This window comes from Muscardinus avellanarius (genome assembly GCF_963383645.1).
Source record: "Muscardinus avellanarius genome assembly, chromosome: 9".
In the NCBI taxonomy this organism is placed as follows: Eukaryota; Metazoa; Chordata; class Mammalia; order Rodentia; family Gliridae; genus Muscardinus; species Muscardinus avellanarius.
The window spans coordinates 21,359,509-21,431,597 of NC_137795.1; the positions used below are offsets into that span (position 1 = coordinate 21,359,509).

At 38.0% G+C, this 72,089-nt stretch overlaps 1 protein-coding gene and 1 pseudogene across 2 annotated transcripts; both read left to right on the top strand.

The window, feature by feature from the left end:
• Window positions 1–21,192: 21,192 nt before the first annotated feature.
• LOC308266609 (putative G-protein coupled receptor 141) lies at window positions 21,193–22,038 on the top strand (annotated as a pseudogene). Its single transcript has one exon. The product of its transcript is annotated as a putative G-protein coupled receptor 141 (transcript).
• Window positions 22,039–35,132: 13,094 nt separating this feature from the next.
• LOC308266752 (sperm motility kinase Z-like) lies at window positions 35,133–36,185 on the top strand (the record flags this gene model as incomplete). Its single annotated transcript, XM_080701168.1, has 1 exon — window positions 35,133–36,185. The coding sequence occupies one exon, from the start codon at window positions 35,133–35,135 to the stop codon at window positions 36,183–36,185; it is 1,053 nt and encodes a 350-aa protein (XP_080557294.1).
• Between the last annotated feature and the right edge of the window lie 35,904 nt (window positions 36,186–72,089).

Here is a 72,089-nt window from a genome sequence, read left to right on the forward strand (position 1 = left end):
TTCTTATTCATCCAGTCACTTCTCTTTTCTCTTTTCTCTCTAGCTTATACATATGAGAGAAAGGATACAAACCCTTACTTTCTAAGACTGGCTAATCTCACTTGAAATATTCTCTAGTTCTATTCATTTTCCTGCAAATGGTATAATTTTGTTCTTTGTCATGGCTTAGTAAAATTTAGTTAGGTGCTTAATACCAAGTTTTCTTTATTTTTTCATGTGTTGATGGACACATAAGCCAGTTCCATAAAAATGGCTATGGTGAATTGTCCCACTAGAATCATGGATATGCATATATCACTATAATATTTTGATTTTAATTCTTTTGGAAAGATACCAGATGGTATAGTTGATTCATATTCATATGGTGGTTCATAGTCTTTTGAGGAACTTTGATACTGATACAAGAATACACAGTATAAGCTATATTAATTTACACTACCAGCACAGTGTTTAAGAGTTGCTATTTCCCCACATTCTTTCCAGCATTTGTTATTGTTTGTGGGTATTTTTAAATTTTTATTGATGCTTTATAGTCTCATATCATAATGTAGTTCATTGCGATGGTGGCACACATGCACACAGCACTTGGTGGGTTTGCCCCCAGCTCCTTGACCACTTCTTTCCTGTACATGATACTGAGATTGGTATTGGTATTCTCACATATGTACACAATATCAGTGGAAGTATTTCCTTCATCCATTCTCCCTCCCCCAAACTATCTTCTTCTCTTCACTAGGATTTCTCCTCCATTGTCTGGAGTCCCTCTGAAATCCTAATTACTTCCTAACTTGCACATATTAGAGAAACAATATGACTCTTTACTCTCTGTGACTGGCTAATCTCACTTAACATGCTTTCCAAATCCTTCCATTTTCTTGTAAATGATATAATTTTCTCTTCTTTATTACTTAGTAGAATTTAATTGTGTACACATCATAATTATATAGTATTTATCTATTGATGGACACCTGGGTTTCTCCATAATTATTAATTATGGTGCTATAAACATGGATTTTTATGTTATTATACTATTCTGAATTTATTCTCTTGGGAAAGATACCCAGAAGTTATTTAGCTGATTATTGCCATTCTATCTAGAGTTAGTAAGAATCTCAGTGTAATTTTGTTTTACATTTCCCTGATTGTCAATGAGATTGAACATTTTTCATATATTTATTGGCCATTTGTATTTCTTTGAGAAGTGTCTATTCAGTTCAATTGTCTATTTTTATTGGGTATTTGTTTTATTGCTGTTATGTTTTAGAAGTTCTTTTGTATTCTATATATTAATAGAGCAGTAGCTGGCAAAGATGTCTCTCATCCTGTAGGCTTTATTTTTCCTTTTGCTGCACAGAGGCTTTTTAATTTGATGCTATCTCATTTATTTATTTTCAGTTTTTTTCCTGAGTTTTGGGGTTTTTTGGGGGTCTTATTGAGAAAGTCTTTTCCAGTGCTTATGTGGGAGAGTTGGTTTTATATTTCCTTGTAGTAATTATAAAGTTTCTTATCTAATTTCTAGGTCCTTGATCCATTGTGATTTGATCTCTTATTCAGGGTGAGAGATGGGAGCCTAATCTCATTCTTCTACATATGGATATCTAGTTTTCCAAGCACCATTTGTTAAAAATAAACGTCTTTTCTTCAGTAGGTATGAGGATTTATTTCTGTGTCTTTTATTCTATTTTACTGGTATAGTACCTGTTTTGTGCTAATACCATACTTGTTTTTGTTACTATAGCTCTGTGGTATAATTTGAAGACAGGTATTTCAATGTCTTCAGCATAGTTTTTGTTTTCTTCTCAGAATTGCTTTGGATATTTTGGATATTTTATTCTTCCATATGAATTTTAGGTCTGCTTTACTCTCCTTTGTAAAGAAGGCCATGATATTTTATAAGAGATTACATTGAAGCAATATATTTATTTGGGTAATATGACCATTTTGACAATAATTCTATGCCTATCCAATACCATGAGAGTTCTTCCTATATTCTAAGATGAAAGAATGGAAAAAGATATTTGATGTAAATGGAGAAAGAAAGAAAGCAGTGATAGCTACTCTCATGTCAAGCAAAATAGACTTCAAGCCAAAACCAATCAGAAGAGACAAAGAGGATAACTACTTACTGATAGAGGGAACAATCAGAAAGAAGACAGAATTAAGATAAATATGTATGTCCCATACATTGGTGCAACCACATACCTAAAACAATACTTGATATTAAGACTCCGATCAGACAGATCTTAATACAACAATACTGTGAGACTTCAACACACTTCTCACCATTGGATCTGTTATCCAACAAAAGATCAGTAAAGATTTTTTCAGACCAAAAGAATACTATAAACCAAAAGGACCTATCAGACATTTACATAATATTTCACCCCCAAACAGATGCATTTACGTTCTTCTCAGATGCTCATAGGATTATATCTAAAGTAGACCATATTATAGGGCAAAGGCAAGTACTAACAAATTTTAAAACATTGATATAATTTCTTACATCTTTTTAGATCATAATAGAATAAAAGTAGAAATCAACAATAGAAAGAGCCAGAGGAATTATACAGATTTATGGAAGTTGAGCAATAATACACTTCTGAACATGAACTAGGCCATAGAGAAAACAAAAATAGAAATTAAATTTCTTTCATTTATATTAGATTATAGTAGAAATATAACAAACAGTAATCATAAGACTACAGTCATGTGTTCTGCAAGATAATGATGTGGTAAGAATTTTAGAGATCATGATATCATTTTGTTGACAATGTTGATCAGTTTCTACTCTTTGGTTTCAGATAGCCTTTGGTCCATCTTGTTACATCACAGAGATAAAAATGGCCTCATATCTGCTGTTGCTGGTGGTAATGCCATCTCAAACAGCATATCAATTCATGAAGATCTGCCAACATTAATATGTTTTTTTTTTAATTTTGAGATTGAAATTATAAACATTCAAGAATTGAACACATAAAAACTTCTGAGAAAGCACTGACTTATGACTTATTAATTTTCAAGATGAATTCTGCCTTTTATGGATGTTAAAAGATTAAGAATGTTAAACATGTAAAAGTGAAGTTCATTTCAACTGCTCTGTTTGAATGTTTTTAAAAAGACCTGGCAGAGTAAAATTGTGCCTGCCTGCCATGAATTGTTTTGTGGGCAATTTCACAGAAGGGCATGATGAGAACACTATCCAGCCTGCCAAGGAAAGTCATATGGAGTTACTAGAAAAGATAAGAATTCACAAATTCAATTCATATTTATTGAGCTAAATAAAAATGATCAAAACAATTATAATGCATGATATAAATGCACATCTCTACTGTGATGCTTTAAAACCACAAAGCCCCTTAGGATATTTAAAGAAAAGACTCTGCTCTAAAAGATAAATTTGGATTATTTTTAAAATAAAAATGTTCCAAGCCGGGCGTGGTGGCGTATGCTTGTAATCCCTGCACTTGGGAGGCAGAGACAGGAGGATCGCGCAGGTTCAAAGCCAGGCATGCGCGCTGGTTTAGGAGACCCTATTTCCAAATAAAAATGTAAAAATAGGTCTGGGAGTGTAGCCCGGAGGTAGAAGAGCTTCCAGGAACACCAGTAACACCCCCCCCCCCAAAAAGTTCCAAATCTAAAAAAAAAAAAAAAAAACCCACAAAATCATGAGTTCTGGGCCCACCCCCTTTTTTCCAGGATCCTGTGGTGCCTTTCCTAGGTGTAGAAAAAGGGAAACTGCATGCCACATACCAAAGGGGGAGGGATGAAGTAAGATAGAAGAAATAAAAGAAATGTATATAAAGGAGACAAATAGGGAAGGAAAGGGGAACTATACCTTTAAAACAATTCTGTTTTCAGAGATACTAAGCTATTTTCTTAGAGAAAGTTTAATTATGATGGGTTTGTAATGACTTTCTGACTTTCCAAGTTGGTCCAGTAAAGCATAAATGTAAAATGTGTCCCAGACCCCTTAATTGACTATGTTCTTGCTGTAATAATTTTGACAAAATTATTAAGAGCATTTTAATTAGAATGTCTCTAATTCACTGAAGTGAATTTAATTAGAATTTGAAATTAATAAATCTCCAGGTAAATAAAAAGTAAATGTAATAAAGCAGAGAGGAGAGCTTATCTCTGACTAGGTTTGAACATTAGGAAGCGAGTTGAGGCTCACCCTGCATTGTGAGGCATTATGATTACACGGTTGCTGGGAACAAAAAAAAAAATGCTCATCCTGAGGACCAGTTGCATGGGAATGGCATTGCCTGCTTGCATCATTCTGTTGAGAAGGACTGTAATATCTGAGTTCAAGTGAAAAGAAGAACAATAGAAGGCTGGGTGGTAGCTTACACATAGTATGTTTATTTGTCTTAAACTAGGTTTTTTCTTTTTACTGTGGCTTTTAGAAAGAGGAATTCATATTACAGGTAAGTAAATTAAGTTGAAAGAATGCAAGTGAGTTTATAATATTGATACATTTGCAGCCACAGAACATTTAGAAGTTTATAAGACAGGTTTGATGGCATATACCTGTAATCCCAATATTTGGGAGGCTGACATAGGAGAATTCAGGTTCGAGGCCAGCCTCAGAAACTTAGCAAGGCCCTCTGCAACTTAGTGAGATTCTGTTCCTAAAAGATAAACAAGATAAAGAGAAAGGCCTGTGGATGTATCTTGGAAGTAGAATACCTCTGGGTTAAATCTCTATTAACAAAAAAGGAAGATCAGGAAGAAGAGGAGGAGGGGGAAATTTTGGCTTATAGATGCTGCTATTGTTCATTGAAAAGTGTTTTCATAGTTATCAAAAAATTGAGAGATGAAACACTATCTCTTCCATTGTCCACTTACAGGGTCTTGATCAGTGTATCAACTTTCTAATGCAATGCAGAAGCACTGTCTTCATGCAATTTGGAATAGGATCCTCCCTAGTGGTGGCATGAACAACCGCTTACTAGGCATTCACTGTGTGCCAAGGATTACACAGAGGAGCTTATTTGATTCTTCTAGGGCACTAGAATTACACTTTTTACAGATGAAGAAGTTGGGAACAAATGCATTGCATAGCTTTCCATCACAGCCAGCGAGCAGAAGAGTAGGGTTTGAAACCAATAAATCTGATTCCAGAAATAGTTCTTAAACTCAGACAGCTCATTTTCAGAGAGATATTAGATTGTTCTTTATAAGGTTACACATTTATTTAGTGTTAGATTTACCAATTCAACACTTATGATTGCTCATTTGACAAGTTTCTATTTGATTGCCGTGTGTGTGTGTGTGTGTGTGTGTGTGTGTGTGTGTGTGTGTATGTGTGTGTTTGATTTCATTGTTCACCCTTACTCGTTGATTTCTTCCATATGGAGAATATGAGAATTTGATCTGTGTGGAGATTGGAATTAGCATTGTTAATAGAAGGGGAAAAGGAATTAAATGAAAATTCTGATTGTCAAACACTCTTTTACTTGGATTCAGAGTTTGGGTTGCTTAGAGAAAATGATATAGATCATTCAAATGCTAATAGACCACTACCCCATGCCCTTTGGGCATGATTAGTTTTATTTAAGAAGGATAATCTGGGTGGGTATAAAAATCAGTGAATAACATTTTTTTTGGCTCTCAGAATTATGCACATAATGTTCCACTATTCCCTTGAATTTAATATTGATCTAGATAAGTTATAACAATCTAAACCTTGCTGAAAACTTTAGAGTGATGGGACATGATATGTGGTATGTGTTATGTGTATGTGTGAATGTAAACAAGAAATATTGTCCATTGAAATATTCATATATATTTTAATATATGAATATTAAAATTTAATATTAAATATTTAAAATTAATATTAAAATATTTAAAATTTTCAGTTTACTAGGATGTCTTAATGTTGTTTTCAGGATTTTTTTTTGCCTGAGACATGTATGCTTAAATTTTCACATTCAAGTTTTATTTTGTCTCATAGTTTATTATATATCTGATTTTTTCATTTATTTTACACTTGCAGGAATACTAATTATATCAATGTTGGATTATCTTTACCTCCCATAAGTTTATGATTTCTCTATCACATTCTTATTTTTCTTAATTAACATAATAAGAATTTCCTTAAGCCTATCTTATACTTAATTGTATTCTTATTCATTTCATTTTTAAGACAATCTAACATGTCTTTCATCCTCTTGGTATTTGAAATGTTTGTTTTCCATTTCTTCTTTAAGCTCTGAGAACTCATTTTTATCTCCTACTCTATCACAGTATTTTATGTGAACTTTTAATTGTATTGAGCTCTCCTTTAAAGAATTCTTTTTATCTAAAACTACTTTGAGAATAATAAGTAATTATTTATCTGCAGCTTTCCACTTTTTTCTTTGAGTAATTTCTATTTGGAATATTATTCTTATTTTGCCTTGGATTACATGCCTTTCCACATCTGCTTATTTGTATTCATGATAATGCCTAATTATGCTTTCTTATTTCTTAATTTTAAATGGGGCCATGCGTGAGTGAGACTGTGTTGGAAGAGGTCCTTGTATTAGCTTTGATTCCCTTTGTTGAGGAGTGGCCCTTGATTACTTGAGAATTTTCAGATTTGTTGATTTGGATTTGTTCTCTTATGAACTATTCCATATACTGGGTATGATCCTTCACTTCTCAAGATTTTAGTAAATTTCTTACATTCACAGTTTATCAGTCATTGTGTTTTTGATGATGACAACTTGCCAGACATAGAAAGTGTTGACTTGGTTTCCTCTGAAGCTCCATCTTCCTTTTAATTCAAATAGAAATTTTTAAAAATATGGACTGATTGCTTGGATTCATTAGCTTCTAAGTGGGGTAACTGAGGACTGGACCCATCAGTACTTTCCAAGCAGTTCCTGCTCACATGACCACACGTGCCTGCAGAGAAAGCTGAAAATGCAGCAGGGAGTGGGGAGCAGGTTGGTAGGTAGGCATCAGCAAGCTCTGAAGGCTTCTGTTTTATGGATTGCTGTTCTAGTTACAGTTAATGTCTGCTAGATGATTTATGGTTGGAGTTTTCTTTTATTAAAGAACTGCTATGTACTTCTTTTATATACATTCATAGTAACATGACAACACACAAAGGTCTTATTAGCCACTTACAAAGGATATGTACTAAAATATGACAGAGATGTGGTATCTGTGGCTGAAAGCTTGTGCTAAGCATCGATGTGAGATGAGTAAAAGAAAATATCTGGTCACTAAAGAAAATATAAGTAAACAAACACTGCAACAAAGCCATAAAGAAACAGCACATCCCTAGAAAAAAAGTCAAGTCTCTTTCTCAGTGGAACCTGAACTTTTCCCTACAATCAACAGGATTATGACTCAAGATTGGGTGAAGTGTTCTGATTTGGAACACTGAAGATCCTCCAAAGGTTCTCTCAGGAACAGGAACCAAACCCTCTTTTTCCTTCTCATCTGCATGATCAGAAGACCATTTTGCAGGGTATTCAAGGAAAAATTATGGACTATGGTATGATTAAATAAAAAATTCCTTAAGACAAATTGAAGAAAACATGAGGTTAAAGTAAAAGTGTCTTAACTGTATGAATAAAAGACATTTCACAGTGTATGTGAATTCTTATTTTATAAAATTGTGTCCTAAATGAAAAAAATCACTGTTATATTGGGTCATTAGGGACAAGTAATATTAAATGATATGATATAATAACTTTTCTCTTTTAGGTGGCAACGTTTTTGAAGGGAAAACGGACAGTCCAGCCAAACATAATTACTAGAAACAAAACAGGGGTATGTCTAACTAACTTCTGGGATTACAACCTTCGTGACTCAATTATTTCAGCTACAAACATTAAATGTGCTCTTTAGTGGACTTTTTTGCAAGCTTAAGCAAATTTTATTATTACAAAGGTAGAAAGAAGGGATAGAATTATAAAACACTGCATCAGAGAGGAGAGTGACACAGTGGAGTGCCTTGAAAATAAAACACTGAAGGTTTTGAACACAAAACTGTTTTTATAAGGATTCACTGTCTCCTATCCTGCTCGACCAAGTCTTTTTATCTGCCCCTGACCTTATGCAGATACAGACCCGTCCATTATTCCTGTGTAAGCCAAGATGTGTTACTTAGTTAACAAAGTCAGGGGTTGGTGAACTACTGATATACAGACTACAACCCACATTATTTTGTCCTCTATCACTTGATGATGTATCCCATACCTAGTTTTATTTTTTATTGTATATATTCAAAATATACAACATGACATTTTATATAAATATATAGTACAATGATTACTAGTTAAGAAAGTAACATATCCCTCTCCTTTTCTTCTTTTTTTGTGGTAAGAGCACCTAAAATCTATTCTAAGTACTGTACACTAACTGATTGCACCACTGGAGCTACTATAATCTAGTCTCTTAAAAAACTTTCATTATAATACAGTATTACTAACTATAGTTCACTTGCAGTACATTAGATCTCTAGACAGTCATCCTACATGACCATAAATATGTACCATTTGAACAGCATTCTTGATATTTCACCAATTCCCCCATCTTAATTGCCTCCCTATCCCTATTTCTATAAATTCAACATTTTTTATTATTTATTTATTTATTTATTTATTTATTTATTTATTTATTTATTTATTGGTGGTACTGGGGTTCCTGGAAGCCCTTCTACCTCCGGGCTACACTCCCAGACCTACTTTTTATTTTTGGAAACAGGGTCTCTTAAGCCAGCGCAGCTGGCTTCGAACCTGCGTGATCCTCCTGTCTCCGCCTCCCAAGCGCGGGGATTACAAGCGTGCGCCACCACGCCTGGCCTAAATTCAACATTTTTTAGATTCTATATATGAGATTGTGCAGTGTTTTTCTTTCTGTGTTTAACTTATTTCACTTTGCATAATGTCTTCCATAGTTCATTCAGGTTGTTGCAAATGGAAGTGTCTCCTTTTTGAAGACTAATAATATTCTACTACTAGATATACATCACAACATTCATCCATCCATTCATCAACAGCACTTAGGTTGTTCCATAGATATCGTAAATGATGCTGTGGCTAGCATGGTAGTGCAAATATTTATCTGATGTGGGAATTTTCTTTTTTTTTTTTGGTACTAGTGATTGAAACCAGGGACATTTTATCTCTGGCCTATAGTCCCAGCCATTTTTATATTTATTTTGAAACAATGTTTAGATAAATTGCTGAGATTGGCCTTGAACCTGTGATCTTCCTGTCTCAGTACTGAGATTATAGGCATGTGTCACCACACCTGGATGCATTGGATATATATACCCACTAGAGGTATGGTATGAGTTTCATTTTTAATATTTTGAGGAATTTCAATATTTTTGAAAGTTAAAGCATTTTAATAATTTATAGTTTTTTTCAGAAACAAGCTATGATTCATAGTCTAATCCTCAGAGGTACAAATTTATATACATTTTTTCTTTGTATCTTAACTGAACTCATAGTCCTCCATTATTACATAAACTATCATTTTAAGGTACCCAAACCACTTGCAGTTTAAATTGTTTTTTATTTGTTGATTTTTAAATTTTTTTTTATTGGTGCACTGTAATCATACATTTTAATGGAGTACAAAATGGTAGAGGCATACATGCACACATCACTCAGTTAACCCTTCCCTAATTCTCATCCCTTTCCTCTCCCCTCCTTGGTTCTCATGTTTGACTTATTGATTGACTTTGGTATGTTTATGAATGTACATCATGTACATTAGGGAATTTCAATATTGTAATGGAAACACCATTTTAAATTCCCACCATAGTACACAAGGCTTCGCTTTTTTCCACACCTTCACCAACACTACTATATTTTATCTTATCTTTTAAGTGTGAGGTGACACCTCACTGTGGTTTTAATTTGCATGTCCCTAAGGATTAAAAATGTACACCTTGTTGAGCATTGGCATGTCTTTTTAGAAAAATGTTTATATATTTAGGCTTTCTGCCCATTTTTCAGTCTAGATTTTTATTATTATTATGGAGATATTTGACTTCATAATATATTTTGGATATTAATCTCATTATATATATGACTCATAAATATTTTCTCCAATCCGTTGGCTACCTTTTCAACTTCTGTTGTTTTCTTTATTGTCTGGAAGTTTTTTGTTTGATCTAGTTCTGTATGTTTACATTTATTTTCGTTTCCTGAGTTTTTGATGTCATATTCAAAATAATCATTGCCAAGGCTAATTACCAGTTTTGCTCTAGGGCATTTTTGGTTTCTAGTCTTACATTCAGTTATCTCTCTGTATATATTTTTTCTTTTTTTATTTTTTTCTGGTGCTAAGGATAAACCCAGGAATAATCTACTTCTGAACTGCACACAACTTTTTTTTAATTTTACATTTTGAAATAAGATCTCACTAAGTTGTTGAAGGCTAACTATATTGCTGAGACTGGTCTTGAACCTGAAATCTTCCTGTTTCAGCCTCCAAACTACTGGGATTACAGGCATGTACCACTATATCTGGCTTATGATATTTCAAATTGTTTTTTATGGGGGGGAAACATTTGATAAGAATGTGGCTGTGGTTTTTAGTCACATTTCATTGATGTGGATATGCTAGTGTATGGCTGCTGCACCATGCAGGGCAAGTCCAGAATTATTTCTGTATTATCCTCCAGCTGAAATTTTGGCAAAGTTTTTTTACCTTCCCAATTCTGATGCCTTATACAAAAATTAGGGCTACACTAAATTATCAATAAGTTTTATTTGAATATTAGTAGTTTTAAAATTCTACGTTTTCTCTCAACAATGACTTGAATAGATTTTTTGTTATCCAGTCATCAGGGTTTCTTTACAAATTTTAGATACAATGACTAAAACTGTTCTGCAACATTATTGATTATTTTTTAAAAATAGAAGTTTGTTGAATATTCATATTTAAACTTGCTTTGATATTGAAATAACATTTGATTTCTATCTTTTAATTTTGCCAAAGGAGAAAAAATGAGCATGGAATTCAGCTGAGATACTCTTTTTGGTATATTTATTATCTTGAAGTAGCTTTAAAACTACAAACTAAGACAATAAAAATCATGAAACATGAGCATAACCAAGAAGGGGAACTATATATTTCTGAGGTACATGACTTTCAGAATCATTAAGCATAAATTCTCTTGGGTAAATAGAAAGATGCAATTTTATGTCATATCAAAAAAAAAAAAAAAAAAGAAGCTGGGTGAGTGGTACACACCTGTAATCCCAGTACCTAAAAGGTTGAGCCAGGAGGCCTGTAGGCTTAAGTCCAGCACCCAACAACTCAGCAATACCATGTTTCAAAATAAAAACATAAGAAGTGGAATTGGGTTGTAACTCAGAGGTAGAATGTTCCTGGGTTCAATCCCCAGCACAAGAAAGAGAAGAAAGAGAAGGTAGAAAGAAAGGAAGGGAGGGAGGGAGGGAGGAAAAAGAAAAAATAAAGTACAAAAGTAAGGAAGGAAATAAGGAGAAAGAAAGAAAGAAAGAGAAAGAAAGAAAGAAAGAAAGAAAGAAAGAAGGAAAGAAAGAAAGAAAAGAAGAAAGGTTATTTTTATACTGCATTTTGTCAAACCATTTCCTTTGAAGAAGGAAATTCATTATAGGTGCACCTCAGGCAGGCACTTTGATATGGGTTAGAGCTAGAACCTCTGCCTCGTGCCCTGACTGCCCCTTCACAGGTCCTGGTGTGCAGGAGCACGTTACCTTGCTTTCCTCTGGACTATGTCACCATTGGACTTCCACACCAGATGGAGCTGGTCTCAGTCTGTCTCTTTCTCTGAGCTCACCATCAGCAGGCCAGCTGTGCGCTGGGCTGGGGTCCATTTTATCAATCCTGTCTTCCTGTTTTAACCTTTCTTTCCAGTGCCTGTAATTAAGCCCAGCACAGATACACCATCTTCAGGTCCCCACTGAACCATCCTTTAGTCCGAAGGCTTCTTAGAGATTTCTATATTTCTTTTTAAAAAATTTTAAATTAAAAAAATTTTTTTTGCGGGTCTGGGGATGAAACCCAGGGGCATTCAACCTCCAAGCTACACCCCCTGCCCTATTTTTTATTCTTTATTTTGAAACTGGGTCTCACTGAGTTGCAGAGGGCCTCACTAAGTAGCTGAGGCTGTCCGTGAACCGTGATCCTCCAGTCTCAGCCTCCTGAATGCTGGGATTACAAGCGTGTGCCACGACGCCCGGCTAATTTTTTAAATTTTTATGTGGAATTTATTAAAAATGGCATACATTCAGACTGTGCTTGGTGCCCTCTCTCCCCCACCCACTTCTCCTTCCCCCCTTCCAACAATGAGTGTCCAGGTTAACCATGCTATATTCATACTTTTACATATATTCAGATGTAGCTCCTTCATTAATCAACCTCAGCCTTCTTCCTCTCCTATCCTTCCATTCTAGCTTTGCTGAGGTTTCCTCTCCATTATCTGGAGTCCTTCTGGGTATTTTTCCAAGGGGATTGAAATCAGAGAACTAAGTAAATATGCATACCAATGTTCATAGCAGCACAATTCATAATAGCCAAAACATGGAACCAACCCAGGTCTCCATCAACAGGTGAATGGATTGCAGAATTATGGGAAATACACAGAATGGAATTCTACTCAGCAATAAAGAAGAACAAAGTCATGTCATTCTCAAGAAGTTGGAAAGACCTGGAGAAAATTATGTTAAGTGAGATCAGCCAAGCACAGAAAGAGAAGGGACATATGTTTTCTCTAATATGCCCAAATCAGATTTCTTAATTTCTTAAAAGGAAAATCCGGCCGGGCGTGGTGGCGCACACTTGTAATCCCCGCGCTTGGGAGGCGGAGACAGGAGGATTGCGCAGGTTCGAAGCCAGCTGTGCTGGCTTAATAGACCCTGTTTCCAAATAATAGAAAGTATTAAAAAATAGGTCTGGGAGTGTAGCCCTTGGGAGTGTAGCCCGGAGGTAGAAGGGCTTCCAGGAACCCCAGTACCACCAAAAAAATAAGAAAAAGAAAAATCCTGGCCATACAATTCATGAATGCCTCCAGCATGCCTTAGGGCCACATCCCACAGCTTTCTTAGGAAACTATGATATACCTGTCTGTTTCACAATTGTTTCTAGAATAAAACAAAACAAGAATACACACACACACACACACACACACACACACACACACACACACAAACACACAGAGCAGAAAAAAAATGACTATTGCCTATTTTTAAATAAGATCACTGAAATATTTCTTGGTGGCTTTTCCCAAGTTGCACAATGCCCCGTGAGCCCAAATTCCTCCAGATTGTCTAATTTGTCCCCCAATAGTCCAATGGCAGTAACATGTCAACTGTTCCCTGGCACTGCACAGTGCAGGACTCAACAGTCTGGTAGCAGTTTGGAGCAATATAGGAGGCAATATTCTGAGTGTCAAAGGTGCCACTCCGCTCTGGGTAAATTCAACCTACTCCAACCCTGAAGGTTACTCCTGCCTTTCCCTAGAGTGGGCCTCTGTGCTGCAGAAGACAGGAAATGCAGTCTTGCTCATCGCTGAATGCAAGATTGAACACAAGTCTTTGTGTTCCCTTTTTATTTACTAATAATAGAGCAATTTTGAGAAATTTTATTTCCTTGCAAAGGAGGCTGTCTTGTGCATCTAATTAAAACTGCTTTTCCAGCCTTAAACAAGTTGTCAGATTGGATAGGTATAATCTCCATACAACTTGGCCTTTCCTTAAAAGAATTTATTTTTAAGGGTCTGGTGAGAATTTTGGTGGTACTGGGGGTGGAACCCAGAGGCTTTCTACCTCCGGGCTATACTCCCAGACCTATTTTATATTTGATTTGGAAACAGGGTCTCACTAAGTTGCTGAGAGCCTCACTAAGTAGCTGAGGCTGGCTTCGAACCTGTGCGATCCTCCTGTCTCAGCCTCCCAAACACAGGGATTACAAGTGTGTGCCACCATGCCCGGCCAAGGGTCTGGTGAGTATTTTGAGTAAAAAGTGATTAACAAAATTTTGTTCTTCATCCTAACTGAAGCCTGAAAAAGAGCCATGAATTTTATAGTCACTGGTGAAATAAAGACAAAGTAATTGTTTTACTATTGAGCCAGGAGAAAAATATGAGGTTCTTTTAGGGGCTTGCGATCTGTGCCTTAGGACTGGAAACTCTGAAAGCTTTGATAGCTATAATGGTATTTATTTTAATTTTTTGAACTGAGGAAGCACAAACTAGGTCACCACAGACCACATTTGGATTGAAGCATTCAAAACCAAGGGACAGCTGGTAATGATGTCACAGTCTGTAATCCCAGTACTTTGGAGGCCGAAACAAGAGAATTGCAGGTTCAAGGCCAGGCTCAGCAATTTATAAAGAGACCCTCAGAAACTTAGCAAGACTCTGTTTCAAAAATAAAAAAAATAAAAAGGGCTGATGGTGTAGCTCAGAGGTACAATAATCCTGGGTTCAATCCCCAGTATTCCCCCTCTCTTCATCCAAAACCCCAATATGCCACCATGGCCAAGACTCTAATGTAGTCATTGTCTAATATAGTCATTGTTGAGTTTTATTGTATAAACTAGCACAAATCTTTCGTCTAAAGATGTTGTTTGATGCTATAGTCTGCCAACGATCGCCCCCTTTTGTAGTCCACATCTTCATGATCAGTGGATAGTTTTTAGAACCTAGATTATTTGTCCTCTCATCAATGTTTAGCTCTGCTCACTACACTCTTCTTAAAATATCACCACTTAGTCAATAGTGATGGCACAGGCTTGCAATCCCAGGACTTGGGAGGCTGAGACAGGAGAATTGCAGGTTCACAACACTCCTCAACTTAATCAGACCCTGCTTCAAAATAAAAATAGGGCTGAGTTGTGACTTGGAAGTATAACACCTCTGGGTTTAATCCCAAGTACTGCAAAAAAAAAATTCTCCTATTCTTTGAATTCCTCACCAATTCTCTCTGGTTCCTTTCAACCTCATTGCTTCCAGTTCCAAACACATATGCTTACCCACCTGTTGCTTGCTATTCTCCAAATAGAAGCTGGAAGCTCATAGTTAAAGAGGAGATGAGGTAAGAACACTGGGGTTAAGACTTGTTTAATAAACTGTGTTTCCCTTAGTAAATGTATTCAATAGAATTTTCTGTGATTGAGCACTTTAAGTGGGGCTAATGTGACTGAGGAGTTGAACTGTTAAATGCTGTTTGATTTAAACTAGTTGGAGAAGCCATGTGTGATGATGCTTGTCATACTGGATGTAGAGTGCAGACTCTTGAGGCACGAAGTGTACCCCATAGAGAAGAAGCCGGGGCATCATCTGGTGAGATTTAGAAGTGGAGAACCTCAAACCTCAGGCCCCAACCCAGACCTGCTGGATCCAAATCTGTATCTTAACAAGATCCAAGACAGTTCATAAACACAGTCATGGCTAATAAATATTGCACAAGGAAGTTAAGTTTTAAAGCACTACAATAACAAACGTGTGCTGATATTCTCACACTTTTTGGATATTATTATGCCCTGAAAATGGCCCCTGGTATGAATTTTCACCAAGTTCTTGTTATGCTAATCAGATACATGGTGAATTATATCTTGGTTGAACTTCCTCTGGATGTCAAAATTCAAAGATGATTACCATTCAGAAAACAGTTGAATTTAATCTGTGGATCTAATCTACATCTTTTTATTTTTTATTTTTTTGGTCTAGCATATATATACCAGTTAGCAAAACCACCAGCTCCTCTCCTGTGCTCTGAGTAAACACTATCTTCCTTTCAAAGAACAGTAGAATACAAAGAGGAAAACAAACCACTTCGTACAAGAACTTTCAAAGAGCTAGCAAACTGCCTTTTCTATTCCAAAATCAGACGGGAACCCTAAGGGACAAGAAATAATTCACATGTAGCATTTGGATATGTATTAAAAAGAAAATCATAGAAAAAGTCTCTGGAGCAAAATGTTTCCTCATTCTTAGTTGAATGCATTCACACTCTGGGATTCTTTCAAAGCATTAGCTGTTGTATCATCCTAAAACAGACAAGACCTTTTGGAATATAGGGAAGCTTCCAGGTGGAATGGCTTTGAGATTAATCCTTCAAGCAACAGTTCAGGACAAGAAAGAGGACAGACCGAGCGTCTCAGAGCCAGGTCCTCTGTGTGGCTGTTCCTCAGGCTGCCTCTCAGATCTCAATTAGTTCTCTGTAAAATAACATGCTTGAATTTAGTAGAGTCTCTTTCTGAATGATGCTAACTCACATTCAACTCTAGCCCCAGAAATTTATGACTTATGAGTATAAGCTGATTTGAGAATTTGCAAGTGCTGATTTTGTTACCACTTTCTTAAGGGTATTTCACAGCCACAATCTGACTACTTTAAAGAAAATAAGTAACCTTCATTCCATTCCATTCATTCAGGAGCAGAAGTTCCTTGCCAATGGTCTCTCAAAAGGCGACTCTCATGAAAGAGAAGTGGATGAGATGGAAGCATCCCTAGCGGCTTCTGCTGCCAACTTATCCCTGCCAAGGGCAGATTGACCTTGTCTTCTGAAAACTAACAGAATGTTAGTGCTCATGACTTACTCTCACAGTTTCTAAGAAAAAATCTGTATTTAAAAACTAAAGAAGCATTTAATTTTCTAGGTTTTAAACTCTGCTTCTTCCATTTCTGGACTTATTCCATTTCTGAAAGAAGGCATAGTATTAAGCCATAGATTGTTAAGGTGTCTATTAGAGACTATCTCAAATTCCTCAAAATATGTTCATTGATGGCATAAGAGGGAAGGGATTTGGAACAGGGACCATGGTTTTCATTTTTACTATAAATAGTTCTTTGGCTTTCTGATGATTTTCTAACCTCTCTGAATTGTGGTAGCTTTATCCATAAAATAAGAAGATTGTACTCTTCTTATATATAAATTACTTCTAAATGTTCAAATTAAGAACTTGATATTTTTCTTTAAATTCTTGGCATTCCCCCGAAGAAAAAGCTAAATTCTGCCTATAGTTAGAAAAAGTATGAAATTCATACATTCTTGTAGCAGTGTTGTAAACAACACACACACACACACACACACACACACACATATTTTAGCAGAAACTGTGTCATCAGTGTGAACAATTAATTTGTGTGCTGTTCATAGTCTGAACTGTCATTGAGTTTTATTTGTATTTTCCATTATTGGTCACATCTAACGTATTTCCCAGTTTGTCCTTCATCAGACAAGCAACCCCTAAATATAGCATGGTTTCCATGGAAACATACCTTATCCTGCAGATTCCAGGAACTCATTTTATCTGAAAAATAAGGATTGTCAGATAATATGACCAAATCCAGGTCTATAGCTCATATTTTGTACTTTTGAATAAATTTGATTTAAAGAGAGATGTTTAAAATTGGTTCCATATGAAATTTTTCCAGTTGAGTTAGTACAAATTTGATTTTCATAATAAGAGTTGAAATTTTATCTCTCCTTGAGAGTTTTTCTTGAAATAATTAAGCATATGGCTCTATTACATTTAGATTCCATTGTTCTATATCTTTGTAACCACAAGCACTGTTGGATAATCACATAGCAGATGGAAAAGGTGGGCATGATATTAACTCTTTTACAAGACAACTGAGAATGTTTTCAGTTGGTACCTAAATACAGGTCATAAAAAACCGCCATTACAGTGATCACTTTTCTTTTTTTTTTAATTTTCATAGCTGAAAAATAATATGATTTGTGATTGGGTTTGCTGGCAAGAGTTGGAAGTTTCTTATTTATTTATTTTGTACTCAGGATTTAACCTGGAGGCATTCTACATCTGAGCTAGACTCCTAGGCCTATTTTATTTTTAATTTTTATTCTTAGTTTTTTTCTAAGTTGCTGAGGGTTTCATTATATTGCTGAGACTGGCTTCTAATCTGCACTCCTCCTGCCTCAGCCTCCCATGTGCTAGTATTAGAGGCATGCATGACCATGCTTTGCCCTTATATTTTTATGTCATGCTAAACACAATGTGTTTTCAAAATTGTGCTTTGAAATCTTAAGATAGCTAAAAATGACTGTGAATTTAGGACAGAAAGTGAGAAGATCCATGCAAAATAAATAAGTAAATAAATAAATAAATATCTTTGAGAAAAATGATCCCTGTGGTTGAATCCATAGCAAGCTTCGAAAGAACCATAGATACAAATGGTAGATATGAAGAGAGAAAGAAACCTTTGGGAATTGGAAGTGAGAGATATAAATATTTTTAATTACTCTAAGAATGTGAAAGTCACCCAGAAAGTACCAGAAAGTGATAAGTTCCCCTTATCACTCTAATTCTGAATATGAACACTTAGGGAAATTCATAAACAAACATAGAAGACATACAGCAGCACTGGAAAAAATCTTCAAGCTGTTTATTTTAACGAGAAAGATTTTTGCAAATAAGTCACTGGTAGTGAAAACAAAAGCCTTTTCTTATAGGAATAATTTAGAATCTGCTTCACCACTAGCGGCAGAGAGAAAAATCCATTTTGGGCTAGCCTATCTTGACTGTTAAATTTTGTGAGCTTCTGGTCTGAAGCTGGAGCTAGCCCCTTCAGTTGCTCATCCATCCCGTGACGGGTGTGGTTGTGGATATTCAGCTCATCCACACTGTTCTTTTTAACTGCCCTGACACTCATGACCACAGTCCTCTGAGCCTTCCACAGAAGCAGATCATAAAAGGAAAAGAGCATGTAAGTACTTTTGGTGGCTATGATTTTGGGTAGAATGTACATGTAGAAATTTTTACATTTGGGTTTAATGAACAAAGAAATACCCAGAATCATGGGATTTGGGAGGATTGTGTAGAGTGGTGGTGTGGTCACAAGAGTAAGGTCTTGAGGAAAAAGAAGAGTGGTTGTCTAACTTCTTCCTTCCTTATGAACTTATTTCCTTTAAGAAAATATTTGTAGGATCATTCTGAGAGGTAACCAAAAGTAAACCAGTATCTTATGTGCTATGTGTATGAGGGATCTTTGTGTATGTTAAAAAAGGAAGAAAGGGCATTAACACTTTGATGACCCATAATATGTCAGAGACTATCAGGCTCTTTACAGATATGATCTAACTTACTACTCACAAAAGTCTTACAAAGTAGATACTACCTTTCACATTTTTATAGTGAAGAATCAATCTTTGAGGTAAATATCTGTCACATTCTTAGCCAGCTACCTGTCTGTTTCCAAATCTCAGGTTGCATTAGCAGTGGTGTCGGTTTAAAGTGTGGAACTGATCAATGATTTAGCCTTTCATTGCTTTAAAGTAATTTTAAATTTGAATCTTGTCTGTTTACACTTGAGAATGACCAAAATTTAAAAACTTAATCAGTATATTTGTTGTTTGTAAGTCATACAGAATTATTGTTTCACAAAACCACTTATAAAAAAGCTTATAAAAATACTTGAATGTTCTTTATTAAAATACACATTTAATAGAAATTTATATTATTATGCTTATAAATTTCAATAAAATCTTATTAAGGGCAGTAAATATGATAGACCCTATGATTTTCTATAAGGAAAAATTTACTTATTCTCTTTAAGAAGTTTCAATAGCAGGAGAAAAGTTATACAATATTTAGATTTGCACTGTGAAATAAATTTATAATCAGATACAAGTGATCAAACTCTGCCTCTGGCCAGGTGGACAAGAGATACATGAGAATATGATATGGATCCTTCCAGAGAGATGAGTTTGGGACATATATGGTCAAAACAAAGGTCTAGTAACGGCTTTTCTTTTTTGTGTCAGATTCATTAAATACTTACTGATTCTGTAACAATTTTATATCATCTAATTATGTATCTGACCCCTCATAAAGAAGAGGTAAAAATGTTTTCTTTTTTCTTTTTTTTTTTTTCTGATAGTACTGGGGATAGAACCCAGGGGCTTTCTACCTATGGGCTAAACTCCCAGACCTATTTTATATTTTTATTTGGAAACAGGGTCTCACTAAGTTGCTGAGAGCCTCACTAAGTAGCTGAGGCTGGCTTCAAACCTGTGGAATCCTCCTGTCTCAGCCTCTCGAGCATGGGGATTACAAGTGTGCACCACCCCGCTTGGCCAAAGTTTTCCCATTTTACATTAAGAATCATTCATGTCTATGGCTTTTTGTCCGATTATAAATGTGTCTTAATATTTTATCCAATCCACTGAATATTGAATAACCCTTTAAAGCAGGTAGTGCAACCTTTCTTCTTTCACGGCTACATCTTCATGAAGCCATAGTGACCCATTCCAGTCCCTCAGCACCTTGCAGAAAGATTCAGGTTTAAGAAGAAAGGGAAGTTATAAATATTTTGGAGGTTGCTCTCTATTCAAAAGCTCCTCAAATTAAATATCCTAAAACGTGGTCTGAAACAACCTTTTGCAATAATTACACGCGATTCATGTGATTTTTCTCTACATTAAGAATGTAGAAAAAATCATGTAGAAAAATATCTACATTATCCAAAATTAGCTTGCCTTATAACAGGAGAGACAACCTGCATAAATCTGACCTAAATGTATACTGGGTGCATACTGTTCCTGCCTTCATTTAAAATTTTGGGTTTTTTGTTTGTTTGTTTGTTTGTTTTTTGGTGGTACTGGGGTTTCTGGAAGCCCTTCTACCTCCGGGCTACACTCCCAGACCTATTTTTTTTATATATTTTTATTTGGAAACAGGGTCTCTTAAGCCAGCACAGCCAGCTTTGAACCTGCACAATCCTCCTGTCTCCACCTCCCAAGCGCGGGGATTACAAGCGTGCGCCACCACACCTGGCTAAAATTTTGTTATTTTTCTCATCATGAATTTTTGTATTAATTTTGCTTTTTAAAACACTAGATTAAAATGTTATTTATTTTGATTGCTGAGTTTTGTGGCCCTTTCTTAAATTTTGGACCTTAAATTAATGTCTCATGCTACCCTTCATCCTGTTATGTGTGCAAAACCAGATCTGTTTGTAGATACCTATGTGTACAGCTGTACATTCAAGCAAACATATTTTTGTAATTTTACTTCATTCACTTTTGTCTCTACCATATGTTAAGAATTATTGAATGGAGTCTCTGAAAATATTTTTGGTATATAATTTCACTTTGTAATTAGTTATCTAGGATTGCAAACTGCAATCCTATTACTGCTTAGTTGTATAGATTCAGTATACACATCATAATTTTAATAAACTTTGATTTAGGGGTTTATGATCTTCTAAGCTCTTCGTGGCAAAAGATGGAGACACCCAACACAACCATCCTGTCAAATGTCTCAATATGGACCTGCGCCACTGTGACATGTGCTGCAGGATGATTCTGATGACACTGTATAGTGTGGTTTTATTGGGAGGCACCACTGGAATAATTATGATGTTGTGTATGATGTTCAAAAGCAATAGCCAATTGACGATTTCCACCATCAGCCTTCCCTTCCGCCTCAGCTATTACCCGTCAGTCATCTGGGAGCTAGGAACCTTTAACTGCCAAGTGGTTAGCAGTATCATATACTGTCCTATGCACTTCACCTTCACTTTCCATGTGGCCATTGTCATACTCAGATTACTCATCTATTTTAAGAAACTCCAAACACAACCGTTGAAAAAGTACCATGCGGTAGTCTTAAGCATTATTATTTGGATGCTGAGTAGTCTCATTTTTTGGCCAATATTTTTTACAATATGGCACAGATCCAAGTTACTCAGAAACACAGAGATGCTTTGAGTTCTACAGAGATCTCAACTTCAGGAAAGTGATTATTACGAACTACTCCATGATTGTCATTATGATAACAGTTGTGATCTTCTTTCTGATACAGATGGCTGTCATCCTTGAACTTACAAAGTCTTTTTGGCTTGACATATGGGCCCATCAAGAGTATAGAGCCCAAGTCAAGAGTTTTTTTTTTTTTCTCTTAGTGATAGTTGTTTGTTTTATACCCCATCATGTATACCGAATATACTTTATTCAAAATTATTTAGGAAGAGAAAATTCTACATTAGTTCTTTATAATGAAATATGTATTGCATTAACTACTGTGTGTTACCTGGATATGCTGTGTTTCATAGGTGGAGTTGTCCACTAAGCCTTCTTATGTTGCTCACTTTGTAATTAGTTTCCCGACAGGTGTGACAAAATCATTAGTTCCTTTTTTTTGAGGGGTGGAGATGGGGGCTACTGGCAATTAAACCTAGGGGTGTTCTACTTCTGAACTACAGCCCCTACTTTATTTTTATTTTGAAAGTGTCATGCTAAATTGCTGAAACTACCCTTGAACCTGGGATCCTCCCGTCTTAGCCTCCCAATAACTAAAATTACAGGCATTGCGCCACCATGCCAGGCTGACAAAACCATTTTAGTTGATTGGTACTACTGTGATTTCAATATTTTTCCTTTGTTCTTATCAAAATTTTAGATTGTTTTAATCAAAATTGTTCTTCTATAAAAATAAGGATTGATTGTTTCCCTCTTCTTAAAGAACAATTGCCAGTCCCACATAAAATATATTCAATCACTTGACCCTATACAAACTGACCACACCATCTATTACTACTGCCCCCCATGAGTACTTACTTAAGCAAAGCACAGCAACTGGTTTTTCCTGCAGTTTTTAGATATTTGCACTTGTTGAGCTCTGAGCCTACAATGTTCTCTCCCTCAGTTTCTATTCTTCAATATCCAGAGAACATGAAGGTAGGAGTTCTGAGGATGAACTGGGCTTTAGAAAGCCTTAATTTATTCAACTTGAGATAGCTGCCTCTTGGATATTACTGATCACCAGTAAAGCTGCAGTTGCTGAGTTGCTGCCTTTGGTGTTTGGAGGAAAGTATTAGCTTGGGCAGAGTAATGATGAGAGTTAGAGGAAACTTTCAAGAGTGACTGGGCCTTGATATGGTTCAATGCTGGCTGAGACACAGTAGGAACTCAGGTAGCTGAGGCTACTCTCAGATCTTTCTTCCCAAATATGAAACCTTTAAAGAGAAAAATTAATTAGAAAAAGTTGGGAAGAAACTGAGCTCCATCCAGGCTGATACCAACAGACAATCCAAACCCTTGAGACTGTGAGACTAATATGATTTTTCAAGATATGCTATAAAACCAAATGTCATTACATAATTAAAATTGACACTGATATCAGCTAAAAATCAAGATAACTGACTTCAGTGATACAGAATCTAACTATATTTGATATATAAATTAATTATATCTAATGAACCATTGATATATTTTATATATAAATTAATTATATTTAATGAACCATTGCAACAAAAAAGTGGTCTAGTGACTAACAAGGCAGCATAGTTTTTTTGTAGTAAATATGACATATAGTTTAATATATCAGCTGTATAAGGAGATCAAACAAGCAGATAAAAAATATTAAAATCCCAAAAGATAAATGAGTAAAGGTCAGAAACAGACAATTCGTGAAAGAGAGAAATCATCTATCAAAGAGAAATGTGGAACAAGTGTTGGCTCTCATCCCGATTCTGTGTCTAGTGTGCTACTGAACACTTTATTTCACACTTTCCGATTGCCTCCATTTAGCTCTTCAACTCTAAGGCAGCATAGTTTTTGCAAAGGAATTTTGAAGTCATCTGGAACTATGGGATCACACTGTGTTCAGTAACTATGGAACTTTGGGTGAGAAATTTACAATTTGTTCTCTGTTTCCTATGTTATAAGGTTCTGGTGAAACTGAACAATATAACAACATTTGTTAAACACTGGCAAAGTGCCTGGCAGGTGGAATGCAGGCACTTATCTTTTCTAATTCAATGAGATCTTCTTGTAAGAAAACATTTTTTAAAACTATTTATTTATTTATTTTATTTTTTTGGTGGTACTGGGATTCCTGGAAGCCCTTCTACCTATGGGCTACACTCCCAGACCTATTTTTACATTTTTTTTATTTGGAAACAGGGTCTCCTAAGCCAGCGCGCGTGGCTGGCTTCCAACCTGCGTGATCCTCCTGTCTCTGCCTCCCAAGTGCGGGGATTACAAGCATGCACCACCACGCCCGGCAAGAAAATTTTAATATAGGTCAAACTCACACAGAATATTGATCCATATATAAATATATGCTAAAGGCTTGGAAGGTTATTGATCAATGTTGATCTCATTTTTATTATTAAATCCATTTTTACATCATTATCTAAATGAATGCTTTTTCCAATTTTTGCCTTTAAAACTGGCCATTATCATCGCTATAGTTATTAATTATACTTTAAAATAATATTATTGTGCCATGTGTGGTGGCACAGGTCTGTTATCTCAGTACTTGGAAGGCTGAGAAATGAGGATAGTAGGATCAAGATCAGCCTCAGAGCTTAGTGAGACCCTGTTTCCAAAGAAAAAAAAGAAAAAAAGAAGGCTGCGAAGTCCTTAAGTGCCATCCTCAGTACTCCCCCCACCCCTCCACACACAAATACTATCATTGAACTATTTTATAACTCTGTTCTCTCAGACCAAGATTAAAAAGCAGTGCACTTAATTTACACTTAATCAACCTTTTGGGGAGAATGCAGCATGTCTTTAGTACTGTTCTTCTGTACATGGATTGTGATTGATTTAGTTTGTATTAAGGTTCCATGAGTTTGTTTTTAATGGGATAGGCAGCCTCTAAAGGGATGTCCAATGATCCTTGTATCCTGATGTGCATATCTATGTATAATCCCCTGTCTTCATTGATTTATGAACAGGATAGGATAGAGTAATGGGATGTCATTTCTTTTTCTTTTTTTTTTATTGGTACACTAATATTCCCAAACTAGGGAGTATTAGGGATACCAGAGGGACTCCAGATAATGGAGGAAAAACCCCAGCAAAGCTAGAAAGGAAGGGGAGAAGAGGAAGAAGGCTGAGGTTGATTAATGGAGGAGCCACATTTGAATATGTATATAAATGTGAATGTAGCATGATCAACCAGGATGTCATTGCGACACAATTACAAGTGAGATTGTAAAAAGGCTGTGGCTTGCATCTGGGTACTCTTTCTCTTTTTCTTTCTTGGAGTGCTTTATTCTGGAGGAAGCCATGCCATGAAGCAGGCCTGTGAAGAAACCCATGTAGCAAAGAATTCACACCTCCTAGCAGCCATCAGAGTGAGCTTAGAAGTTGATCTTCTGTGAGCTGCTGCAACCATGGAGGGAGCTCAAAAGTGAACACTCTCCCATCTGTCTTGGGATGACTACAGGCTTCCTGAGACACTGATTTCTGCCTCATGAGAGATCCTGAGTCAGAAGAACTCAGCTAAGCTGATTCTAAATCCTGAGATCGAACTATGAGAGTAAATGATTGTTTCATAAAGACATTATGTTGGGGACAAATGTATTATAAAGCAATAGATAACTAAGACAGTAAGCAAATTAGAAAGCTGTCACAGAAAGCACTGTTCTGATATTTACAATACACTTGTCAGCCCCTGTTTGCTCCAGTCAATAACACATCTTGCCTAGTCTCTGAGTCAGTAAGAACCATGCCTGTTACTGTATTTGAATCTTTAATTCTATCCTTGACAGATAGGACTATAAATATATGAAAGTACATGTGGATAGCCAATGATGAAACCAGCCTATGTGGCCACCCATAGATGAATGGATAAAGAAAACATAATATACACATACAGTGGGCTTTTACTCAGTCCTCTCAGTGATTTTGAGAACCACCACACTATATCAAGTTGGTAAGTTGAAAAAAATACAGGTTCTTTGACATTGCTCTTATGGCAAGGAAGAAATTATATTTCCTGCTATCCACAACCAGGAGATGTCTGAGTCTACATGAAGAGGAGAGGAGAAGATCCAGGTAATACCAGTCTTCCATCCAAAGCATCAGTCATGTGAATGAAGCTGCCTTGGGTGCTCTAAACCAACCTAGTTGCCACATGAGTACCACTAAATGACCTCAGCCCACACCAGATGGTGTAGAAAAATTGCTTTCCTGAACTCCCCATCCATATGATGTGAGATACAAGGAAATTATGGATGGTAGGGATTATTGGTTATGCAGCAGTGGATAACTGCCACATATATAATTTAAAATTTTATAGTCATATTAAAAATTTAAAAAAGAAGTGTAATAACTTTTTTTGGTACTGTGGATTGAACCCAGGGGTATTCTAGCTCTGGGATGTACAGCCAACCCTTTATATTTTTTGTTTTGAAACAGGGTCTCACTGGGTTTCTTAAGGTCTTGCTAAGTTGCTGACGCTGGTATTGAATCTGGTTTTAAGCCCAGCTATCTTAACCAAGAACTGAGATAAATTAATTTTAATAATAATTTATTTAATTCATTTTATAAAATACTGCCATTTGAAGATGTAATATAAAAATTATTTGTAGGATATTTTACCTTCTCTTATTCATGCTAAGGGCTTCCAATGCCAGTGTGTATTTAATGCTTATAGCACATCCTAATCCTGAGTAGCCACATCTCAATAGCCACACATACCTCATGGCTAATATATTGGATGATAGAGGTACAGATCATTCTGAGATTATCTAAAGAGGGAACTCAAGTCTTTTCTTAAAAGAGGCTGGCCCTGTAACCTGACATTCAGCTTCCACCTATGTAGAATGGGAAGAGACTCTACTTCATAAAGGAGACATGAAAATTATATGGGATTGTATAAGGTACAAATGACAATGTCTTAGCATGTATCAAAGACTCCAAGTGAACTATTGCTTTTACTGTCTTGGTTGGAGATACTGTGAGAGGAGGAAAAGGGATAGAGGTCTGGGAACTCAGATGTCCTGAAGTGTTTCTGGGATGTTTTAACTTGGACTTCCCAGGCGAACCTTGTTCCTCCTTCCTTCCTGCTTGTCTCTGTATCCTTCTATCATCTCTGATTTCAACCCAATGGTTTTAGTGTTGTAAATGATAATTGACTTAAAGGGCAGTTTTTCCTTGGGGAAATGATTAGATTACATCTCTAGGAGGAATGTAAATTTTAAGCTCCTTTGACTTAGTCTGTGTTACTATATTCCAGGTGTTGTCTCTCACCTCCACCTGTATTTGATTTACAGGTATCAGCACAAGTCGCTCAGTTAAAATAAGAGCAAATACTTAAAAAAAGATGTGCTCTGAATATCTCAAATATTACTAGATTTTGGTTAAAGAAAAATGTCATTCACATTTTCATTAACCCACTTATAATTGTTCTAGACAACAGATTTGAGGGCCAGAATTTCTTTCTCCTATGACACAGACTGAACTAGCAGCTGTAGCCACCACACAGATCTTCCCTGTTATGCCTCCTCTGTTTGACACTCATAGTTGTTAATTTCTTTTTTCACAAAATGGCACAATTGTCTATGGTGTCTATGCCCAGATATCTCTGATTTTCCCAGTGTTTGTGATCCTTTCAGTAACAGAGAACTGCTGGATTCCAAGAAGCGACTGAATGAATGAATGGTCTCCTGTCCAAATTTAAACAGCAGTTCCTGGGCTGAGTACCAAAGCAGTTTTGCTTGGGTCAAGAGTCACACAAGCTCTTTCTTCTAAAATCCCATTTAATTTGGGCCTTCATTTCATTGGCAGACTCTCATCACGTCTCTTGATAAATGCTTTTCAATGTTTCTGATTATACCTTTCGTAGCTGTATGTGTTGTTCTATTAGCTCTGCCACTCTTTCCTGTCCTGCCCTGCTCGGAGTAGAAGGCTGGGTTATATGCATTGTCTTATGAGCTTCCTTGCTACCTGGACTTCTTGTTGGTTTTGTCCACTGAGAGGTATGGTCAGTAGGTTCCATCTAGAAAGAAGAGTGAAGTTAAGGTATTACCTTTTTTCCTACTTTGTCATTACAGTACAGATTGTCCTACATCCTTTCCAGACTGCAGTTCTTGCCAGTGGCCTAGCTCTTGCTGAGTTCTCTTAACATTGTTTATTCTCTTCTGTCTCTAAACATGTTAACCCCTAGATTCCTCCTGTCCCTTGAAGATTTCTCCACCCCATCCATACCTCTAGCAGGAGGACTTTTGTTAAGTTTATGATCCAATTTATGTTTTCTTCTTCAATTTATCCATTTAGCTTACATTCTGTTTTGTGCAAAGAACTTGACTGATATTTCATAGGAACTCAAAGCCACTTCTGAAGGGAGAAGGAAAGAGAAACAGTCCCATACTTTCTATCTGCTTGGCCTACCTCACTCAAACTTCCTCTTCTCCTCTCTTATAGCTTTCATAACCATTAACATTTTCCAAAAAATAACAAGATGGGGAGAAGAGGTAGATTTCTGTACTAATATCATCTTAGTGCTTGATGAATGTTAACATGGCCTTTTATTCCTATCCTCAAGAGGATTCATCACCTCTTCCCCATTCCCCTGGATGCAAAACCTTAAGGCTTTAATTTCAGCCAAACTTACTTCATGTCAGAGCACTGAAGAATCTAGCTGGAGGTTCTGGGTTAGCTCTTCACCGCCTTATTCCCATTTCAGTTTCTTTTTAACAAATAACAATTCAGTGGTAAGGTTCTCTTTGCCAATACTTTATTGAGAAAAGGTGGCATTTATTGTGTGATTCACTTAAATGCCTCTTTCTTAAAATTCTTTGCTTTGAATATTAGTATTTCCATATAGCTTAGTTATATAATGAGTGTCATTTTGCTTTTTACACTACTTTTACATTAAGACCAAAGAAACTGTAGTCTTATCAAAAGTATTTCCAACTCATATTTTAATTTGGAGAAGGCTGAAAGAACCCATCCCAAATCACAAATTTATACAAGTCTTAAAACTGGCTTCCAAATTTCCATTTCCATTTCACTCTACACTGAGCCTATTAGACAGAACTATGACATACATTACTTGAAAGAGAGAGAAATTGTAAGGAGGGAAAAAATGTAGAACCTGCAGTATACCATAGAGGCTTACACTTGTAATTCCAGTTCTTGAGAGGCTGAAACAGGAGGATCCAGGTTCACAGCTAGCTTCAGCTACTAAGTGAGTCCCTCTACAACTTAGTAGGACCCTGTTTCAAAATAAAGAATAAAAAAATAGAGCTGTAGCTGTAGCTCAGAGACAGAATGCCCCTGGGTTCAATCCCTGGTACAAAAAAAAAAAAAGACAAGAAGCAGGGCCATCATTGAAAGGGCAGCAGCCAAAGTGAAGTTCAGTCCTTTTGTGACTTCTGACCAAATCAAAAACTGAACTATAAAAGTCATTTCAACACACCTTCCCACATTCACAAAATTGATGGCCCTTCTTTCCAAAGAGCTGAAACAGAAGTACAATGTTCCATCTATGCTCATGAGAAAGGATAATGAAGTTCAGGTTGTCTAAGGACACTATAAAGGTCAGCAGATTGGCAAAGGAGTCCAGGTTTACAGGAAGAAATATGTCATTTATATTGAGTGGGTTTGCCAGGCTAAAAGTGAACAAAGATTGCAAAAAAATCCTGAAAGAGAAGGCCAAATATTGCCAAGAAAGAAAAAGGCCAAAAAAGGAAGTAACAGTTGAGAAGCAGAAATAAAGTAGTCTTATTTACAATTTTTCATTAAAGATCAACAACAAAATAAAAAACTGAGGAAAAGAACCCTAGATTGTCAGTTATTTTGTTCTTTTCCTTTTTCCTTTTTTTTTTTTTTGCAGTACTGAGGATGAAACCCAGTGTCATTCTACCTCTGAGTTGTACATAACCAGCAATACTTTTTATTCTTTATTTTGAAACAGCATCTCACTGAGTTGCAAAGACCTCACTAAGTAGCTGAGACTGTCCAAAAATAGCGATCCTCCTGTCTCAACCTCCCAAATTCTGGGATTACAAGCGTTATCCACCTCATTTGGCTTTGTTCTATTCTTTTAAACATGTTTTCCTCACTGTTTTCTTATTTTTTTAAGTGCTAAGGATGAAACCTAGGGCATCCTTTGTGCTAGACAAGTGCTTTACCAACAGTTAACATTGTTTCTGATGAGAAATCTATTGACATCTTCCTCATTGATTCTCTTTATGTAGTATTTCTTGTTTTCTCCTGCTATTTTTTAAAATTTACCATTATCACAGTTTTTAGAAATTTGATCACGATGTCTTGGTATTGTTTTCTTCACATTTTCTGTGTTTAAGGTTCATTGAGCTTTTTGAATCTGAAGTTTTTCCTCAGGTCATTAATATGCTTTGTTTAAATTGTGGTGTGTGTGTGTGTGTGTGTGTGTGTGTATAATTTTAATGATTTTAAGTGTACATTTTAGTGGTATTAATTATACCAATTATATTCACAATGTGGTACAATCATAGTCACTGTTTAAAATCTTTTTCATCCCCCCAACCAAAAACTGTGTTACCATTAAGCAATAACTCCCAGTTTTCTCCCCCATGGCTCCTATTTTCCTTTAATCTACTTTCTGCCTCTATGCATTTGTTTATTCTAGATTTTTCATATAGATGGAATTATATAATACTTGTCATTTTGCATCTGGCTTGTTTCACTGAGTATAATATTCTCAAGATTTATCCATGTGATATATAAGGACTTCATTCCTCCTCATGGCTGAATATTACATTGTGTGAAGAGATCACACTTTTATATAACAACTCTTAATAGACCCTTGAGTTTTTCAATCTTTTGACAATTATGAATAGTGCTGCAATGAATATCTGTATGCAATTATCTGTTTGAAACTCTATTTTTTAAATTTATTTTAATTGACAAATATAAATTATATGTTTATCACTTTCAAAATATTTTAAAATGCAATCCCTATTTTCAGCTATTTGAAGAATATGCATAGGAATGGGGCCAAACCTTTAACACATTTCTGATGTGAACATCAGGGAACATTCCCGACCCAAACTATAGTAATGCCCTTACCTGTTGATTCTAGTTTGATGTCATTTCCGAATCAGTTTTTATTGACTGACATTTATTCTCTTTATGAACCATATTTTTCTACTGCCTCACACATCTATCAAATTTTAATTGGAGCCGGGCATGATAGCGCATTCTTGTAATCCCAGCATTTGGGAGGCTGAGACTGGAGAATCACAGTTCATGGACAGCCTCAGCTACTTAGTGAGGCCCTCTGCAACTTAGTGAGACCCTGTCTCAAAATAAAGAAGAAAAATAGGGCAGGGGGTGTAGCTTGGTTTTCGAATGAACTTGGGTTCCATCCCCAGACCTGCAAAAGAAAAATTAATTGGATGCCATTTATTATCAATTTTACTTGGTTGGAGTTTGGGTATTTTGTACTTTTATAAATATTACTGTTTTCTCCTGTCTTTCCATATGATTTCTCAGGTAGGGAATAACAGTTTCCAGTGTAGAATTATGTATTCCTGAATATTCAAGCAAGATCTTGAGTACTATATTCACTAATCCATAAATTAAGCTCTTCAATATTTCTGGCTGGAAAATGTATGACTCCCAGAACTTGTTGAATACTGGCACAGTTTCTTATGGCCATACCCTATTCTTCTATTCTCATACCGATCAGTTCTCAGCTAAATACTTGATCTGCAGGAGGAGGCAGTGGCTCATTGAATGTCTGCACTTCTCCTTGCTCTGTTATCCTTTCTGCTTTCTGTACTCTTCTCTGAAAATTCTAGCTATCTAAATTGCTTCTCAGCCTACTCAAGAAACCATCCTTTCTGGTTCTACCTGGGATCCACTCCTTAGAATGTGAACTGGAAATTGTGACAAGGCATCCTAGAACTAATCTCATCCAGTTACTGTCTCTCATTGCTTACTGTCCTTTGCTTGATGTCTTTTCAATGTCTTAAAAACAATTGTCACTTGTATTTCATAACTTTTTATTGCTTCAGGTAGAATAAATTTTGTCTCTGTTACTACCTCTTGGCCAGAACCACAGGAATTTAAATATACAACAATGTGCCATAGATATTTATGACCTTTTTTCTGTGGACTAAGCAATTTATCTCAGATGACATAATGATGTTAAGATGACCTAAATACAGATATATAATCAAATTTTGTTTTCCACATTTAGTAATCCATCTATGAGTCATCAGTACAAAAGGATATTCATATCCATCATCTGGAAACATTTTCCCCATGTAAGTCTGCCTTCCCCATGCCTGCAACCCCCTTTCCAGCATTTTTTCTTCTCCATCTCCCTTGTATCCCTTGTGAAGAGACACTTTTGAAAGTTTTACAAAATATAATTCCACAAAGAAATACCAATACTTTAAAACAGTATCTTTGCATGACAATCAACAATGATTATTGGATGTTCATCATAACCTGTTGATTTTTCTAAACCTTTGACATAATGTATACTATTGACTCTTCAAAGAAATCATTAAGTAAGTTTTATTACAAGCTACAACAAAGACCTTAGAGTTCTGAGAAGTTGGAAAACTAGCCAAAGGTCATGAAGACCAATACTACTCAATATTGCCAAATGGGGATGTCATAGAAAATGTAGAGAAGAGGGAGAAGATTAGCTAAAAAAAAGTCTTGAAATAAATCTTCTTTAAAAACAAATTGCTGGTCCGGACCCCTGGGCCCCCAACCCTGGGCTGGTGGGCAGACGCTGGTGGGGCTCCCCTAGGCGACCCCCCTCTCTTCCACCCGGAAGGACCCCGTGGTCCGGGCCCCCGAGCCCCACATCCTGGGCGGGTGGGCAGGCGCTGGCGGGGCATCCCTAGGTGACCCCCTCTCCTCCACCCGGAAGGACCCCATGGTCCGGGCCCCTGGGTCCCCGACCCTGGGCAGGTGGGCAGGCGCTGGTGGGGTACCCCTAGGCGAACCCCCTCTCCACCCAGAAGGACCCCGTGGTCCAGGCCCCTGGGCCCCTGACCCTGGGCAGGTGGGCAGGAACTGGCGGGGCACCCCTAGGCGAACCCCTCTCCACCCGGAAGGACCATGTAAGAAAGGGGAAAAAAAAGAAAAAAGGAAAATATCAGAGAGGGGTCAAGGAGGTGGCGGATGCCAGGATACTGGAGATGCAGACAAAATTTATCCAAATGAACTGGAATTATTGGAAAAATTCCCCGCTAAGGAAGACTGCTTCTTCTCTACATTGTTAAGAATCTTGGACATCACCTGTAAGGAGAGAGACTTTAGCGGAGACCAAGGAGAAAGGCGGTACTGAAAGCAGTCTCGCGTTGGCGGTGGAGAACTGTATTCAGGAGAAGCAGAAATCGGAGCCTACCAACCTTATTTTTTATTTATTTTTTTTGGAGAAATTACACCAAAGGTTGAACGCTACCGTCGCGCATGCTTAGGAACACTGAACACTGGACAACATTCAGAGTGGAAAAAGAGCTTGGGAAAGATTTGAAATGGTAGAGGCAGTGGCAATGGCAGTGGCCAGTACTCAGGGGAGGCAGAGATCTGATACATTGCACCTGGAACCTTTGAAGTAATGACCCCAGAGGCAGAATGCTACCACCACCACGTACCCTCGAGAACGTGCAACAAATAGTTGGGTGAAGAGGGTGCTCGGATTAGAGCCTGCCAAAGGGTGAGGCCGGCGACGGACACAGCAAAGCTGGGATTGGAGCCTGCTGTGAGGCAAGGCAGGTGCTGGGGCCTCCGAGGCCAGGATTGGAGCCTGCTGAGGGGTTAGGCTGGTGCCAGGGCCACTGGCCGGCATCAGAGCCTTCCATGAGGCAAGGCTGCTATTGAGGCCTCTGAGGCCGGTATCGGAGCCTGCCGAGGGGTTAGGCCGGTGCTGGGGCCAGCGAGGCTGGGATCAGAGCCTGCTGTGAGGCAAGGCTGGTGCTGGGGCCTCCGAGGCTGGGATCGGAGCCTGCCGAGGGGTTAGGCCGGTGCCAGGGCCAACGGCCGGCATCGGAGCCTTCCGTGAGGCAAGGCCATTATTGAGGCCTCCGAGGCCGGGATCGGAGCCTGCCGAGGGGTTAGGCCCGTGCTGGGGCCAGTGAGGCCGGGATCATAGCCAGCCGCGAGGCAAGGCCGATGCTGGGGCTTCCGAGGCCAGGATCAGAGCCTCCTGAGGGGTTAGGCCGGTGCTGGGGCCTCCAAGGCCAGGAACAGAGCCTGCTTAGGGGTTCGGCCAGTGCCGGGGCCACTAGCCGGCATCGGAGCCTTCCGTGAGGCAAAGCCGCTACTGAGGCCTCCGAGGCCTAGATCGGAACCTGCCAAAGGGTTAGGCCGATGCCGGGGCCATCGGCTAACATCGGAGCCTGCCATGAGGAAGGCCAGTGCTGGAGCCTCCGAGGCTGGGATCGGAGCCAGCTGAGGAGTTAGGCCAGTGTTTGGGCCAGCGAGGCCAGAACCAGGGCCTTCCGTGAGGCAAGGCTGCTGCTTGAGCCAGCGAGGTCTGGATCAGTCCACTGGGTAGCCAGGCCACAACTGGGGCCGTCAAGAGTGGGATCAGTATTTGCAATGTGGCATGCACAGAGAAATATCACATAAAATTAAAACCAGATGATTCCCCTAATCAGCAATAACTAGGAGGGAACAGGCAACAGGAAGTGGTCGAGCTATAGAAAGGGCCCTATAGTGAAGCAATTAAGGTGACCAATCAGAGGGTATGGAATAGGGGAGGATGGAGCCTCTTTAAAAAGCAGGAGGTACATAAACACATGTATCAAAGTTAATCACCAAACAAGCATAGGATCGAGGGAGGGGGAGGGAATGGGATGGGGACTGGATGAGGGCTAATTGGATGATGTGTGCTTGTATATCCTCTCAAGTCTTATATTCCAATGTGATGTATGATTACAATGCACCAATAAAAATAAATTTTAAAAAATAAATAAAAAAAGGAAAAAGGCAGGGAAACATCCCAAGTGTTTTAATTCCTAGGCAAGGAAATATCGGCCTCCCAAACCCAGTGAAGAAAAAGCTCCTGGAGTCCTTTCTTTTTCTGATTATTAAACTAAAAAGGTCCTGGAGGCCCAAGGTGTGATCTGTTCACCATGGCAACACTCAGCGGTGACCTGGCCACTTCTTGCTGTGACCTCACAGGAGCCATTGTGAGGAAGCCTCACGGCCGGCTATATAAGGCCCTGGTCGCCGCTGGAAGCTTTGAGGGTGACAAGTGGGAGAGTTAGCTAGTGAGCGCATTTGAGAGTTTGACGGTTGCAGGATTTCGATTTCGTTCTTTGTTTTTGGTGTTTTTTGGTTTTCTTAGTTGTTTATTGGTTGTTTCTTTAACTTTTGGTAGCTGTTTTTATTTAGTTTACTTCTTGTTTTAGTTTGTTTATTTTTTAGCTAGCATAGTTATTTTTAGTTAGCGTAGTATTTAGTGTTGTTACGATGAGTAGTGTAGATGGAGAGAGTAGACAGATGAGGCGAGGGCAGCAAGGCTTCATCACCACCATGTGCTCGGAGGAGACATTCAGGGACCAATATGCGGTCCTGGAGGTCATTGGCCGGGGCAGCTTTGCCCAGGTGATACTGGCCGTCCACCACCTCACGGGCATCCTGGTGGTGCTGAAGGTCTCGTACAAGGTCACAGGGATCTTCGAGACCATTGAGACTGAGGTGGAGCTCATGAAGCGTGTGCAGCATTGCAACGTGGTGCAGCTGTTTCAGGTGATGGAGACCATGGATTACGTGTACCTGGTGATGGAGGCGGCCCTTGGAGGACAGATCCTGTGGCACATCCCCAGGGACCGCAGCCTGGAGGAGCAAGAGGCCTGCAGAGCATTCAGGCAGGTGGTGTGTGCCCTGCACTACTGCCATGAGCAAGGCGTGGTTCACAGGGACCTGAAGGTGGAGAACATCCTGCTAGACAAGGCCGGCAATGTCAAGCTGTGTGAGTTTGGGCTGGGGAGCAGGTTCAAGGCTGGGCAGAAGCTGAGCAGGGCCTGCGGCACCCCGGAATACTGCGCTCCCGAGCTCTACAATGGGGAAGAGTACGACGGCCCCTCAGTGGACGCCTGGAGTCTGGGGGTCACTCTGTTCTACATGCTGGCGGGGCGCCTCCCATTTGATGGAAAGACTGTGCCAGAGCTGGCAGAGAAGATCCTGGACGCAAGCTACGAAATGCCGGCCCATGTGTCAGCCGAAGCCCAGAGCCTCATCAGACAGCTCTTAACCGTGGACCCCGCTGAGAGGGCCACGCTGCCACAAATCTTGGAGCACCCATGGCTGGGTCAGGAGCAAGAGCATTCTCCAGGACATTCCAGGCAGCCGCTACCCAACCTGCCCAACCCCACCGTGTTGGGGATGATGTTTGAGTTGGGCTTCAATATTAAAGAAGTCAGTGTATCTATAAGTCAGAAGACATTTGATCACGGCATGGCCACCTACCTCCTGCTGCAATGTCTGCTGACACCGGGCTCAGGCTTCAAGGCCGACGTCTAGGTCACTCACCCAAAGCTCAGTCTTTACCTGTGCCCCGCTCCTCCCCTTCCTAGTAGAAGAGCCAGTGATCCTGCCCTTGGCTTTGTCCCCTTTCTTCCCTCTTATCCTCAGCTGGCTGAGGATGAGCAGGCATCAGGGAGGAACAGGGGCAGAGGGGCCAGCCTGCCCACCATCGCCATGGGAAGCCCGAAGAGGACGCCCCCCATGGCTCCCTGTGATGGCCCCCAGCATGATCCTGAGCCCCCCATGCCCAGCTTCCGCAACAGCGGCCCTATGGACAAGCCAGAGAGCAGCAAGTCCCATGGCGACACCCTAGCCGCCGCCCCTGGCAATCGGCGGGGCTGGAGAAAGGCCACCAGGGCCATTGCGGACTGGCTTCTGAATTGCTGTTGTCTGGCTGCCCCCAGCACAGGGCCTCCAGCCTTTCGTAACAAAGTGTCACTAGGGAACGCTGGCCAGAAGCGCGGGAGATTCTTCAGGAGAGTGGTGCCTATGAAGACACCAGACCCCTGAGCATCCATGATTCTGCCCTCAGAACGGACATCGGCCTGACCTCACCTGAGACAGCTGCCCATGGACCAGCTCGATGCATGTGGACAAGGGAGCTTGAGCTGCCTCCGGCATCTCCACGTGGGCTTGTGTCACAGGGCTCCTGGAGTCGCCTGGGCAGGAGAGGACCCCTACCTCTCACCTGGGAGAAAGCTCAGATTGGTTTCTCCTGGGCACATTTCATTCCCCTGTCTACCATCCACCTCATAATAAAATTGTGTTGCTGAAAAAAAAAACAAATTGCTTTATTGATCATATAAAATAAGCATCAATCCAAGCCTAATCATGGAAAAAATGTCTTATTATTTATTACCTGAAAAATCATCATATTTCTAGGTCATGATAATACCAGATTTAACTGTTAGTAATGTTAATGAGTTTTCTCCTTCATTTTGTCAATGTAAAAATTCTGAACTCATGTTCTTCCCTCTAGATCAAAATCTTCTTTTATTTATTTATTTATTTATTTATTTTTGGTACTGGGAATTGAACCTAAGGAGCATTCTACCTCTGAACTATATCCCTAGCCCTTTTTATCTTTTATTTTGAACGAAAGACTGGCTAAGTTGCTGAGGCTGGCCTCAAACCTACAATCCTCTGTTTAAGTCTTACAAGTACTGAGATTAGGGGTGTGTGCCACCACACCAGGCTCCTTCCACATGTTTTATTCATGTAACAATATGAAAAAATTATTCACTGGCACTTGTTGAAGATGATAAAGAAGATTCTAATCAATAAGGGTAGGGTAAGGGAAGTTGCTACGGTATAGAGACTACTTACAACGAGAGAAACAAATTGGGCCCAACTCTAATTCCAATATGGACAAATGGGGATTTACAGCCAAAGACTTTGTGGGTCACTGGATGGAAAATTGCTATGAGGAAGTATCAAAGGTCCAGGGGATTGTTGCTAGACTGATTCAAGAGAATTCTTGCTGAAGGTGCATAAGGGTGATAAAATATAAAATAAGGGTGGTCAGATAGAAAAGATGGAAGATTTAGGCTGAACTGCCATAACTAGGCTCTTGCTTTGTGATCCTGCAAGGACAGAGAAGGAAGCTCAAGGTCAGTTCTGGCTGAACAGAGGACACTCAGAGGAGCCTGATTAGAATTTGGCCAAATGATAATCTTTATCACTGTATAAAACATCATTTATTCTCTGCAACCGAAAACATAGTCTTCTGGTTTTTCTTCTTGTTCAAGTCCTATTGATATTAACCCCCAAATATCACACGTATGTCTCTTGCCTTGATTGGGCCTCAGCCGGCTTGTCCGGATGGCCCCAGCAGGCCTCTTCCTTCTTACCATTGCTAAATCACTACTCTCACCACATAGACTTCGGTTGCCATGCTGATGTCACAATGAATTTTCTAGAATTAAAACCTTTTTATGCCATCCAGCTGTTTTAAATATCCCCACTTCAACCTAGGAGAAAGTTTATACTTTTTTCATATAGAGGCCATTTTACTTTTACACTTAGGTGAGCTTCCTCCAGCTCCAGCTCACCTTTCCAGAATTATCAAGATGTCCCAAGGCTTCTTCATTTAACCATGCTCACAGTGTCCACTCTATGTCAGCCTCTACTACCTCTCTAAGACTGCACATACTGTGTTCTCCACATTGAAGTCCCTTTTCTCTGGGTACTTTTTTTCTTTTATATTGGTGCATTGTAGTCAAACATCTTAATGGAGTATGAGATGATAGTCATACATGCATTTAGCTTTCTCCACTTTCTACCCCATTCCCTCCCCCTCTTTCTCATGTTTGGTTTAGTGATTGGTTTTGATATGTTTGTGAATGTACATCAGGCACATTAAAAAATTTCCCTTTTCTCCCTCTGATCCCCCTCAACTGGGTCCCCTTATTTGCTCATCTATAGTTTCCCTTCTTGGTCTAGAGTTCCTGCTGTGACCCATTTTCTCCCCAGCTTCCACATATGAGAAAGAACATCCGATTTCTTATTTTTTGTGATTGGCTAATCTCATTTAGCATAATGTTTTCCAGTTCCATCCATTTTTCCGTGAATGATGTAATTTTGTTCTTTAGGGCTGAGTAAAATTCCATTGTGTACATATCCTATAGTTTTGTAATCCATTCATCTGTTGATGGACATCTTCGCTGGTTCCATAATTTGGCAATTGTGAATTCTGAAACTATGAACATAGAAACACATGCATTCGTTTGGTAGTTTGATTTACATTTTTTTTGGTAGTTAACCAGAAGTGGTATCGCTGGATCATATGGTAGGCTCATTCCCATGGTGGTGCACACCTGTAATCCTGGTACTTGGGAGGCTAAGATAGTAGGACGTCAGTTTCTAGGCCAGTTTTAGTAACTTAGCAAGATCCTATTAAAAAATAAATAAATAAAATAGTGATGGGGTTGTGGCTCTGAAGTAGAATGCCCCTGGATTAAATCCCCAATAAAACACATACACATACATCACTTCTTATTTTTATTTATTTATTTATTTATTTTATTTATTTTTTTTTTTTGCAGTACTGGGAATGAAACCCAAGGGCATTATACTTCTGAGCTACACCCCCAGCCCTCTTTTTTATTCTTTATTTTGAAACAGGGTCTCACTGAGTTGCAAAGGGATTCACTAAATAGCTGAGACTATCTGTGAACCGCGATCTTCAGCCTCCCAAATGCTGGGATTACAAGCGTGCACCACCACCATGCCTGGCTTAACACTTATTAGTTTTAGTTAAATGTATTCCGTAGTGTTGGCCAAGAATCAATATGGTACTCTAGGCTGCTTGGAGAATAAGCATGTGATAAATCTAGGCAAGCTAAGATGAACTTGTGCTATACATATATCACATTGTATCCAAGCTGCTAATTTCATTAAGAATATAATCTTAACAGAATTCTTGCAATGTTGTATAGGGATAAAAAATGTCTTATCCACTTTCTGTTGCTATAATAGAATAACTGAATAATTTATAAAGATTAGAGGTTAATTTAGCTCATGATTCTTTTATCTGGGCATCCTAGAACATGAGCTGTATCTGATGAGGGACTTCTTGCTGCACCATAACATGGCAGAAAGCATTACGTGGTGAGGTAAAGTGTGCTGCCCTGAGTTTCTCTTTCTTTTTGGATAAGGCCACTAATGCCCTAATTGGGTTCTATCCTCATGACCTCATATAATCCAAATCATTTCCCAAAGAGTTCACCTCCAAATGTCATTAATGTTACAAACTATATCAAACTTACACTCTCAAAAATCACTTAGACTCCTACCTTATCTTATTGTTTTAAATTTTTTTTAAAAAGGTCCATGTTTTATATAATTTATTAACTGAATATACTTCTGATTAATCTAGTAGAAACACCATTTTTTCCAGATTGTTAAAAATTATAGAATAATTGTAACTAAAGTTCTGCATAATTTCTTGACAATGTTGTTTATCTCACATATTATGATAGCCAATTACAAACTTTTTTCTTTTAAATATTTTTTCCTAAGAAAGTATTTCCAGCATTGAAATAAATTTAAAACTTTGAACCAGGTATTTGAATTACTCTATAATACCCTATTAAACCAAGATTCAAAAATAAAACATATTTAATTATGTTTCTCACTAAAAATAATGTTAATATTTTAAGTAACCCATAAAGTTCTGAACTAGTTATTAATAAATAGTAATAAATAAAAATAATTTAATCACGTCATAAAGTTTTACAATATTTCTGGGTTTTCTTAACCTTCATAATGTGGAGAAATTATCAGTAATGAGCCTATTAATGCACATATAATTTAAGCTACATGCTGAAATAATGTTATCTATGCACACACACCTCATTTCATAGCATATTACAGATAACTGCATTTTGTGCAACTTAAAGGCTTGTGGAAACCCTGAATCGAATAAGTTTATTAGTGTCATTTTTCTCTTCTTTCTCTTTTTCCTCTCTTTCTTCCTCTCTTCCTTCACCTTTCCTTTCTTTCTTTTTTTCCTTCTTCTTTGTATTATTGGAGACTTATTTGTACTCAGGGCCATTCTGCCTTTGAGTTACAAAGCCTATTTTATTTTTTATTTAGAAATACAATCTCACTAAGTTGCAGAGGCTGTCTGCGAACTTGTCATCCTCTTGTCTCAGCCTCCTAAGTACTAGAATGAGATGCTTGCACTACCACACCTGACTCATTAAAAAAAAAAAAAACACCACTTTAGGTGATTGTTAAAAATTTTAGTAATAAAGTATTTTAATTAAAATATATACATTGTTTTTAAGAGATAATGTCATTTTACGATCAGTAAACTACATGATAGCTTAAACATACCTTTATATGCTTTGCAAAACAAAACGATTCCTGCTACTTGCTTTATTGCAGTGGTCTACAACCTGGAGAGAGCCCTTGGAGTGTCGGTCGAGTTGTGCCAGGAAGATGTATGAAAGGCTCCCTGGGCTCCTAGCACCACAGCCTTTGTTCTGGTTCTCCTTGCAGTCTCCCAACAGACTACTCTTTTCAATTGCATTGGTTCCATTCCTTCCCCAGACCTTTCTTCTCCATTCTCTTCCTTTTCCAACCATCCTCCAGCCAGAGTGGGACTTCGAAAGTGCAAAAATGTCTGGGTCATGTTCCTCTGGGAACCTTTCAGTGGTTTCCTTTGCCATCAGGATGCAGTTCAACTCCTTCACGTGACTCCTAGAGTCCTGTTCACTTGCTCCCACTCCCCCACAGCCCCTGCCCCTGCCTATCTTATACTCTGTTGCAGCTGCACTGTGCACCTGGAAGATTCCTTAAGGTGGCCTGTGCTTCTCACCACAGGGCCTCAACACATACTTCTGCAGGGAAACACGACGCTGAAGCCCCTTTTCTGACTCTCCACTCCCCAAGCACCTGCTGTCAACACCTACTCCAGGACTCACCACATTTGATTTGTGTTTTCAGAGGTAAAGTCAGTGAGGCCAGGCAACCCCAGGTAGAAAATGTCAGAGCAGGAAGGATTTTAACATTTTGTGGATGATACATCCAAATCTTGAGCTGCCTCCTCACACACATTTCTTTTGTTATGCTGATAAAAATAAACCACTATACTTTTAAGCCATTGTTGTGTGGGTTCCATGTTCTTGCAGCTAAATGAAATTATAACAAATACAGATTTTAAATATACTTGTATAAGCTAGCATGGTCATGTATGCTTGTAATTCTAGTACTTGGGAGGCTGAGACAAGTTTGTGGCCAGCCTCAGCTACTTAGTGAGGCCTTCCACAACTTAGTGAGACCCTGTTTCAAAATAAAGAATGAAAAATCAGGCTGGAGGGGTAATTCAGAGGTACTGGGTAGTATGGCAAAAAAAAAAAAAAAATATATATATATATATGTGTGTGTGTGTGTGTGTGTGTGTGTGTGTGTGTGTGTGTGTAAAAGGATATACCAAGGAGCAAAATATTAATTTTTTAAAAAATTGTATTTGCTATGATGGGCATGCATTTTTCTATATAAATGTATTAGAGTGGACTAGAATATGTTGAAATAACAAATAAAATGTCAAATCTCAGCACATCAAAGGTTGATTTGTCTATCACACAAAATCCACCGCAAGTTAGTTGGGGCTGTCATTCATCCAGAGACTCTAGAACCCAGCCTCCTGCCTTCTGAATACTAAGGGAAAAAAGAAGAGAGACCCCCATGGAGGAAGTATACTAAGGTCTACCTACCCTTGGAATAGAACTAAGGTTCAAAGTTGGGCATGGTGGCACACTCCTCTAATCTCAGTACTTAGGAGGATGAGACAGGAGAGAATTGCAGGTTCAAGAACAGGCTCAGCAATTTAATGAGGCCCTCAGCAATTTAGTGAAACTTTGTTTCAAAATAAAACCACGTGGGGGTGTAGCTCAGAAGTAGACTGCCCCTGGGATCAATTCTCAGTACCACAAAAAAGGTATTCTTGGAGAGATAATCCACTGGACTTCTCCATCTCTTTCTTTCCTAACTGGAATTGCAGAAGATAAAAGACAAAAGGCAGGGAAGAAGAGGCATGTGTTGGTCTCAGTGAGGCAGGGTTAAAAATCGGCAACGAATAAAGGAGAGAGTATGTCTCTAAGCTTCATGGAAGTCACTGACTTTAAATTTTAAATCTAGGGAAAAGAAATATTTTGTTTTAATTTTCAAATAAATCAGCCACATTAAGGCTCTCTTACTTGGGCTGTTTTCTTAATAGTTCTGGGCCTCAGTTTTTATATCTAGAAGATTAGAAGTTCTCTTGAGTCCTAAGAGCAGGGACCTTATATTGACTTTAGAAGTGATAATTGTTGTACACTCTAAAATGCATCTTGCATTAGCTTAAGTCACTAATTCACATCTCCCAGAGGTGTGGCTACCCAACGCTTAAGGACAAATTCACTGAGCTCAGGGACAGCTGAAACTAATTGCCTCCGGGGTTATTCAGCAGAGGTCACCTTTGGCTATTTAAAATGAATATGAATTTTTAGAAATTGTGGTAAACAAAATGAACCTGTGGTATAGGAGTCTAAGATCTACTTAAGGAAAATGAGACAGGAGCAGTTGAAGCAATTAGGAAACAATAATTCTGAATAAATCAGTGCTACATACAAATATAATTGCTAAGTTTTGCAGTTCAATTATATAATTTGAGACTTAGAAAAGAAAAATACAAAGACTATGCTAACATGAGATCAGAAGTAAAATATGATAACTATAATAATAAGGTTAATAATTTCTGAGATTTTTATACACCTTGATATTTTTAAAGCATAGGAACTAAAAATAGCAGGAATCAGAATCATATGGTTTGATACCTTCTAAATATTGGGATTATAAAGTGTTCTAGGAAATTTAAATGAGTATCTGAGCTTATTAATCTTATTGAACCCCAGCTAAAAAGGGTTTCAAGGATTAAGGGTATTTTGAAACATACAAGAGGATGCAAAGATAGTAAGATACAATGCTTTAGGGGGAAAAAAGTCCAGGAGTTTATCATATTAAAGTGGGATACTTTTACAGAGCAAAGATTATAGAATTTAGAAATAATGCAACTGAGAGCCAACAGAATGGGAGAAGATTTCACCTACTCCTCCAATAGAGGCTAATATCTAGAAAATACAAAGAACTCAAGAAACTCAGCACTAAGAAAACAAATAATCCAATCAAAAAATGAGCAAGTGAACTAAGTAGACACTTCACAAAAGAAGAAATTCAAATGTTCAAAAATTTGTGAAAAATGTTCAATATCCTTAGGAATCAGATAGATGCAAATCAAAACTACCCCGAGACTTAACTCCTTCTAGAATGGCAATCATTCAAGACACAAACAACAACAAATGCTGGTGAGGATGTAGACAAGCAGGAACTCTAATACACTGTTGGTGAGCTTGCAAATTAGTGCAACCACTTTGGAAAACAGTATGGAACATCCTCAGAAGAATGGGAATTTACCATATGATCCTGCAATACCACTTCTGGTATCTACTCAAAAGAATGGAAACCAAACTATCAAACTAATGGATATGCTATCTATGTTCATAGCTGCACAATTCACAATTGCAAAACTGTGGAACCAGCCAAGGTGTTCATCAACAGATGAATGGATTAAAAAACTAAGGGATATTACTCAGCCACATTCCATTACTCACAATGGAATTTTACTTAGCCATAGAGAAAAACACAATTCCATCATTTACAGGGAAATGGATGGAACTGGAGGACATTATGCTAAGTGAGATTAGTTAGTCACAAAAAATAAGAAATCAGATGATCTCCCTAATATGCGGAAGCTAGGGAGAAAATGGCTCATAGGAGGAGCTCTAGATGAAAACGGAGAATAAATGAGGAAATAAGGGAACCTAACTGAGGGGATGGAAGGGGGGAAGAGGGAAATTCCCTAATGTACATTCACAAACATTTCAAACTCAACCACTAAGCCAAACATGAGAAGGAGGGAGGGGGAAGAAATGGGATGGGAATTGGGTAAAGGCTAAATGGGTGATGTGTGCATGTATGCCTCCACCATCTTATACTCCATTAGATTATACACCAATAAAAAATATAAAAAAAGAAACAATGCCTGTGACACTACCATCTTTACTGCTGGCACCTCTGCCCAGGACAGGGAGATGCTTTCCTTATACTAATTTCCTTTGTTGAGGAAGTTTATCCTAAATCTCGATGTTATTCTGAACTCAGGAATAAAAGACCAAAGGTCTTTATTTGAAGGAAGCATGTTAGAGCACCATGAATTGGCAAACTTCTCCCTTCCTTCTCCCTCCTACTCTTAGGGCTCTTTGGTCAGGCCTCATTTCCCCATTAGGTCTGGCAGACCCCTCCCTTAGGAATATTTTTCAAGATGAAACTGCAATCTGATTCTTTGGGAAGATCCACTTTGGAACCCTGACTCAAATCAAATTTTACATTCACTTCTGGTAAGAGTCAAGGTTTTGATGCATGTATATGAATACATATATATATATATTCTGTTTGGCTACTGTGCTGTTATAGATTAAAATGCAATAGGAAAGTAATTCAGATAAGGAGAAAAGTTGTTTATGGTATAAAGATACTCATGAAAGTAATATCAGATTTGTCTGAAAATGAAAAATATAATCTGGGATCTTTGAGGGGCAAAGTAGAGATGGTGGTAGGATCAATGTTTAAGAGGAGGAGAGGGGAAGAAGGAATGGGGTGGGAATTGGGGTAGGGCTAAATAAGCGAGGTGTGTATGTATGCCTCTACCATCTTGTACCCCTTTAAGATGTATTACAACAGTGCACCAATAAAAATAAATATTAATTAATTAATTAAAGAGGAGGGGAGGCATTTCTGCTTTGTTCTGGGACAGATCTTGGAGGGGCTGTTCCTGCTACTTATAGTTGGTGTGTGAGATTAATCTTAGAATCCTAGGATTTTCCAGTTCTAAGGCCAAGGCAGCTTCCATTTTGGAATTTTAGAGGGTGTAGGGAAAAGGGAAGGAGGCTAGCAGGGGAACTACTGAGACTGACTAGTGATACCTGCTGCAAAAGCTAAGAGTGGGGCTGGCTCTTGTGTTACATGTCTATCACTTGCCCTACACAGGTAGCTTTCTGGTTATATTGTCAGGATGCTAGGAAGTCCTCTCCACTATTATCTGAGACCCCTTAAAACTGGAACTCAGGACCACTGGGGTAGGTGTGTATCCCAGAGTTTCATAGCCTTCTAACAGGGGCATCATCTTAATACTGAACTGTGCAATGGTGGACAACAGGAATCACCAGGCTGAGGCTGGGTCAGGAGTCAGAGCGCTTACTGTCTCCAATGCTTGGGCTGATATTTGCCCTCCCCATGAGTGAGCAAGGGCAGGAAGGCCTCAGAACCTTGGTGGTAGGATGTGGCCAGAGGTTGATTTCCAAATGCGGGGCTTCTCCACTGCCACAGAAGTACATACTGCCACCTGATGGACATCTTGAGAAGCTGTAAGTATTTTTAATTATAAAATTCAAATGTAATACACAATGTCAGGGGCAGCTTTTATAAATATGTGCAAATGAAAAAGTCTTACAAGGACTTCAGGAAGAATATATTAAAATGAAGAGCTTAGACTTAGATTTCACTGAATAAATTGAATAACAATAGCAGGAGAGAAAATTCTCACTCCTAAAAATTTTAGCATTTTAAAAATTACAAATCCTTTTTTATATATACCATTTTTTTCTTTTGGTACTGGGAATTGAACCCAGGGATGTTATGCCTCTGAGACACACCCCAGGACCTATTTTATTTTGTTATTTTATCTATTTTGTTTTGAAAAAGGGTCTTGCCAAGTTGCTAAGAGCCTCCCTAAATTGCTGAGGCTGGCCTTGAACCTGTGATTCTACAGTCTTAGTTTCCCAAGTACAGGGCTTACAGGTGTGTGCCACCACAGCCAAGTTTTTTTTTTTTTTTAGTACTTGGTGCATTATAACAAGAGTCAAAAGGAAACACACATATATGCAAACATCGCTTGGTCTATTTCTTTCTTTATACCTGCTGCCCCCGGTGAGTTTAAACGAAACTTCCTGTGGACGTAACCTTACCTGAACTGTTCCCTTCCTCAGCCCTCATTTTTCTTTTCCCCACTTTCCTCCCCAGTGCCCTGCCGTTACTGTTCTCTCTCCTTGTTTGACAGAAGTCCCTTTTGCTTCCTACTTTTGTTCTAATTTCCACTATGAGAGAAAACATATGACCCTTAACTTTCTGAGACTGAATGATCTCTTGTAGCATAATATTCTCTAGTCCCATCCGTATTCTGGCAAATGACATAGCTTTGTTCTTTGTGTCAGAGTACAATCCCATTGCGTGTGTATGCCACACCTTCATTACCCATTTGCACACGTAGGTTGGTTCCATTGGATTACTGCGAATTGTGCTTCCATAAACATGGGTACACATGTGTTACTTTGGTATCCAAACTTCAGAAATTAGGGTGTCTTTAAAAATAGAATCTATGAACTTTTGTGAATTTCTTGTTAGAAAATTCACTTTCAGTTGTTATCCTAGTTGAGGCTTAAGTATTTTAAAACACTGTAGCTGTCATCAGGTTTTGTCTAAGAACAAAACAAACAAAGGAACCAAGGAACAGAAGTAAATTCAGGAGCCTAGTGCATATAGCCTTCTTACTTAGGTACTGCTGGTCCTTTGCATCGTCTGTCTCACACACGATTATAATCCCCATTGGTGTGGGGGTGAGAGTGGTACTGGGGATTGAACTCAGGGTTCTACCTCTGAGCTGAACCAAAGCCCTTTTTTTAGAAAACGAAATTTGTAATAGGGTCTCACTAAGTTGTAGAGAATCTCTTTAAGTTGCTGAGGTTGGCCTCTAACCTGCAGTCCTCCTGTTTTAGCCTCCCAAATACTGGGATTACAGGCATGTACCACCACACCCAGCTACTGTAATCCTCTTTTGAAGAAAGAAAACTCAAGTCAGAACCTTTATCTTGACCTTCGTCCAGGTTAGACTGAGAACAAAGATCCACCTTTTTTCACTTCAAAACAAAGCACTTTCTTTTCAAAGAAGAGAAGGAAATACCTTCAGGAGAATACTGAGCTGCCTAGGAAAGGAAAACTGGAGTATTCCATGACGTTTCTGAAAAATTGCCTATTAGCTTAGAAAAAAAGGTAAACTTGGAAAATAAGTGAGACACCATGTTCAAGTAGCAGGAAAACCAGCTCAAATAAAATTTAATCTTTTTTGGCAGTATAGTTGAAAAGTATTTGGAGGAGAACCAAAGGGCAATCAGAAAATTTACTGTAAGAATATTTAGAAAAACAGATTATAAAATATTTATTGGTTTCATAAATAAGCTTTTCTTGTATTTTGAGCTGCTTTTTGTAAAATAAATGTAATTGGACAAAATATGTAAGATATAAAAAAATAAAGATCACAAATAATTTTCCTGGACAAGGCTAAACATTTAATAGCTTTCCCACGTGTTTTAATTAATTAATTAATTAATTAATTCTTTAATTATCTTTCAATATTAATATATTTAAATATAATCATCTTCTCTTTCTAGGTCATTTATATTGCTTTCATTTTGGTTGTATAAATACTGCTGCCTAGAGCCGGGCGTGGTGGCGCACGCTTGTAATCCCAGCATTCGGGAGGCTGAGACCAGAGGATTGCGGTTTGCGGAGGCCCTCTGCAACTTAGTGAGACTCTGTTTCAAAATGAAGAATGAAAAATAGGGCAGAGAGTTTAGCTTGGAGGTCGAATGCCCTGGGTTCCAGCCCCAGACCCGCAAAATTAATAACGATGATGATGCCCAAACATCAATAATTAAAGAATTACTCTGTTTAGATTATACAAGTAATACTTGGCTATTTTCAGTGTCAGTATCAAAATACTAAAGATATAACTTATGTGTCATTTGATCCATAGCGCAATCCTCCTCACCAACTAATGTCTCATTTGATCCAAACCTAACCCTCATCACTCCAAATGAAAACAATTATGATTTGATATGTCTGCATCTAGGTTTTTTACATATATGTAAATACACATTTACATTATATACATTTAAATGTCTGGAAATAGGAGACACTTAATAATTATTGAGTAAATAAGAGAATAAATAAATAAGCATGCATATTTCTAAAGAAATATTTCAGGACACACAAGAATTTTTTTTTAATTTTTTATTGGTGCACTGTATTCATACATCATAGTGGGATACAAACTTTTGTAGACATTCATGCACACATCGCCCAGTCAGCCCCCACCCGATCCCCACCCCATTCTCTCCCCATCCCTCCCTCCCATGCTTGGCTTAGTGGTTGACGTCTAGTATTATAGCAATTTATCCAAAATTAAACATGATAATCTCTCATAACAGTTTCATTTGTCTGATACCAAGCTTTTGATGACTTAAAGATAACATTTCAATATTTCTTTTTACTTTCTTTCTTACCAGAGAATTTTTTTTCTATTTTTTTTAGGTGAAACTATCATATATTTATATATTTATTTTTCAGAAAAAAAATCTATCCTAATATGGAATATGGACTCTAGATACCCAAAACGATCTTGAAAAAGAACAGAGCTAGAAGATATATATTTTCTGATTTCAAACCATATAAAGCTACAATAATTGAAACAGTGTAGTACTGTTCTAAAGGCAGATATATAAACCATTGGAGATAAATAAAAGCCTAGAGATACATTCTTCCATATATTGCCAAGTTATTTTTGACCAGGTTTCCACGAACATTTGGTGGTGAAAATAATAATCTTTTAACTAAATATTGTTGAAAAATAATAATTACATGGAAAAGAATAAAATTGGACCCTTACCTAATCCCATATACAAATATTAACTCAAAATAGATAAAAGACCTAAATATAAATCTTAAGACTATAAACTTTTAGGAGAAAATCTGGGTCATAAAACCTCACAACATTGAAATTGGCAGTGATTTCTTGGATATGATTTCAATGGCACAGGCAACAGAAGAGTATACAAACTCCCTAAAAAAAAAAAATTGTATATCCAAAGACAATGTAAACAGAGTTAACAGTTACTAATAGAATGGGATAAAATATTTCCAAATGCTATATCTGAAGGTATATTAATATTCCAAATAGAAATCCTAAAAATTAACAACAATAAAGGCAAACAATACCATTTAGAGATAGGTAAAAGACTAACATAAGTAATGAATCTCCACAGATAACCAATCTTAGTTGTCTGTTGGATGGAAACTCTTGTTTCTCTGGTTCTGGTGTGTGTTACCTAATTCTTCTTTGTAGTTAATCTCTGAGTATTTTCTCTAGTGCTGGTTTTGAAGACATAAATTTTTTTTTTTTTTTTTTTTTTTTGGTACTGGGGATGGAACCCTTCTACCTCCGGCTACACTGCCAGACCTATTTTATACTTTTATTTAGAAACAGGGTCTCTTAAGCCAGCGCGGCTAACTTCAAACTTGCGCGATCCTCCTGTCTCCGCCTCCCAAGCGCAAGGATTACAAGCGTGTGCCACCACGCCCAGCCATAGGTACTTTAAATTTCTATTCCTGTAATGATCTTGTTGGTATACTCGGTCTATTTGCCTATTGATTTCCTATTGATTTTTCTTAGAGGCCTATGTATATTTTGGTCTATATACATAGATCAAATGTATATATTTGATCTCTGTGTCTTTACCTCCCAAGTACTGGGATGACAGGCATGTGCTGCCATGCCCAGCTTTTCATATTTTATTGTCATATTTCATTAGTTAGGAGTACAAGTATTATGTCAAATATCAGGGATTATAATGGACATTGTTTTCTTGAAGTGTTGTAATAATTTATTCTTGTTTATCTAACCTACAAAGTTTTTTGTGGGATTATCAGGGTCATAGAGTCTCCTTCTACCACTGTTTATAACTGAACTTTAAGTTTGTTCTCATCTCACTTATTGGGCAGAAATATTGGGAGAAACAAATAATGGCTCTAGAATTCTCCCCACTGGCAGTGGAGTCCAATTCCTCTTCCTTTACATCTGAACTTGTCTTAGCAACTTATTTGCCCAAAAGAATGCAGAAAATGTCATCCTAGGATTTCAAACCTGAGCCATTGCAGCTTCTGCCTGAGACTCTTATTTGTTTCATAGCCAAATGTGCTTTTCTAAAATGTATATAATTTGACATTTTAAAGATTTGTACTAAGAGCATCTAAGAAGAAATCTACTGCTTAACACATTTTAAAGTATGATACATATTTTTGTCTACAGGCCCTTTTGTATAGAAGATCTTTAGACATACATATCTCACTTAACTGAAATATTTTGCCTGTTAATAGCATCCTATCATTCCCCCCTCCTCTCAGTCCCTAGAAATCACCACTTTACTGCTTGCTTCTATGAGTTTTATTGTCTTATTCCTTGCATAGGAGGACACATGTAGTATTTGCACTTCGGTTACTGCTCATCTCTATTAGCATAATGCAGCACAGGTTTGTCCAGGCTGTCAAGATGGCAGAGGTTCCTTCTTTTAACATCCCATTGTATGAGTGTACCACATTTTCTCTATGTTTCCCTATCTGTGGAGAGCTAGCCCGATTTCACATATTAACTATTATGGATAATGCTGCAATGAACATAAGAAGCAATTATCTCCTCCAGATGCTGATTTCAATTCTTTTGGATAAATACCAAGAAATGAAATGATTAAATTATGTAGTAACTATTTTAAATTATTTGAAAAATCTCCATGCTGGTATCTGTAGTGGCTAGACCATTTTACACCCCCACCGATAGTATGCAAGAATTCTTATTTCTTCACATCCTTGGCAGTACTTACTATTTGTTCAATTTTTTATAATAGCCATATTAGCCAGTGTGAGGTGGCACTTTCTTGTGGTTTTGATTTGCTTCTCATTGATGATTAGTCATACTGAGTATCTTGTCATCTACCTGTTGACCATTTATCCTCTTCAGAGAAATGTCTATTCAATTCCTTTGTCTATTTTTTTAAAATTTTATTCACTTTGTCCATTTTTAAAAATGGATTTTTTTTTTTGCCAACGAGTTGCAGGAGTTCTTTCTACACTTTGGAGATTAATCCTTTATCCAGTACATCGTTGGTATATATCTTCTTCCAGACTGCACACTGCCTTTTCCTTCTGTAGACTGTTTCCTTTGCTGTACAAAATCTTTTTAGCTCTGTGGGGTTCTATGTCTATCTTTGCTTTTGTTGCCTCTGATTTTGGTGTCATATTCAAGAAATTATTACCAAGACCAATGCCATGAAACTTTTTCCCTATAATTTTGTCTGTGACTTTATAATTTTGCATCTTATATTTGTTATTCATTTATTTTGAATTCATTCTTTTGATGAAATGAAGGATCAAATTTCAATCTTCCCCCTTCCCCCAACTCTACCGAAAGCCCCTTCCCCCAAACTCTACTGGAAACTCTTTCTACATTTGTGATTTCTATATATGTGTAGTTTTTTGTTCTAGGATTCATAGTCTATCCCTTTGTTTTATGTGTCTGTCTTTATGACAATACCATCTATTTAATTATAGTAATATTATAATGTATTTTAAAATCAAGAAGTATCATGCCTCTGGCTTTGTTCTTTCCTCTAGAATATTTTGTCTATTGTTTGGAAGCTCTTGTGGTTTCCTATGAATGTTATAATTTAAAAATTCTGTAAAAAGTATTTTTGGGATCAAGGATGTAACTCAATGGTAGAGCACTTGCCTGCTATGCATAAGGCCCTGGGTTCAATCCCTAGGACTGAAAAAGAAAAGAAGAGAAAAGAAAAGAAAAGAACCACTGGATTTTGATAGGAACTGTATAGAATCTACAAATTTATTTGAAAAGTATGATATTAACAGTAATAAGCCTTCAATATAATGAACACTCTTTTTTTTAATCTCTTTAACTCTGAGACAGATGATTTTTTTTATTTTTTTAACAATTTTTTTATTGAACATAAATAGTATTCCCCCCTCCCACCAATGGTTGTCTAGGTTAACCATGTCTTATTCATAATTTTACACATATTCAGATGTAGACCCTCATTAATCAAGATCAGCCTTCTTTCCATTCAAACTTTGCTGGTATTTCCCCTCCATTATCTGGAGTCCCACTGGTATCCTTTGTGTTTCCTAGTTTGGGCATATTAGAGGAAACATATATACCTTCTCCTTCTGTGCTTGGCTGATCTCACTTAACATAATGTTCTCCAGGGCTTTCCATATCCTTGCAAATGATATAATTTTGTTCTTCTTTATTGCTGAATAGAATTCCATTGTGTGTATTTCCCACAGTTTTGCTATTCATTCATCTGTTGATGGTGGTCTGGGTTGGTTCCATATTTTGGCTATTACAAATTGTGCTGCTATGAACATAGGTATGCATATGTTGCTGTAGTTCTCTGAATTACACCCCTTTGGAAAGATACCCAGGAGTGGTATAGCTGGATCATATGGTGGATCTATCCCACCTTTCTTAGGAATCTCCACACAGATCTCCATAGTGGTTAAACTAGTTTGCATTCCCACCAACAGTGTAAAAGAGTTCCTCTTTCCCAACATCCTTGCCAGCATTTGTTGTTGTTTGATTTCTTTATGCTTGCCACTCTGACTGGGGTTAGATGGAATCTCAGTGTAGTTTTGATTTGCATCTCCCTGATGGCCAGTGATGAAGAACATCTTTTCATGTATCTATTGGCCTTTTGTATCTCTTCTTTTGTGAACTGTTTATTTAGTTAATTTGCCCATTTCTTGATTGGGTTGTTTGTTTTGCGAGTATAGAGTCTTTTGAGCTCTTTGTATATTCTGGATATTAGCCCCCTATCAGAATGGTGGCTGGTAAAGATCCTTTCCCATTCTGTCGGCTTCCTCTTTAGGTTATTGATAGTTTCCTTTGATGAGAAAAAAACTTTTAGTTTAATGTTATCCCACTTGTTTATTCTTGCTTTAATTTCCTGAGCTTTGGGGGTTTTGTTGAGAAAGTTACTGCTTGTGCCAATATGTTGTAGTGTTGAACCTATGCTCTCCTCTACTAACTTCACAGTCTCAGGTTTAATTTCTAAGTCTTTGATCCATCTTGAGTTGATTCCTGTGTTTGGTGAGATATAGGGGTTTAGTTTCATCTTTTTACAAATGGTTAGCCAGTTCTCCCAGCACCACTTGTTGAAAAGGCTGTCTTTTCTCCAGCGTATGTGTTTGGCCCCTTTTTCAAAGATTAATTGATTAAAGATGTGTGGGTTTGTTTCTGTATCTTCTATTCTAATCCACTGGTCAGTATATCTGTTATTGTGCCAATACCATGCTGTTTTTACTACTATTGCTCTATAGTATAGTTTGAAGTCTGGGATTGTAATGCCTCCTGCATGTTTCTTATTGTTGAGAATTGCTTTGGCTATTGTAGGTCTTTTCTTTCTCCATATGAAGTTCATGATTGATTTTTCTAGGTCTCTGAAGAATGTCACTGGTATTTTAATGGGAATTACATTGAACCTATAGATGACTTTTGGCAGAATGGCCATTTTGATGATATTTATTCTGCCTATCCATGAGCACGGGAGATCTTTCCATCTTTCAAGGTCTTCTTCAATTTCTTTCTTTAATGTTTTATAGTTTTTCTTGTAGAGGTCTTTTACATCTTGGGTTAGGTTTATTCCTAGGTATTTTATTGGTTTTGAGGTTATAGTGAATGGAATTGTTTATTTGTTTCTTTCATTGTGGATTCGTTGTTGGCATAAAGAAAAGCCACTGATTTCTTTAGGTTGATTTTGTAACCTGCGACTTTGCTGAATTTGTCAATCAGGTCCAGAAGTCTTTTGGTTGAGTTCTTTGGGTCTTCCAGATAAAGGATCATGTCATCTGCGAATAAGGATAATTTTAATTCCTCTCTTCCTATGTGAATTCCTTTGATTTCCTTCTCTTGTCAGATTGCTGCAGCAAGAGTCTCAAGGACTATATCGAAAATGAGTGGTGATGGTGGGCATCCTTGTCTTGTTCCTGACTTTAGCGTAAATTCTTGGAGTTTTTCCCCATTCAATATGATGTTGGCTTTGGGTTTACAGTATATTGCCTTAATGATGTTGAAGTATTTTCCTTCTATCCCAATTTTTTGCAGTGTTTTTAACATAAATGTGTGTTGGATTTTGTCGAATGCTTTTTCAGCATCTATTGCTATGATGATGTGGTTTTTGTTCTTGGTTCTATTTATGTGGTGAATAACATGTATTGATTTGCGTATGTTGAACCAGCCTTGTTTTTCTGGGATGAAACTGACTTGGTCATGATGTATTATTCTCTTGATAAAGTTTTGAATGCATATAGCTAATATTTTGTTTAGAATTTTTGCATCTATGTTCATTAAGGATATTGGTCTGTAGTTTTCCTATCTTTAGGTGTCTTTATTTGGTTTGGGCATTAATGTGATACTGGCCTCATAGAAGGAATTTGGGAGAGTTCCATCTCTTTCAATTTCCCGGAACATGTTTTGAAGTATTGGTATTAGTTGTTCACTGAAAGTTTTGTAGAATTCATCTGGGAACCCATCTGGGCCTGGGCTTTTCTTTGGTGGAAGAATTTTTATTGACGTTTCTATTTCTTTGGTTGTTACTGGTTGGTTTAGGCTTGCTATGTCCTCTTGGCTGAGTGTAGGAAGGTTAACTGTGCTTAGAAATCTATCAATTTCTTCCAGGTTTTCAAGTCTATTGGAGTATAAATTTTCAAAGTAGTTTCTGATAATCTTTTGAATTTCTTCGCTATCTGTGGTGATATCTCCTTTTTCATTTCTAATTTTGATAATTTGAGTTGATTCTCTTTTTCTTTTGGTTAGGTTGGCCAGGGGTTTATCAATTCTATTAATCTTTTCAAAGAACCAACTTTTTGTTTTATTGATTCTTTGAATTGTTTTTTTTTGTTGTTGTTGTTCTCTATTTCATTTATTTCTGCTCTAATTTTAATGATTTCTTGCCTTCTGCTGGCTTTGGGACTAGACTGTTGCAGAATTTCTAGGTCCTTGAGTTGTGTCATTAGGTTCTTTACTTGGTGGTTCTCTGTCCTTCTTATGTGGGCACTCAATGCAATAAACTTTACTCTTAATACTACCTTCATGGTGTCCCATAGATTTTGGTAGGTTGTATCTCTGTTTTCGTTTGTTTCCATAAATTTCTTTATTTCTTCCCTAATTTCTGCTCTTGCCCATTCATCATTCAATAGTATATCATTCATTCTCCATGAATTTGAATACTTCCTTTTGAGTTTCCTGTTGTTGATTTCTACTTTTATTCTGTTGTGGTCTGAAAAGATGCAAGGAATTATATTACATTTTTTGAATTTGCTGTTATTTTCTTTGTGTCCCAGGATATGATCTATTTTGGAGAAGGTTCCATGGGCTGCTGAGAAGAATGTGTATTCTGTAGTTCCTGGTTGAAATACTCTGAAAATGTCTATTAGGTCCATTTGGTTTATGGTTTACTTTATTTCTAAAGCATCTTTACTCATCTTTTGCCTTGAAGATCGATCCAGTGGTGTGAGAGGCATATTAAAGTCTCCCAGACTTATTTTATTTGGGTCCACTTGGGATCTTATGTCCAGAAGGGTTTGTTTTACAAATGTGGTTGCACCCACATTTGAGGCATAAGTATTTACTATCATTATATCTTCTTGGTGTATTGTTCCTTTTAATAAAAGGAAGTGCCCTGATTTGTCTCTTTTGATGTGTTTTAGTTAAAGTCTGTTTTGTTGGATATCAGGGTTGCTACCCCTGCTCTTTTTTGGTCACCATTGGCATGGTATATTTTTTTCCATCCTTTCACTTTCAGCCTGTGAATGTCTTTGGCTGTGAGGTGAGTTTCTTGCAGACAGCATATATTTGGATTATATTTCCTAATTCACATTGCCAGTCTATGTCTTTTGATTGGTGAGTTAAGTCCTTTGACATTAAGAGATATTATTGAAATATGATTTTTGTTTTCTGCCATTTTGTGTTCTTTCTACTCTTGGGTGGTGTGATCTTTCTTCTTTACTTAAATGGCCCACTTATTAACTTCCTCTCTTCTCTGATTCTGAAGTCTGCTTCTTTTTTCTTCCTTATGGTTTATTTCTTTAAGAATTTTCTCTAGTGTTGGCTTTGAATTCTTGAATTTTTTGAGATTCTGTTTATCCTGAAAGACTTTGGTTTCACCATTGATCTTGAATAGTAGTTTTGCTGGACAGATGAGCTTTGGTTGGAAGTTATTTTCTTCCAGGGTCTGAATCACTTCGTACCAGTCTCTCCTAGCATTCATGACCTGGGTTGTATAGTCTGGGGTGATTCTTATTGTTTTGCCTCTATATGTTACCCTTCCTTTTGCTCTCACTGCTTTTAAGATTCCTTCCTTGGCCTCTATGTTGGTCATTTTGGTTATTATGTGGTGTGGAGTGGTCTTTCTTTGGTCCTGTCTCAGTGGAGTTCTGTATGCCTCTTGGACATGAAGGTCCACATTTCTTTCCAAATTTGGAAAATTCTCTGAGTTTATTTCCTTAAAGACATTACAGATGCCCTTGGTCTGTACCTCTATTCCCTCTTCAATGCCTATTATCCATGAGTTAGGATGTTTCATATTATCCCATATTTTCTGGATGTTTAGATTTTGTTGCTGTAAAGATTTCTGTATATCGCTGACTGTGTTTTGGGTTTGGGATGTACTGTCTTCTAATATTGATATTCTGTTTTCCATTTCATCTAATCTTCCAGAATTTCTTTCTATTGCTGCCTTTATTTCACTTATTGCCTCTTTCATTTCATTCCAGACCTCTTTCTGATTCTTTTTTATTTTTTCTATCTCACCTTTAACCTCCTCTATACTTGTTTTAAATCCTTTCTTCATATTGTACATCAAGATTCTGAACTCCCCTTCTTGCATTTCTAGTAGGTCAGTATTCGTGATTTCTGCTGTCTCTTCATAATTTCTGGTTCTCATATTTATAGCGTTCTCTGTCCTGTTTTTCTGGTTTCTACCCATCGATCGTGAGTATTATGCTTATTCCAATCTTAATATTAGGAGTTTAGGGGTATCAGCAAGTCAGCAGAGCTTTTCCAGTTGAGGGTGGGTGATGTGGGAGGAGCTGGGTTATGGGTAAAGGAGTCAGATTAGGTAGAGGGTATGTTTAGGTTGAGAAAGACTTTAAGTATGATAAGGTAATTTTTTTCTGAGAAAGAGAGAGAGTTAACTAGTAGGACTCTTGTCGTTAGTAGAGTAAGTATGGATATATGAAATACTTGGGGTATTAAACAAGGAGGTATATTATGGGAAAAAGTTTTGGGGAAGAAGAGTATGTAGGTTAGTGTGGAAAAGTTTGTAAAGAGGGGTGATGGAAGGAGCAGACAAAAAAAAAAAATCCACACAATATACCAAGACTATTATGTAATCCAAGAAAAAGAAAGGAAAAACCAATCAAAGGCGAAGGAAAAAAAGGAAGGAAAGAGGGAGAAAGAGGAAAAAAGGACAAGAATAAAATAAAAGGCACTTCCGGGAAGATGGTGACCGAGAAAAGCGGGGCTTAAGAGCCCCGCTAACAACAAATCTCCATTACCACAAAATCAGCGCCTTTCATAGCCAGAAAACACCATCACCAGTGAAACAAAAACTCACCAGGCTCCAGAGAGAAAGTGGACTGAGAACAGAGCCACAGAGGAGATACACTGGCCTCGCGCCCGAGGACGCGGCAGACGCGGCAGCAGCGCCATACTGCCCGCGGCATCGGCGAATTCACGGGACGGCTACAGCAAGCCGAGGTGAGCCACTGCGTAACAGCCAGGCGGGATTTCTCCACGCAGAGAGCGTCTAAAGCTCCCAGTGGCTGAGCTCAGCACACGCCGCAGGGATTCAGAGTCGAAATCAAAACCAAGAAGAAAACGCCAGCCGCATAGCCAAGGGTGTAGCAGAGGCGCCATATTGCCACCGGCGGCAGCAGCAGCGAATTCAGCGAGGCCAGTACAGCTACATCTGCGCACTCAAGAACAGTGAGTCAAATTGCGGGCCACAGAGGAGAAATCCCAGTACTGTACTCCCTGGGACTTGACCCAGTGGGGGAGGGGCGGTGGCAGAGATATCACACCATAGGAGAACGTGCAACCTGGCACCCCCCACAGTCTAAAGCAGCCTCTATCGACTCTCTGGGTCGGAGACTCTGTGATACAACCCAGTAAAGGAGTAGTGGGGTCTGAGATACTACTGACTCGAGATCCAGAGCACCTTAAGTGAAGTCATAGTGACCCAAGGGAAGAACCCAGAGAAGGCACAAACATCCGAAATCATGGGAAAGAGGAATAATACTGGAGCAATGAATGCACACAACCCCACAACATCAGAACCCAATAAAACTGAAAATCAGAGATTTCTAGAAGATCAAATCAGGAAAATAACTGTAGAAATAATAGAGGTGCTTCGAAAAGAACTCAGAGAGAGCCAAAAAGAGATAAAGGATGCAATTAATGAAGTAAAGGCCTCAATTCAAAGCACAAACAACCGATTAGACCACATGGAGAACAGAATCTCACTCTTAGAAGATGAGCAATCCAAAAATGAACGCATAATTTCTAATCTAGAAAAAAATATCCGACAGCAGGAATCTGATATTGAAGAAATATGGGCCCATTTTAAGAGAGCTAACCTAAGAATAATTGGAATAGAGGAGGGAAAAGAAAGCGAAACCAAAGGGATCAACAATCTCTTCAAGGAAGTAATAGCAGAAAATTTTCCAGACATAGAGCAAGAGGTCGATACACAGGTCCAGGAAACTTATAGAACTCCCTTTAGACAGGATCGCAGAAGAGGATCCCCACACCACATAATTGTCAAAATGACCAATGTGGAAGCCAAGCAGAGAATCTTAAAGGCAACAAAAGCAAAGGGCCAAGTGACATTCAGAGGCAAACCAATTAGAATCACTCCAGACTTCCCAAACCAAGTCATGAGAGCCAGAAGGGCTTGGAGTAACATATTCCCAATTCTGAAAGAAAACAACTTCCAGCCAAAAATTTCCTACCCAGCAAAACTTTCTATCAAATTAGATGGAGAAATAAGAAGCTTCCATGACAAACAGAAACTGAAGGAATTTATGTCTTCAAAACCAGCGCTAGAGAAAATACTCAAAGAGATTAACTACAAAGAAGAAATAGGTAACACACATCAGAACTAGAGAAACAAGAGTTTCCATCCAACAGACAACTAAGATTGGTTATCTGTGGAGATTCATTATTTATGTTAGTCTTTTACCTATCTCTAAAGGGTATTGTTTGCCTTTATTGTTGTTAATTTTTAGGATTTCTAGTTGGAATATTAATATACCTTCAGATATAGCAATTGGAAATATTTTATCCCATTCTATTAGTAACTCTTAACTTTGTTTACATTGTCTTTGGATATACAATATTTTTTTTATTTTTTAGGGAGTTTGTATACGCTTCTGTTGCCTGTGCCATTGAAATCATAACCAAGAAATCACTGCCAATTTCAATGTTGTGAGGTTTAATGACCCAGATTTTCTCCTAAAAGTTTATAGTCTTAAGATTTATATTTAGGTCTTTTATCTATTTTGAATTAATATTTGTATATGGGATTAGGTAAGGGTCCAATTTTATTCTTTTCCATGTAATTATTATTTTTTAACAATATTTAGTTAAAAGATTATTATTTCCACCACCAAATGTTCGTGGAAACCTTGTAGAAAATAACTTGACAATATAGGGAAGAATTTAGCTCTAGGCTTGCATTTAACTCCAATGGTTTATATATCTGCCTTTAGAATAGTACTACACTGTTTCAATTATTGTAGCTTTATATGGTTTGAAATCAGAAAATATATATCTTCTAGCTTTGTTCTTTTTCAAGATCATTTTGGGTACCTAGAGTCCATATTCCATATTAGGATAGATTTTTTTCTGAAAATTAAATATATAAATATATGATAGTTTCACCTAAAAAATAGAAAAAAATATTCTCTGGTAAGAAAGAAAGTAATAAAAAATATTGAAATGTTATCTTTAAGTCATCCAAAGCTTGGTATCAGACAAATGAAACTGTTATGTGAGATTACCATTTTTAATTTTAGATAAATTGCTATAATACTAGATGTCAACTACTAAGCCAAGCATGGGAGGGAGGGATAGGGAGAGAATGGGGTGGGCATCGGGTGGGGGCTGACTGGGCGATGTGTGCATGTATGTCTACAAAAGTATGTATCCTACTATGATGTATGAATACAGTGCACCAATAAAAATAAAAAGTACAAAAAAATTTAAAATAAATAAATAAATAAATAAATTAAATAAAAGGAACTAGCAGCTGTGTGAAATCAGAAAATAAGGCAAACTATCAAATATTTATATAAAAAAACAAGTTAAAGTAAAAGAAGGGTGGGTTAAGAAAAAAATATAAAACAGCAAAAACCATACCAAAAACAAAAGCACTGTAAAAGCAAAACAAAACAAAACATCCACAAAAAAGTAAAACAAAGAGTCCTACTTATTTACGAATATGGGGTCAGGTCCATATAATATTTGCATATTGATTGCTTTGGTAGCTTTCAGAATATAATCCAATGTCTCTTAGTTTTCTTTGTACTCTATTTTTATCTTCTTAGGTCACTCTGGGTGTTTGGACACCTTTCTTTCCTTTTAACTGCCTTGGGTTTATGTGTCAGGATATCTGGTTTCACTGTTATTAGATTCTGTACAAATCTCAGGTTCTGCGAAATTCCAATCTGTAGTCAGCCCCTCTGCACACACCACCCTAGACTCCTGCCTGTGCTTCCCTACAGCAGGGGTGGAGGATGTCCAAAGTATACTTGGAGCCTCCCCCTGAGGTCCTGTGCAGATATTTTGCCTTGATGGATTTTCCTGTGTCTCTGGAAATTCCAACTGGGCTAGCCAGTGTGGTCCCAAGATGTACCCTGGGCAAAGGAATGCCGGTTCCTGGATGCCCACATTTACTGCCAGAGCTCTGCCTATTCTGAGAGTGCAGGCTGGGTGTGCTGCTATTACTGGACCCAGGTGTGAGTGGGTGCAGCTGCCTATTGTATCAGGCTACTGGGCGGGCAGGAACTCCCAGCGGTGGGCCAGGGGTGCAGGATAGGTGCACAAGGGTCCGGGTGCACAGGCAGTGCGTGGTGTCTAGCAGTGATCTCTGCCTCCCGCGGGACGCAGAAGCTGGTGGGGGGGCCCGAGGAGATTTCAGGGGCACATAGAGCTTTCGCCGCCTGGAAGGTAGGTTCCGATTTAGGGATGGCAGTGGCGCAGGCACTGACTACTAGCAGGGGTCCAGGGCGCAGACCGGTGCGCAAGGACAGTGCTGGGTTCTGAGCCATGTGACAGATGCCCCGGGACAGTGCTGGGCTTGGGGCTGGGGTGCACACTAGGACTCACACTTTCCCTGGATGCACTCAGGTACCTGGCTTCCTTGGTTCAGGTTTCCGTGGGAGTCCCCGTGCTGTTGTGATCCAGTCGCTGGTGAGCACACAGAATTCTGACGTGGGTGCTGCTCGCTGCTTAAGATGAGGTCCTATGTCCGTTTTCAGTCCCAGATTATGTTGCTGCGGTGACTTCATTCAGGGCTCAGGAGTGCCGTTTGGGCTGGCAGGCAGCCGCGCAGCCAGCCCACCGGCGGGCTTCCCGATTGTATCTGCAGCAGGTCCGGTGTCGGTCTTTGTTCTTCTTCAAGTTCAGGTTTCTGCCGAGGTACCTGGATCTGTTTTGGTTCCTGGTATGTATTTATTTTGTTGATTAAGACACTGCTTTCTAAGTAGTTGAACTTTATTTGTTTCAGCTACTGAGAAGTACTGTGTCCCTCAGTTGCCATTTTCCTCTCCTTCATAATGAACATTCTTAATTTGTTTCATCCCAGTTCAGAATGTTTCCAATGTATTTATTTATTTATTTATTTATTTATTTATTTATTTATGTAGTGGTACTGGGGTTCCTGGAAACCCTTCTTCCTCCAGGCTACACTCCCAGGCATACCATATATATATATATATTTTTTTTTTTGGGGGGGGTGGTAATGGTAATGGGGTTCTACCTCCGGCTACACTCCCACGGGCTACACTCCCAGACTTATTTTTATACTTTTTTTATGTGGAAACAGGGTCTCTTAAGCCAGCACGGCTGGCTTCGAACCTGCGCGATCCTCCTGTCTTTACCTCCCAAGTGCAGGGATTACAAGCGTGAGCCACCACACCCAGCTCCAATGTTTTTATTTTAAATATTATAGTTTCTGCAAGTTTCAGATGGAATTATTTCTCAACTTATTTTATTCAGACTTTTGTAAAAATTGTGAATTCTAGTTAATTTTTAGCATAAACTTAGTTTTTAATTTTGATGAAGTCCAATTAATAAACATATAATTTTATTTTACAGTTTCTTGTGTTCTAAGTAATCTTCAATACTATTCCAATATTGTAAACATGTTTTTATATACTTTTAAAAGGTATTCTAGCTTTAACTTTTATGTAAGTATATAATCCATTTTGAACTAATTTGTGTATTTTGTTGGAGGTCAATGTTTATTTTTAATATACAAATTTCAAGTTTTTCCAACATTATTTTTTAAAGAATTTATACTCCTTGTTGAACTGCACTGATTTTTTTTGTGAAAATGAATAATAGTATATGTAGGCCTGTTTCTAAATTCTACTTTTCCCTATTTTTCTTTGTATATTTCTCCTATATCTGTCTACATGTAAAACTTGATGTGGGTTTTTATTCCATGATGTATTGGTACGAGGTTATATCAGCTCATGAGAATGTAAATATTTTTCAGTCATTATGTGAACTAGTTGTTAATCTCAGCCATTATAAAGAAATAAAATTACATAAACTAATAGTTAAATTATTTATATTTAAAACAAAAGCAATACACACTCAAAACTCATCATGCTTCAGTACTTTATCACATTTTACTATTTTTCATGTTTTTATGATTATTTACATATACTATATATTTAGCTGAAAACACCAGATAATGATGTGCTAGTGCATATGATTTTTGTTCAGTAACATTATGCTATTTACTTGAAATTGATCATAGTAGCAGTATTTGCACCATGAAAATCTTCAAATACTACAAACTAGGGGTTTGGATTAATGTTTTATTAAATTATTTTTGTATATTAAAAGTAAAAGTGTGCTGTGTCTGTTGTTACATTCTAAATAGTTCCTAGTATTGTGACATATTCTTCCCACATGAAAACAATTATTTGATTTATCAAGAAGTTACTAATGTTACTCTGATAAACTCATTAACATAAACAAAAATATCAACCAACATTCATGTTGGAGCTATATACTTTCATGATGACATGAGAAGTTTCTTTGCTGAATCAGATCATGAGCTAGCATTTATTTCTATTCTAAATATGGTGAGTTTTGAATGAATTTCAACCATAATTTGACTATGGATGAAAGAGTTTAGCAAAAATCAATGAAAATAGCTGGGCATGGTGGTGGACGCTTGTAATCCCAGCATTTGGGAAGCTGAGACAGGAGGATGATGGTTCGCAGACAGCCTCAGCTACTTAGTGAGGCCCTTTGCAACTCAGCTACTTAGTGAGGCCCTTGGCAACTCAACTACTTAGTGAGGCCCTTGGCAACTCAGTGAGACCCTGTTTCAAAATAAAAAGTAAAAAATAGGGCTGAGTGTGTAGCTTGGAGTTAGAATGCCCCTGGGATCTGTCCCCAGTACTGAAAAAAAACCTATGAAAATATTCTGTAAGAATTTGCAGTGAGGTATATTTTGATTGTCATCTGTGTTTGACAAATATATATCAATTAAATTTATAATGCTTTATTATATACATTTTTTTCCAAGAGAGCTGGTTGATATCATTGACCAGCACACGACTCTGGGATGTCAAGCTGGTTCCTCAACTCTCCCACACTTGCTTTTCTATTTAGCAAGAACTGTGATCTGCAATAGATACATCAACAAATACAGTGATGGACAGAAAAGAACACCCCGATTGCTTTATGGATCACTGAGTGGGCTGCACAGAAATGGCTACTGTTTGAGTTTACTGCAAGTCTCTGAGACAGGACGTAGACAGGGATGTTCAACTCTTTGTGATTAACTTCAGACCAGAAGATTTACTCAAATTTTGAGACTACACAGAATTATTTGCTAATCCAGACTCATTGGTTTCCAGTTTTGAATAGGTTTCAGTAGCAAGAGGTTTTTTCGGTCTTTGAGTTTTTAATATTCTCAGTTTTCTTTATTCTCTGTGCACCTTAGTTTTCATTCAATGGCAAAGGAGAATACATACTTCAATATTACTATCCATGTGACTTTAAAAAGTGTATTCAGAATATCACATTTTTATCTAAATGGTTAGGAGAAATTAACAGTATTTGTATGAAATTTTCTGACAGAAGATTAGTTTGCTCTATCTCCATCTGAATTGATGAACTTCAATTCCCTAAACCACTTATTTTCCTTATAATCCACTTAATTACTTGGACAAGATATTTTGAATTGAAAAGAAGTATTTATCCTAATTAAAGAGTTCATTTATGTGCCAAGAATATCTGCTATTTACAAAGACCTCCTTCTTTCTTTCCTTCCTTTCTTCCTTCCTTCCTTCCTGCCTTCTTTTTTCTTTTCTAGTACTAGGAATTGAATCCAAGACCATTCTACCTTCAAACTATACCCCTAACCCGATTTTATTTATTTTAAAACAGGGTCTTGCTAAATTGCTGAAGCTAGCTGCAAATCTGATTCTCCTGTCTCAATCTCCCAGGTACTGGGATTACAAGCATGCACCACCACACCCAGCTGAAAGGCACTAATTTGTTTACTGAGTTTTGAGTGTTTTATATACAGATAGTGATGCTAAGTACTGGAGAAGTTTCAAGATAAATTAAGTGGATGATTCTGCAATACAGTTGCCTTTCTGTGGGACTTCACATATACTTACAAGTTCTAAAAAAATACAAATATAAGCAGATTAAGGGTAAAGGCAGGAGATGTTTTGGGTTAAGTGCTAACGAATGTATAAATCAAAAAGTTAAAAATATGCACAGTGCTATGTGAAAGCAGAAAGGACATATCAGTGTAGGAACACACTTAAGGAACAGGACAGAAAACAAATATATGCAAGGAGTAAAACTATCAGGTCCTTTTAGGAGTAACATCTCTCATAGGCAGCTTGGGATTTATAACTTACACTTGCCAATAGTGAAATATAAATATACTTTCATATGATCCATATTTGCAGTCTGCATTTATATTTCAAGGCCCCAACTCTCCAGCTTTCTACTACTAATAGGAATGATTCTATCAGGAATTAATTTCATGCATTACCTAGTGTATATGGTTTACTGGTAAGTGTGGTATTCAGCTTTCTATCACTATTACAAAGTAATTGAGATGATTAACTTATAAAGGGGAAAGATTTATTTTGTTCCAGAGCCTTGACGTTTTCATTCCACAATGGGTGGACCCATTGCTTTGCACATCTGTTGGAGGCCTGATGGCAATGGCAAGAGACAAATAATGGGCAAATGTCTCACCTTATGGGGAGTAAGCGAAGGAGAAAGAGGAGGAAGGTGGGGTCCCACAATCCCCGTCAAAGGCATACCCCAGGGACCTGAAGCCTTCTCACTAGGCCTCATCTCCTAAAGCCTCCACATGTGCCTTGATGGTACATTCATGATCTAACCTATAGCAGTACATGTTTGTTCTTACTTGATAATAAACTGAAAGTTCTTTTTGTTTCAAAATGCTTTCCCCAAGGAATCAAATATGTTATATACTGTGTGAAAAATTTGCCTGGTCCATTGCATGAATATTTGTGGTAGCTGCTAAACTCTTCCTGTAGGTAGATAAGCAGTAGCATCTTTTAGTGTTAACAAGATTTTTTTTTGTGTGTGTGTGTGTGTGGTACTGGGGTTCCTGGAAGCCCTTCTACCTCCAGGCTACACTCCCAGACCTAATTTATATTTTATTTTTGGAAACAGGGTCTCTTAAGCCAGTGAGGCTGGCTTTAAACCTGTGTGATCCTCCTGTCTTAGCCTCCCAAGTGCGGGGATTACAAGCGTGCGCCACCACGCCCGGCAACAAGAATATTTTTATTAAAAACATTTCCAGATGATGCACACGAGTTAAGATATAGGAAACAACCATAGGGCAAAGGAATACAAATAGCATTTATAGAAAAGATCTTTATTCCTGGAATGAGTAGAATTACCTATAAAAATATATTTAGTTAGGGTCTTATGCTATCAACATAAGTTACTCTTTCACTTTTCCATCTGCTATTTTATTTACTGATAATTATCAGTGCATATTAATCATATGAAATATCCAGATTCATTGTAAGAATTTCATACATATATATATAAAATACCTTGATTCTATCTACCCTCTGTAAGTCCCTCTCCCTCCCCATTCCCTTCTCTTTCCCCTATTTCTTTTATTTTTATTAGCTTCCACATAAGAGAGGAAACATGTAATACTTGCTTTTCTGAGTCTAACTTATTTTGCTTAGTATGATTACTTCCCATTCTATCCATTGTCCTGAAAATGGTGTGATTTCATTCTTCTTTATAACTGAATAATACTCTATTTATATATACCACATTTTCTTTGTCCATTCAGCCACTGATTGGCAACCAGGCTGAATTTATAGCATGGTTGTTGTGAAGAGTGCTATGATAAATGTTACGGTTTGAGGGAAGATGTTACGGCTTGGGAAACTGTCCTCAGGGACCTTTGGTAGACCCCTGGGAATAATTAAAAAAAAAAAAAACCCACAAAAAGAAACACAAAAAGTGCGGGGTCTTGTCCTGAGCTAAGGATAAATATGCAATAGCCCAGACTCTTGATGAAGATTTAAATGAGTTTATTAAAAAGATAGTAATACAGAAGACAGTTACAGCCTCGTGCCATTCAGGAGTGGCATGGGAGGGTGGTTCGAACGAATTCACCAAAATACAAAGCATGGAACAGACACATGACCTCCATCTTGTTCACGTAATTCTGACATAGAAAAAGTCCCTGTAAGGTTCCTCCCCCATCAAGGTGTCTCGTTTCAAGAAGGTTGAGGGCCAAGCTCCTCCTCCCACCCTAGCTAGCTTATCCAATTATTATGTAAACCTGTCTTTAGAATGAGGATGAGGAAGTCCTAGTTCCCCTCTCCTATAGACTTGCTAATTACCTTTAGCTAGGTTAATTTACCTTGGAATAGTTGCCTGCTTCTAGGCAGAAACCAAGTCCCTTCACAGATCTGCCCCTCACCCAATTTTTAAAATATATTAATAATCAGAACTTTTTCAAATCTTCCTAGGCCCTTCCCAATACTGGTACAATAAATGTGGGTTAAAAAAATAGAGAAAAAGATAGAAAAAACAGAAAAAGAGGAAAAAGATAGAAATACAGGAGATAGAAATAGAGAAAATTGAAATATAGCCCCATGCCATTTGGCATGGGGGGGGGGGTGACTCGAAATAAATACACCAAAGGACTTATACGTGGACTCGGCCTTTTATACCCATGACCTCCATCTTGTTTGTGTGACTCTGACGTAGTGAATGTCCCTGTAAGGTACCTCCCCTTACCCTGTAAGGTACCTCCCCTAGCAAGGTGTGGTGAGGTGTCTCCTTTCATCAAGGTCGACCCCTCCTACCATCTTAGCTAGCTTATCCAATCATGTTTTTTCTCTAAAGACAATTCTGTCTTTAGAGAAAGGCCTAGTTCTCCTCTCCTAAGATCTGTCTTTAGATAGAGACAGGCCTAGTTCTCCTTTCCTATTGACTGGTTAATTACTTTGAGCTAGGTTAATTTACATTGGAATTGCTGCCTGTTTTAGGCAGAAATCAAGTCCTTCTTTACCCATGTCTGCCGCCATTTTGACACAACTATTTTGAAATATACCAATTATTTTCTTTTGAAATATATAATAATCAGAGCTTCCCCAAATCTTCTTAGGCCATTCCAATACTGGTACAGGTATCTCTGTGGCATGCTGGTTTTAATTCCTTTGGGTATGTATCCAGAAGTGGTACAGCTGGAGATGCTATTCATACTTCATGGGGGGCTTAGGCTCTTGCGGGCCCCCTGACTGAACTTTGGCTCAAGGTCAGTGCCGGAGCCAGCTGGCAAAAGTACAGGTTCCGAAGAGAGGAGTGGGGATGGAATAATATAACTCTAGGAATTAAATTCAAATCTCAGACAGAACAATAGCATCATTAGTCTTAATTACTTTGAAACCTCCATGACCCCAAACCTTGTTGACTCTGGATGGAAGGACAGTCAGAAGTATACTTTTAGTAAAGATAACGGGAAGACCTTAATGGATCCCCACACTGGACATTAATTCTCTGTCAGAGAATAGGCAGCAAAGATCTTCTCACTCTACCATCTATTGCTCTACCAGTATTGGTATTGTGTACCAGTATTGGAAATGGCCTAGGAAGATTTGAGAAGGCTATGATTATTAATATATTTCAAAAATTGGGTGAGGGGAAAATCTGCAAGGACTTGGTTTCTGCCTAAAAGCAGGCAACTATTCCAATGTAAATTAACCTAGCTAAAAGTGCTTAACAAGTCAATAGGAGAGGAGAACTAGGCCATTCTCTATCTAAAGACAGATTCACATGATTGGATAAGCTAGATAAGATGGCAGGAGGGGTCGACCTTCATGAAAGAAGACACCCTGCCACACCTTGCTGAGGGAGGTACCTTACAGGATAAGGGGAGGTACCTTACAGGGACATTCACTACATCAGAATTATGCAAACAAGATGGAGGTCATGGATATAAAAATTCCGGTCCATGTGCTGTATCTTGGGTGTGGTGAGTTGGCCTGGGCCACCCTCCACCCCCATGACATTTTGGCATGGGGCTGTAACTATTTTCTGTATTTCTATTTTCTGTATTTCTATCTTGCTAATAAACTTCTTTAAATCTTCAGCAACTGTCCAAGCTATGCATATTTATTCTTAGTTTAGAACAAGAACCCACGGTTTTTCGGGTTTTGGTCGTTTGGGGTTTTGTTATGAGTTGGGGGAAAGTGTGTCCGGGACCCTCACAGAGGTTCCCGGGGAACAGTTTCCCCACAATCATATTCTCCCAAATCTGTAACATTCTGTATTTCCTATAGCTGCTGTTCCCTAGGCTCAGGTCATTCGTAAACTGATCCTTGGTCCAAACCAGTAATTGCCATAGAAGAAGAGGTTGCTAAAGAGTAGTCAGAGGCACCTGTGTTGTCAACATGAGCCACAGGGAGGTTTAGATTTCCCATATCATTACCAGATGACTTTCTGGGAGAAACTGGACAGAAACACTAAAGCATGTGAAATCAGGTCACTAAAAATTAATTTCAGCATCACATGTTCAAAAGTCACACTGCAAGTGAATTCTGGAGGCAGAATGCACAGAATCCCACACTGCTCAGAATCGGGACCTGTACTGGGAAAAGGTTTCAAAATGTATTAATGTACGAGTATTGGGAAAGATTTCCAATTTTAAAATATATCTTTGGTAATAAAGCCAGGAGCTTTAGGAAAAGGGGCCTTTTTGCATTTCTGAAGAGAGGCAAACTTCCTCAAGGATGTGAGGAAATCCCAGATTCCAGAGAAGCAACTTAACACATTTTGGAGTGTAACAAAAGGTGTGGGGGTCTGCGCCCAGAGACAGAGCTGCCCCCTCCAGAGGGGGCAGATCTGGCTGGGTTGGAGACAGAGCAGGATTCCTGAGTTAGACATAGCGCAGCACATCTACATATCAAAGGACCTGCCTCAGATCTGGTCAGGCTGGCTATAAGAATGGTCCACATGTTGTATCTTTGGTGAATTCATTCAAACCAACCCCCATGCCACTCCTGAATGGCATGGGGCTGTAACTGTCTTCTGTATTTCTATCTTTTTAATAAACTCCTTTAAATCTTCATCAAGAGTTCGGGCTATTACATAATTATCCTTAGCTCAGGACAAGAACCTGTACTTTTTTTGTGGGTTTTTTTTTTTGGGGGGGGGATTATTCCCAGGGGTCTAAGAAAGGTCCCTGGGGACAATTTCCCAAATCATAGCATCTTCTTCCAAACTGTAACAGGACAAACTATAGAAGGGCACCTTGGGAGTTATGGCTGTTTTTTTTTTTTCTTTTTCTATCAAAAGAGAATTAAAAAGTTTGTGAGAAAGGCTTTTGCCTGTATAGAACAGAGCAATCCACATGAAGCTTGCTACATACAGTGTAGGTCAGTCATGTTCCAAGCTGTTCCAGGTATAGCTCTTAGTAGAGAATTCTGCTCCAGTGAAGGGGAACCAAAGACAATCCCCAGGCCAAGCCTGCATTCCATCCTGTATCAAGATAGCACAGGTCTCACTGTAAGAAAGGGTGAGAAGAAAGAACTGTATTATGGGGACAACACAGGAATACAGATTTGGCCTCTGGAGACGTTGTGGCTAAGGAAATCTCAAAACATCATCTCTGAAATTGCCTATTGTAGGAAACTAAAGAAATGTTAAGGCAAGTTTGATTTTAAGCATAATAATAATTTGTATGTGTGTGTGGTATTGGAGATTGAACCTAGGGGTGGTCTACCTTCAAGCTATACCCTTAGCTCTTTTTATTTATGTATTTATTTATTTTTTCAGTTTGAAACAGGGTCTCACTAAATTGCTGAATGTCCCACTATGTTGCAGAAGTTATCGCTGAGTTGCTGAAACTAGCCTCAAAGCTGCAATCCTCCTGTCTCAGCCTCCCAAGTACTGGGATTACAGATGTATGTCACCACACCTGGCTGTAATTAATAATTTTTAAGTCACAGGTGAGGAACAGAAAGGCAGAAAAGCAGCAGGTTAGTTTTCAGCCCATGTAGATAATCATGTTACTGCAGAGGAGGCTAGTTACAAATATGTGCAAACACTGAAGAAAATAACTCATTTTTTATATTTTAACAGTTTTTAATTTAGCTCCAAACTAAAAGAAGAGCATACCCAGGTTGGAGAAATGAAACAGGAAGTCAGAGTCCTAGGGGAAGTCAGAACTGAAACAGACTTGTTGCCAAGCACAATGGAGAACAGAACTGAATGGCTAGTGCTGGAGTTCTAATGTCTATGTTCCTGCATGTACACAGATGTGGGGTTCAAAGTCCAGGATTCAGTTTCCACATTCAGTTAGCTGGAATGACCTGTGTACCACTGGAAATAAAGACATAATGGCCTGTTTCGGAAGTGGAGTTAGAATCTACCCCCACAATGGCTTAGGAAAGGAGCAAGGATACTTGATATCCATATGAAATTCTTTGTGGGTTGAAAAATTGAGTGAAAGGGAAACAAAACCTGTTTCTTCCTCTAGTCTGCTCACAACAATATTTATGTTAACAAAACTGTTATGATTTTGGGGCTGACTGTCCCAGGGGACCCCTATTAGGGTCCCGGACACG